The sequence below is a fragment of the Sus scrofa genome, chromosome 13 (genome assembly GCF_054392235.1).
Source record: "Sus scrofa isolate SSC_HxYL_T2T_F1_AM1 chromosome 13, Sscrofa_HxYL_maternal_Yorkshire_Landrace_v2.0, whole genome shotgun sequence".
In the NCBI taxonomy this organism is placed as follows: Eukaryota; Metazoa; Chordata; class Mammalia; order Artiodactyla; family Suidae; genus Sus; species Sus scrofa.
In genome coordinates, this window is record NC_139395.1 from 67,981,054 (window position 1) to 68,053,142 (window position 72,089).

The 72,089-nt window shown below is 42.1% G+C and overlaps 2 protein-coding genes across 3 annotated transcripts; one reads left to right on the plus strand and one right to left on the minus strand.

The window, feature by feature from the left end:
- The first annotated feature begins 1,909 nt into the window (after nt 1–1,909).
- On the plus strand, nt 1,910–4,815 carry GPR27 (G protein-coupled receptor 27). The gene has a single exon (XM_021070852.2). The coding sequence runs from the start codon at nt 2,339–2,341 to the stop codon at nt 3,467–3,469; it is 1,131 nt and encodes a 376-aa protein (XP_020926511.1). The 5' UTR covers nt 1,910–2,338; the 3' UTR covers nt 3,470–4,815.
- A 14,493-nt stretch (nt 4,816–19,308) lies between these two features.
- Nucleotides 19,309–35,370, minus strand: PROK2 (prokineticin 2). Of its 2 annotated transcripts, XM_021069213.2 has the most exons (5): nt 35,287–35,370; nt 34,880–34,988; nt 31,057–31,182; nt 22,217–22,279; nt 19,309–20,910 (listed from the first exon to the last, which is right to left on the minus strand). In XM_021069213.2, exons 2-5 carry the CDS (start codon nt 34,973–34,975, stop codon nt 20,806–20,808), a joined length of 390 nt encoding a protein of 129 aa, XP_020924872.1. In that variant the 5' UTR covers nt 34,976–34,988; nt 35,287–35,370; the 3' UTR covers nt 19,309–20,805. The 2 variants fall into 2 exon arrangements, with proteins under 2 accessions (XP_020924872.1, XP_020924873.1); XM_021069214.2 differs by lacking the exons at nt 22,217–22,279; nt 35,287–35,370 and having other exon boundaries at nt 34,880–35,189.
- Nucleotides 35,371–72,089: the final 36,719 nt, after the last annotated feature.

Consider the following 72,089-nt stretch of genomic DNA (forward strand, 5'->3'; position numbering starts at 1 on the left):
AAATACCCTCCAGAATCCACTTCTCTTTTCTGATCAAATATTTGTAGACCTCGGACTTCTTGTGTGGCTCACAAAATATTTGTAGAACTGCCTGGTCAGCCACTTATTTCTGGCCACTTAGGGGTCCTAAGTTAGATCCTCATTGTCTATCACTTAGATTTTTTTTTTTTTAACAAAAATGTAAAAAAACTGCCCTCAAAGTCCTTGCTATTCCAAGTGTGGTCTGTTTACCAGAGGCACAAAGGTCACCTAGGAACTTGTTAGAAAGGCAACATTTTCAGCCCCATCCAGAAATAGTGAATTAGGATCCCCAGTGATTTCTGTGCACACTAAAGTCTAAGGCTCTGCACTAGACTTCCAAACTCTGCTGTCATTCCTCTTAAACACTACAGCCAAAATCATCCTCCTGAAGCACATGAGTAGTTTTCTAATAGCATCACTTTCCTCAAAAACCTCTAAGGTCTCCGTACTGCCTACAAACTAAAGTTTAGACTCCTTATCCTGAAAAGATTTTCTATGGTCTTGTGTTGTCCTGAAAGTGCCCAACGAAGTGACTGCCACACACATACAAGGCAGGCAATAAATACTATTCTGCATAAAAGAAAGCAAAAAGTGAGTGTACCCAAGAAAGAACATATTTCTTAATTCTGGCTTTCCCATGCCAGGCACTGAGGATACAGTGGTATGAAAAACCAGACACTGTCCCTTGCCTTCATGGAGGTTAGAGACCGACTGGAAGGACAAGATCTTAAAAAGAAATAAAACTATGTAGTGATAAATTTTAAGTGCTAAGAAGGAAATGAATGGGGAGTTTCTGTTGTGGCTCAGTGGGTTACAAACCTGACTGGCATCCATGAAGATGCCAGTTCCATCCCTGGCCTTGCTCAGTGGGTTAAGGATCCCACATTACTCTGGCTGTGGAACAGGACGGCAGCTGCAGTTCTGATGAGACCCCTAGCCTGGGAATTTTCATATGCCATGGGTGAAGTCCGAAAGAAGGAAAGAAAGAAAAGGAAATGAATGGACAATGACACGGTAAGCTAGACTGGTCAGAATGGCCCAGAGTTTGGGGAGCCAGTTGAGGGGCTATTCCATGTAGAGGAACAGCCAGCACAATGCCTTGAATGTGGCCTGTCTAAGGATCAGAACCAGAGCTGCCCTTTTAGGCTTACTCCAAATTCCGGGAGGAAGGTGGTATGGGCTTCACCTTCCAAATCACTCAAGAGGCTTTCTTTTCCCTGACAGATGTCTTCACTGGCACCACGAATGGGACAGAGAGCAGGGTATGCTTCAGAGTCCTGTGAATCCAACCCTGGAAATCAGACGCAGTGAAACTGGAATCTCAACTCTGCCGCTTACCAGCTCTCAACTCCCTGGACGCCCAAAGCCTCTTCTTCCTCAAATAAGAAGTGGGTTTAAGAACAGAACCAACTTTGCGGTTATTGTGAACGTTAAGGGAGATGATGCTGGTAAAGCTCCCCAGAGCACTGCCACCCGCATCGACGCTGACCTGAATATTAGAGGTTACAAGATTGTGGTGACGATGATGATGGTGACAGTTAACTATTGTTAGCTGCGGGCAGAGGGCTTATCCCGGATACTCCAGTTCTCCTCCCCCCATCTCGTCTCCCACCCCCAGGCCTTCAGGCCCCGCCACCCCCGACAACCTCCCACCGCGCGCGAGGCTACAGTGACCCCAGGGCGGGCGCCGGGCGCCGCCGCCGGACCCCGGTTACCTGGGGCCAAACGCGACCTGTCGCCACCTCGCGTCCTGGGCCCTGCCTCCCTCCCGGCTGCCTCCCGGCCCGCAGCTGCGGCGGCGGCGCCCCCAGCCCGGCCCGGCCCGGGCGGCGCGGGATTCCTCGGCGGGGCTGGCGGCGGCGGCCACGCGGCGCGCTCCGGCGGAGGGGAGGGGGCTCCGCGGCGGCGGCGGCGGCGGCGGCGGCGGCGGTGGCTGCAGCAGCGGCAGCGGCGGGCCCGGCGGGGGGCAGAGCCCAGAGGCGCGGCGGCAGCGGCGGCGGCAGCGGAGGAGGAAGAGGAGGAGGATGCAGGGAGCTGCGGGCGGCGGCGCGGCCCGGTCCGCAGTGAAGCCCGCGGCGCCCGAGGCGCAGGGAGTGGCCGTCGCCTCCCGCGTGCACCATTCCTGAGATGGCGGCGGCGCGGCGGCAGCTCGGGGAGCCGAGGAGGGGCCAGCCGGGCGCGGGCTGAGCCCCGCCGGCCCGGGATCTCGCCTGGGACCCGCGTGGTTGGTGGAGCCCCGGCGGGGAGCCAGGCCTGCGGAGCGGCGAGGCCAAGGGCGGCCCCGGAGCGGAGCGCAGCCGGGCCCGGGGAGGCCGCGATGGCGAACGCGAGCGAGCCGGGCAGCGGCGGCGGCGAGGCGGCCGCCCTGGGCCTCAAGCTGGCCACGCTCAGCCTGCTGCTGTGCGTGAGCCTGGCGGGCAACGTGCTCTTTGCGCTACTCATCGTTCGGGAGCGCAGCCTGCACCGCGCCCCATACTACCTGCTGCTCGACCTGTGCCTGGCCGACGGGCTGCGCGCACTCGCCTGCCTCCCGGCCGTCATGCTGGCGGCGCGGCGGGCCGCGGCCGCCGCGGGGGCGCCGCCGGGCGCGCTCGGCTGCAAGCTGCTCGCCTTCCTGGCCGCGCTCTTCTGCTTCCACGCCGCCTTCTTGCTGCTCGGCGTGGGCGTCACCCGCTACCTGGCCATCGCTCACCACCGCTTCTACGCCGAGCGCCTGGCCGGCTGGCCGTGCGCCGCCATGCTGGTGTGCGCCGCCTGGGCGCTGGCACTGGCCGCGGCCTTCCCGCCGGTGCTGGACGGCGGCGGCGGCGGCGAGGACGAGGACGCGCCGTGCGCCCTGGAGCAGCGGCCCGACGGCGCCCCCGGCGCGCTCGGCTTCCTGCTGCTGCTGGCCGTGGTGGTGGGCGCCACGCACCTCGTCTACCTCCGTCTGCTCTTTTTCATCCACGACCGCCGCAAGATGCGGCCCGCGCGCCTCGTGCCGGCCGTCAGCCATGACTGGACCTTCCACGGCCCCGGCGCCACAGGCCAGGCGGCCGCCAACTGGACGGCTGGCTTCGGCCGCGGGCCCACGCCGCCCGCGCTCGTGGGCATCCGGCCTGCCGGGCCCGGCCGCGGCGCACGCCGCCTCCTCGTGCTCGAGGAGTTCAAGACGGAGAAGAGGCTGTGCAAGATGTTCTACGCCGTCACTCTGCTCTTCCTGCTCCTCTGGGGGCCCTATGTCGTGGCCAGTTACCTGCGGGTCCTGGTGCGGCCCGGCGCTGTCCCCCAGGCCTACCTGACGGCCTCCGTGTGGCTGACCTTTGCACAGGCCGGCATCAACCCCGTCGTGTGCTTCCTCTTCAACAGGGAGCTCAGGGACTGCTTCCGGGCCCAGTTCCCTTGCTGCCAGAGTCCCCAGGCCACCCAGGCCACCCTCCCCTGCGACTTGAAAGGCATCGGTTTGTAAGGGGACCTCCTGCCACCTGCACCCCAACCCAGCCTTTCCCTTTGGCTTGGACAGTGACGTCGTTTTCTCCCCCCTTCTGCGCCCCGTTTAATTTTCTAAGCTGCCTTCAAAACGCCTTTGAGAAGTGGCTCGTCACTTACTTGGATTGTACAGACTCCTTGAGAGGGGGCGGTGGTTTCGAAGTTTCAGCCCCACCCCAGCTCTCCACGTTCGTCCTCCTAAATATATTTTCATTCTGACAGTAGAGACCCTGGAGTCTTTGTACTGGTACTGATGTCTTTTATTCCATATGTTACTCCTTTTTTTTTTTTTTTTTTTAATTAAATAAAGGCTAAACTAAATTTCTTCATGCAACCTTTCCTAAAGGCCATGGCCAGTTTTCTACAGAAGCTATTTTTGACAACCTCAAGTGGCATTACCTTTTTGCAGTGAAGTAGAGGAAACCAGGGGGGCTTCACAAGTCTCATTTCTTGAGGGTCTTCTGTTGGAAGCAGGAGAAGGAGGGAAAGTTGTCTCAAGTTCCCTCTGAATTGCCGGCCTTGGGGTCGTGGGGACTGCTCTGGTTCTTTGAAGGCGTTGAGAACTTTTGTGCAGTATTGATTCTGAATTGAAAGCAGAAAATGGGAGTGAGTAGCAAGGCAGTGGTTTGTAGTTGGTAACAAGTAATGCAAGTCAGATGTTTCCTACCTTGCTTTATACCACTAGAAACAGCCCATCAGCAGACAATTGCTCTTTGTATTATACCAATCTTGAGTGGAAACATTTCTGTAAAATTGTAACTTTCAAAAGAGTAAAAAGTGTCTTGGTTAGTAATGGTGTTGGAGAACATACAGTATTGCATGTTTTTGTGTGTACTGATTGTGGTTCGAAGATTGGGAGGGCTCTGAGACAAGCGGAGTACTAAATCAAAAGTTATTTAGGTATTTTTTTTGCCAATAAAAAGTAAAATAATTTGGTGGAAACAGCTTGTGCTTTGAGGAGCCCAGTTTTATTCTGTTGTATGAAGCTAATTTCCACTTTGACAATTGTTCTTCTTTTGTTCATGGTATAAATGGATGGAATATAATAATACTCTACTTTGAGACAAAGCATTTCCTTAAAATGTTTGTTAGGTTAAGCTGTGCTGTTCTACTGATGTTTAAGTTAATAATGAGAATTATAATTTTAAATGATGTTTCTTTGTTAGACACAGTGTCATCTTAAATTGAAAGACTAAATTCTGCAAGTACTGTATAATATTTTTTGGCTTATAATGCTACATTTTTATTAATGTATCTTCCGTTTTGAGGATTTATATCTGTATTTCTCTTTGCATTATATAAATATACCAGTATTTTCATTCTGGAGTGGCTTTTTGTTGCTGTTGTTGTTTGAGGCCATGACAGGTAGTAATATACATCTAAGTAAGATACTGATGTTCTGTTATCCTTTTAGTGCATGCTGTCTACGTGGCCATCAGAATTTCAAGAAACTTGGAAGCTTGGTAACCTAAAACAGTATAAAAATCTGCAACTCTTATCTTTAAAAAGAAGAAGCAGTAGATATATATACTGCCTTAAAACTGTTTTCTATAAACATAAAATGAGTTCAAGCAAAGCAATCATTCTGATAAAATAATTAAAAATGAGTGCAGTAAATATATTGACATTTATTTCAGTTGAGCATAATCTAAACTATTAAATATTCAGTCCAAGATGGGTAAGTCATAGTAAGAGGGTATGGCTCATTTATCTCAGGTGAATGGTCAGCATTATTTTGTCTGTAAAAGTCAATCGGTCTATGGAGACAGTCTCGCATTTGGAAAATATGAGTAAATATTAGCTAATTTCTCCCCAGGTCACAAGACCAGATGTTCATTATTCAGTGGCCACACATCAAAAATCTCAGCTAACCTAAAGATGTAGAAGCCCAGGAAGTGTCTCTCCTCATCTACACCCCCCGACCCAAGTGGTCCAAGTTCAGAAAATAGAACTTGCTAATCCCGTGTGGTGTTAGAATTTTTAGTACCTCTCCTGGCATGGAAACCAAGCTGTCAAGGCTAACTCCTGTGTGACCCCAGCCTTAGGCAGTAGCTCAATCTCCAACTATATATAGCCTTAAGCTCATGGATATTTTTTAATAGGAGAATCCATAAGCCAGTGATTCTCGAATTCTAACGTTCATAATAATAACTGCCTTAAGTACCTGCAGAGATTATTATTAGAAGGGATCGAGCGACTTCCCTGGTGGTACAGCAGGTTAAAGATCCTGAATTGTCACTGCTATAGCACAGGTTCAGCCCCTGGCCTGGAAAGTACCCGCTTCAGGCATAACCAAAAAGAAAAAGGGAAATTAGAAGGGGTCGCAGTGGGGCCCAGGAAAGAGCATTTTAACGAGATTCTCAGAAGTTGGAGGCATACCTCAAACCTATGTTTGAACATGATTTACTTAGACACCATGTGTACAAACTTGGTGATCTGGTTTTGTTTTGCTTTGTTCTCACTGGATGGGGGATTTCTAAGGAGAAGTCAGTAATGAGAAATGACAGCCAACTGTAAAGGGAAAAGAAAGAAGAACAAGAGAGGCAGAGAAACTAACCATCCAAGGAAATACTGTTTAGGAACAAAAGTCCCCTCACACCTCAACAGCTATTTCCATCACTGAATTTTTTAACCTGAACTTTGATTGTTAATAAAAAATCATCAAGAAAAGTTTAGTTGTCTTTCAGAAAACTCATTGTACCAGGACAGGTACAATGTATTTGGGGAAGACCACCATTAAAATCATTCATTTTGGAGCTCCGGCTATGGTGCAGTGGGTCAAGGATCCAACTACAGTTCAATCCCCTGCACGGTGCAGTGCCAGTGGGTTAAGGACCTGGCATTGCTGCAGCTTCATCATGGGTCACAGCTGCAGCTAGGATTTCAGTCCCTGGCTGGACAACTTCCAGATGCCACAGGTGTGTGTGTGGGAAACCCAATTTTATTTATTTGAAAAATTAATTTAACATAACTTCACCCCTGTCCTCCCCCAGTGAAATCAATGTGTTATGTATATACTTGAAGCAAAAGAAAAGAGGTTGCTTGTCTATAAATTTTTGTCTGCATGTCCTGCAGGTCAAAAATGAGTATTTTTAGGTCTTTTGATACCATATATGAAATCACTTTGCATAAGGACATATCTACTTAGGTTTCTACCTGACCATGTTCATTTTTAAAAAAATGAAAGATCTCGAGTAAAATGAGGAAGCAAATAAACTGATAACCATAATGATAAATTATAACCTCCATTATCCACCATTCAAACTTGCCAAATCTTATCATTGTTGCCATATTTATTTCTACTTTTCCTTTTCTCCCTTCTTTCCTCCCGCTTTTCTTTCTTTCCTGCCTTGCTTTCTTATTCCTTCTTTTCCTCCTTTCCTCCCTCCCTTTATTTCCTTCCTTTCCTTCCCATTTTGTTCCTTTCTCTCTCTCTCTTTTAAAGACATAAAACACGACACAATTATTTCTACAAACATTGGGCATCACCATCAGCCATCTACATTTTCAAATGCCCTGCCCCTAAGAGGTCACAGGGTCCTGGGTCCTGGGGCCGAGTCTGGATGGATCATTGGGTTGGCAGCATTGGTTCTACCCTTTTATGACCCACAGGCTCAAGTACAGATTTCTGGTCTGCCGCAGAAGGACTTTCATGGTCCAGCCCCATCACTACCCTGGCCTCATCTTCTTTGTGTATTTCCATCTCTCCCTTCTCTGGTTACCTCTGAATAAGCGCTCCCTGGAAAGCCCACCTCACTCCCCTTTCTCTCCCTGGGAAGCTCTCATTAAATCCTCTGCTAAGGTAGGATTTACAATACTTAATAATTAGGATGGTACAAGCATAACTAACCTGTACGACCATACCTCTGGCTCTTGGCTGAACATCAGGTTTGTGCTGGACTCAGATCCAAGATGTTTGGAAGGCCTTCTTGGCCCAATCACCCCTCCTCTGGGCTCTCATGGTGCGTTGTGTTTACCTTCATGAAGCCTGATGCACGCCTGGCTTTGTGGCTCCCTCTCCAGTCTCACCTCCTCACACTCTCTTTTCAGGCTTCAGCCACTCTGAGTCACTGGCGGTGCCCTGAACAGATCATACCAACATGCCTTTTGCATGTATTGTTCCTCGTGTCCAAAGTCCCTCCTCACTCTTTTCCCAACTCAACTGCTGTTAAACTTTCAAACTTAAGGGGTGACTTCTTAGACATAAAGGGTGAACAAAGCTCTACGGAGAGAGGGAGATTGTCCCAGGGCAGGTCCTGCAAAATTTTCAAGTCTCCAAACTCAGTCATTAAATCTCAGTGCCATGGCAGGCTGAGTAGCAGGCTTACTGTCATTCAAGCTGTCTTGAAATTGAGGTGAATTGAGATGGCTGGAGTCATAAAATGTACTAGACCCAAAATACTGTTTTCTATTTGCCAGACAGATGTGTGACTCCGTGTGACCTTCTAAGACCACTGAACTTCAGGGCCCCCATTGTGAGGGACAAAGCAGGTCATTGGAAACTGTCTCCAACCATCCACATTGTAGACCCATATCAATATCCTCGCACTGTTTACTACTGTTTCCAGAGTACATAGAATTAAAAACAAACTTGATCAGAGTCCAGGGATTCTTTATGCTTTTTCTCCAACATGGGCAAAATTTGGGGGTCTAACTCAGCCCATGAACAGAGCCCTCCTGCCCTCCCTTTTCCTTCTTTTGGGGATGTCTTTGATGATGATGTGATGCTTGGAGCCACAGCAGCTGTTTTGCAACCATGAGAAGAGATACTGCCAACATTATGAAAATAGTGGACCAGAAAGACAGAAAGAGCAGGCATCTTTTTTTTTTTTTAACACTGTTAAGGTGCTTACTCAAGCAAGCAAACTCATATCTCTAGATTTTAGATTTCTTGACTTGAAATAATAACTATTACTTCAAACATTAATATTCATAATGACTACTATTTTAAACAATTAACCAACAATACTTAGAATGACTCCATCCTCTCTACTCCCTTGCCTGATATCCTAGAACTATCCTAGAACTATACTGACAAATTTTTAAAAATCAGACCTATTTAATTTACTTTTTCTAACTATCAGATTATTTAGCTGGCTGTTAATTGTTAGATTAACCTGGCTCTGGAAAAAAATATAAAATAGATTTGACTTGATTTCTTAGATTGAAATAAAATCTAGAATACTAAAAAAATGCTTTTACAAGGTCAATTCTATTTAATAGCACTTAAAAAAACTGTTATCATGATCAGTATATTTTCAAGCTTTTGATAGACTAAATTTACTACAGGAATCTGGAAAACCACATGAATTAATCTATCAAATCCATAGGAATTTTAAGCAAATAAGAAACCAGTTTCTCTGTTGGGCGGTACAGGAGAATATGAGGACAAGAAAGGTTGAGCTCTCTAGCTAATGAGTTTGAAAGCTAATTGGAGAAACCTGGTAAATATGCCCCAAACCAGAAATCAAGGTAGAACATGATATATGTATGCCAGAAGGGAGATTCAGAGAAAGAGCCTGGAATAACAAGGAAAACAGGAGTTCCTCTTGTGGCTCAGCATATTGAGAACCCAACTAGTATCCATGAGGATGTGTTTTCATTCCCTGGCCTCTTTCAGTGGCTTAAGGATCCAGCATTGCCATAAGCTGCAGTGTAGGCCTCAGCTGCAGCTCTAACTGGATCCCTAGCCTGGGAACTTCCATATGCCACAGGTGTGTCCCCCAGAAGGTCCCAATTAAAAAAAAAAAAACTAAAAAAAAAATTAATAAAATTAAATTAAAAAAAGAAAAACAACAAGGAGAACAGACCTCATAGTAGATTGCCTGGAAAGGGCCCCCAGCAGTCTATCGCTGATCCCCTAACTGAGGGAAACAGGAAAAAACAGAAGATGGAAGTAAAATTGTTCAGGTTCCATCTTCTGCCTCTTTTTTGTTGTTGTTTTGTTTGTTTTTCCTTTTTAGGGCCGCATTAGGGGCACATGGAGTTTCCCAGGCTAGGGGTCAAATCGGAACTGCAGCTGCCAGCCTACACCACAGCCACAGCAAGGCCAGATCCAAGCCTGTCTGCTACCTACACCACAGCTCACGGCAACGTCAGATCCTTAACCCACTGATCGAGGCCAGGAATCGAAACTTCGCCCTCATGGATGCTAGTCAGATTCATTTCCACTGAATCACGATGGGAACTCCCATCTTCTGCATCTTTCTGACTCCCACATTCTCCCCACTCTGGGGTCTGTTTTCAAAATGAATTTTTCTAAGGGAAATAAAACAATGCAAATCTCTCTTCAAAGTTTTCTGTTCCAATTCTATGTGAATGCTGTAGTGCCAGTAAGGGATGTGGTCATTTTAATGGAGAAAGTTTGTTACACAAAAGCTTTCTGCAGGGAGAACCAGCAAATTAGATTACAAATGTCAGAAATGGAAAGAAATCAAACAGGTAGCCCTCCAGAAGACCACTCCTCTCTCCTCTCAAAGGAAATGGGAGTAGTAGGCTTAGACACAGAAAAGGGTATTTTGTGCTTTTTCTCTGAAGAAAAGGAGAAGAAAAGTTTTAGTAGGTAGTCAACACGCCCTTTATCCTGGCAGGCATTTAAGATAAGTAAACTGCTTGACTGTATATCTGAAAGCCTGAAGACTCAAAGTCACTTCAAATTACACAGAGAAAACAGGCACAAATGTCTTAAGTTGCAACGTCAACGCATGAATGCAATACTCTTATTTCTCAGTAACATTAAGGAGACAGGTAAATTAAAGCTGTTACCACTTGGCTTCCAGGAGGAATAATTTAGTCATTTATAAATTAAGTTTTAAGTGGCCAGCCTACTCTTGGTGGAGAGCATGTAAACTCAGAGAAAAGCATATATTTAAAAATATCACCCGATACATTTATATTACCTGAATTATGCCAGACTGCGTAGTTTTCTAGGATGGAAATCTTATTTTCTGCCAGGATGTGATATCTGCGAAGTGCATGCTGTGTTTTGGTTAGAACTTTGTTGGAACCTAGAGGGTGCAAAAAATGGTTTCATTTTCTTAAAGATATACAGAGGTGCTACAATTTTGAAAGGCTTTGAAAAATTATTACAGTTTCAATGCTGACAATACATGCCTTATTACAGTATTCTCCAGAGATCATAAAATCTAAAATACATGAGGAGATGAAAATTTTCCGTCTTTTTCATTTAACATTTTTTTTTTTTTGCTTTTATTCCCCCTATGTATTTTCCCCATATAGTTCTCTAGTCTTCACCAACTTGCATTGCAATGTGCTAAATAGAAGGAAAAAAAAGGGAGAACAAACAGGGAACAAGCCCAGTAACAGATATTCATTCCACAGAGTAATATACTAAAGAGTATAACTGTACAGTGTGTGGTTCTTTTAACCCACAGTCAGGATCAGTTTAATTTGCATATCTATCTTGAGGAATTATGGGATACCCAGAGCTATTTCTAGAATTTGATTTGCATAACTGTTCTAATCTTTTATAAATAGGGTGACATGTGGTCTGACAAAAGATTTTTTTTTTAATTTGTAAGTTACTTTATAAGTTTTATAAAGATATTAGAATTAAACACCTTTAGATATATATTTAATATCTGCCTCTATTGACAGGAGCACAATTACACAAAGGTACGATTTGTCTTCTGTTAATGGCATATTACTTTACCTTTTGCTAGTAGGAAAAACAGCTTTGTTCCCTTCAAGTGTGTCATTTGAAGTTTATTCTTTTTTTTTTAGCATCTCCCAGTGAGATTAAAATTCATTTAAACATCATAAGAAAATGTTCTGATACAATGAGCCCCAGTGAGTTTCTCTGTCTCTAAAATACTTTTTTTTTTTTTTTTTTTTTTTTTTGTCTTTTTAGGGCCACACCTGTGGCATGTGGAAGTTCCTGGGCTAGGGGTCGAATTGGAGCTACAGCTGCTGGCCTACACCACAGTCACAGCAACGTCGGATCTGAGCCGAGTCTGTGACCTACACCATAGCTCAGGGCAATGCTGGATCCTTAATGCACTGAACAGGGCTAGGGATCTCACTTGCATCCTCATGGTTCCTAGCTGTGTTCATTACTGCTGAGCCAAAACAGGAACTCCTTTCTCTAAAACTTGTTAATTCCTGAGTAGATGATATACTTGAGTTTGGAACAGTGGCAGCAAGAAATACATTTACACATTTTCTTAGTGTTTGCTGAGTAGATGATATACTTGAGTTTGGAACAGTGGCAACAAGAAATACATTTACACATTTTCTTAGTGTTTGGAATATGAATGCTCTTGTTACTAAAGTATATAAGTGAGTTTAACCATTTCTGATTTGAAAACGCTTCTTCTATTGAGTTATCAGTTTCCTATTAAGACATTTCTTCAGGATTGTGATCAAGATAAAAATTCCATTTTGCATGTTTGAACACTATTTTTTAGCCTCAAACTCTTTTGCCCTATACCTGGGCTAGCAAGCCTCAGTGGGTAGGTATTCTCACCCCAGCCCTGCCTCCTGGCCACAGTAAAAACTAAAACCAGACCATATGATCCGGCAATCCCACTCCTGGGCATATATCCAGACAAAACTTTCATTCAAAAAGTTACATGCACTGCTATGTTCACTGCAGCACTATTCACAATAGCCAAGACATAGAAACAACATAAATGTCCATCGACAGATGAATGGATTAAGAAGATGTGGTACATATATACAATGAAATAAAAAGGACAAAATAATGCCATTTGCAGCAACATGGATGCAACTAGAGATTCTCATCCTAAGTGAAGTAAATCAGAAAGAGAAAGACAAATACCATATGATATCACTTATATCTGAAATTCAAAAAAAGGCACAAATGATCCTATCTACAAAACAGAAACAGATCATGGACATGGCGAGCAGACTTGTGCTTTCCAGTGGGGAGGGAGTGAGATGGATGGGGAATTTGTGGTAGATACAAACTATTACATTTAGAATAGGTAAGTAATAGGGTTCTACTGTACAGCACAGGGAACTATGTCCAATCTCTTGGGTTAGAGCATGATGGAAGATAGTTGTGAAAAAAAAAAAGAATATATATATATATGTGTGTGTGTGTGTGTGTGTGTATGTGTGTGTGTGTGTGTGTGTGTATACACTTTGCTGTATAACAGAAATTGAAGGAACATTTTAAACCAACTGTACTGTAATAAAAATTTTTTTAAATAAATAATTTTTAAAAACCAAAACTAAAACCAAGCAAACTGCCTCGCAGTTGCCACTTTTGACTTGTACCTGCTTTCTTCTAACCAGACCATTCTATGATGTGACGAATTAATCTTGCCACATTCTTACGGTGTGTGTAGCAGCATCAATCCTAACATCCAAACCAGTTTTGGGGGTGGGTGTTGTTTCCACCTTCTGCAGGGCAACCACTACACAAGAACACAGTAGCCAAGTTTTCAAGATCACGGAACAAAATACTGAGTAGAACAAAATGATGCACTTTTGAAAAGAATGATTCCATTTGCATCGATTAGGGTAGAAGTGGAAGCATTTAATGGAGACCTCGAATCACTATGGCCAGAGTGTCTTAATGGTTTTACCGGACTTTTTTTTTAATTTTTAATTTTTTAAGGTATAGTTGATTTATAATGCTGTGCTAATTTCTGCTGTACAGCAAAGTAATTCATATATGTGTGTGTATGTGTGTGTGTATATATATATGCATATATATGTATATGTGTATTTTCTAACCATATATATGTGTATCTATATATACACTTTTTTCCCCATTTTCATGCCCATACTTACAGCACATGGAAGTTCCCAGACTAGGGGTTGAATTGGAGCTGCAGCTGCCGGCCTACACCAAAACCACAGCAATGCGGGATCTGAGCCACATCTGCGACCTACACCACAGCTCGTGGCAACTCTTGAGATCCCCAACCTGCTGAGCAAGGCCAGGGATCAAACCTGCATTCTCATGGATACTAGTCAGATTAATTTCTGCAGTTCCACAACGGGAACTCCTCCACTCTTTTATAAAATACTCTTTTCCATAGTGGTTTATCATAGGACATTTCTCTGGGCTTCTGAATGACTGTTTCAGGAGGTCATTTAGCAACCCAGCTAGCAGGTCAGCCCTGCTTTCCTCCCCAAGTGCCTTCACTCTCTTGGGTCCAAAGTAGCCAGATTCATTGCTGCATTCCCCTGGAGAGGAAGGGGAATGTAATTTACTCTTAAGTAAGTGAGGCAGATCACTTCTGCAAAGGTTCCATTGCTAAGAACTTAGTTATCTAGTCATACCTGGCTAAGGGCTGCTGGTAAATGCAGTTTCCAGATGTCTGGATGAGTGGCCACATGCCCAGCTAAAACCTCTTGGGGGATGGGCAGGGGTAGAGATGGAAAGAGAGGAGAAATGAAAGAGGAGATGGGGTGGAGAAAGGAGAGAGGAGGGGAGGGAAGGAAAGAGAGAAAGAGAGAATATGAAAATGACAGAAGGAATTGTGGAAGACAATTGGAGTCTACCAGCCATGCCTTGCATTTAGGGATTTTTTTTTCTCTCACCCTCCCTAACCAAATCCAGGAAAATTAACAGAAAATATTAACATCAGCTGTCCAAAGGACTACGATTGCAGATGACCGTTAACTCCCCAGGACCCAATCATGGCACCATAATTAGCAATATTCTTCTCTAAACCTCTTACTTTGAGCAGCAGGTATTTTCTTTTTTTTTTCCTTCTTTTTTTTTTTTTTTGTCTTTTTGTCTTTTTGTCTTTTTGCCTTTTCTAGGGCCGCTCCTGCAGCATATGGAGGTTCCCAGGCTAGGGGTCTAATCGGAACTGTAGCTATCAGCCTACACCTGAGCCACAGCAACGCGGGATCGGATCCGAGCCGCATCTGTGACCTACACCACAGCTCATGGCAACACTGGATCCTTAACCCATTGAGCTAGGCCAGGGACCGAAGCTGCAACCTCGTGGTTCCTAGTAGGATTTGTTAACCACTGTGCCACGACGGGAACTCCAGCAGCAGGTATTTTCTTTTAAATTTTTGCACACGAGTAAGCACTCATTCATATATACATGTTCTGAGCCTGAAATATTTTGCTCCTCCGTTTCGAACTCCAACTTGGGACTTCATAAATAACATCTTAAAAGCAGATGTTTAGGTTTAAACAGGCTGATCAGACAAATGACCTTGGCAACATCTAAACAGAGAGCCATCATCATCATATACATTTGCTTTGTCCATCATGGTCTATCCCAAGAGACTAGATACAGTTCCCTGTGCTGTACAGTAGGACCTCACTGCTCATCTGTTCTAAACGTAACAGTTTGCGAGATGACAACAATTGATAAAATACTGGATGATGGAGAGATGAGGCTCCCTTATACAATTTTAATTTTTTGATATTTAAAATTTTTCATAATAATTTTTAAAATAGGAACCTACTGTACAGTTCAGGGAAACCTATACAACAGTTTGTCATAACCTATATGGGAAAAAAGAATGGCCAGTTCACTTTTGCTGTGTATCTGAAACTAATACAACACTGTAAATAAACTATACTCCAATAAAATTTAAATAATAATAATAATAATAATAATAATAATGTTTTGTTTTACTAGTTTCCTTTTAGGAATGAACCTCATACCATGCCAGCCTCACTCTTGTCTACAGGGAATAGGCCTGTTCTGAGTCACATTGAGAAAACTCAATTTATGAAACTTATACACAGTTATTCAAATCTACCTTAATAAAACACAGTTTTCTCCAATTTTCCCTGTAAAACTTTTCAGTTTCTGCTACAGAAACATTTTTCCTAAATTACATCCTATCTTAATCCAGATGAGGACAATTTGGATTTAAACACTGTGGACATTTGCTAACACGTCCTCTAAAGATGTGAAATCTTTTATCTATGATTCAAGTTATCTGAGCCCTTTCCCTTAAGGATTAGAGACTGGCTTAATATAAAGATTTCTTGGAACACAGTATACTATGGACCTGACCTAAAACTGGTATTTCTTTGATAGATTATTACATGTCTCAAATGTTTACCTTTTCCACGAGTTCAAACACAAAATGATAGTTTTTTTTTTTTTAATTTTAGAATACCATTTTTACAAAGCCCCATTGGAAGGCTTAACATTTTAAAAAAATATTGCCATTTCAAATTTTATATGATACTGAAATAAAACCTTACACTAGCAGGTACAAAATATCTTCAGACTAAACCAGTGGTTCTCACAGGGACACAAATTACCCTATCCCCACCCCCACCCCCTTGGGACATTTGGTGATGTCTAGAGACATCCTCATGTGTCACAACTCAGGGGAACTACTGTCATCTAGTGGGTAGGAACCAAGGGAGCTACTAAACATTCTGCAATGCCCAGAACAGCCCCATGGCAAAAAACCCTATCTGGTCCAGGAAGTCAGCCATGTTAAGGTTGAGAAATTCTGAATCAAAGTGAGAAAATGCCTGGAGTTCCCTTGTGGTGCAGCAGTTAAGGACCTGGTGTTTCCACTGCAGCAGCTCAGGCCACTGCTGTGACATGGGTTCAGCCCCTAGCCTGGAAATTCCCACATGCCATGGGTGCAGCCAAACCAAATTTAAAAAGCAAGAAAATGCCTGGAATTCCTGGCCGTGGTCACCATTCCAAGGAGTAGGCTGCGGTTTCGTCTGGCTGGCCCAGTTCATGGGTGACTGCTCTAGGCTTCATAAGGATGAAAGTTCCCTGTGGACATAAGGACACACACTCGTTATGAACATAGTACAGATCAGCCTGTGCATTCTGTCATCAGAAATCATGCTCACACCGTGATTTTCCACTCTTTTGCTTTTAATCTTTTGTGACATAGGTTTTATGGACATGCTTTCTAGACTGAGTTATTTAGTTCAATTTGCTGCAATATTGGACTTTCTAAATCATCTGGATGATTTATGGGCCCAATAAAAAAGAAACCTGGGACATATGAGAAAGTGGGGCAGGGAGAGGGGGAACTTGTGCTTGGGGGTTCAGAAGCTGAGTCCCCTGGGTGGGGGCATGTAGGGGAAGAGAGAGGAAAAGGGACTCCATACCAACCACATGGCCAGCAGGAGGGGCAGGACCAGCTGGGCTGCACCCAGGCCTGCTTCCTTAATCTAAGGATGTTCAATCCCCAGCAATGTAACTGACACTAACATTCTCCAGGGGAACCCTCCTGTGAGCTTCCCTCTAGAAATAGTGCTGGAGCAGGGTGGGGAGGAGAAAGAAAATGGATTCATTTATTCTTGAGGATCATAGGAACTTTTGAGGGTGGCAAGAAATAACAACAGCATTTAGCTACTCTCTTGACTTCTAACTAGAAAGGTGTCTCTTCAAGTGGCATCATGACAAACCAGTTGCCTTTCTACTGATGCGTGTTCCTTTGTTCTTTCTCAGTGGTCCTCAATTATGGGTGCTCCTTAAAAGGAAAGAATAATCTTAATGCCCAGGCCTTACCCTAAACACATCAAATCAGAACCCCTGGGGGTTGGTACAAAGATAATGATGTGGGAACTATTGCTTTTAGAATGGATAAGCAATGAGATCCTGCTGTGTAGCACTAAGAACTATGTCCAGTCACTTATGACGGAGCATGATAATGTGAGAAAAAAGAATGTGTATATGTATGTGTAAATGGGTCACCACGATGTACAGTAGAAAAAAAAATTGTATTGGGGAAATAAAAAAATAAGTTAAAAATACATTTTAAAAAAGAGAATGATGTGGGAGTTCCCATTGTGGCTCAGCAGAAACGAATCTGACTAGAAGGTTCGATCCCTGACCTCACTCAGTGGGTTAAGGATCCGGTGTTGTCATGAGCCTTGGTGTAGGTTGCAGATGCACCTTGGATCTGGCATTCCTGTGGCTGTGGCTGTGGCTGGCAGCTGCAGCTCCGATTTGACCCCAGTCTGGGAAATTCCATATGCCGTGGATGTGGCCCTAAAAAGACAAAAAAAAAAAAGCATTTGAATGGCACCTCTAGTTTGGGGAAATGTATACTCTGAAAGTGCCCTGATTTTGGGGTGGGGGTGCTGGGGAGATGGAAGGGAGTCATCTACTTTATTAAGGATTATGTTGCTAAAGATTGTTATCATTTTGAAAAATACCAGAAAAAATACAATTCTCTTTAATGAAGAAAGGAGTTTTGCGGATTAACAAATGAGACGGACGATATCAGAGAATGCAATATTAACAGGTTGAAACAGATCATAAAAGTCTGCCAGTGAATTTTAGACTGATCTTCACTGAATATCAAAAAACGTCCTTTTTTTAAATTAAAATGATCCCCGACTTTATAATCTTCTAAAAAATGAAGTCAGAAAAGAGAGGAGGTAAGATTTCTGATATTAAAACCAATGAAAAAGTGAGTTCCCACTGTGGCTCAGTGGTAACAAACACGACTAGTAACCATGAGGATGTGGGTTTGATCCCTGGCCTTGCTCAGTGGGTTAAGGATTCTGTGATGCTATGAGCTGTGGCATAGGTCACAGACATGGCTTGGCTCTAGAGTTGCTGTGGCTGTGGTGTCGGCTGGCAGATGTAGGTCCAATTTGACCCCTAGGCTGGGAACTTCCATATGCCGCAGATGCGGTCCTAAAAAGACAAAAAAATAAATAAATAAAACAAACGAAAAGTTAGCAGATTTGTCTCATCTATCAGTGGTCTGGTTTTGTCAAGCTCCAATAGAAGGACTACATGAAGGTCTTCAGTTACATAAGAGGGTTTGTGAGGGAGCAGTTTTGGCACAAACTTTTCTACGGTTTTTTTTTAAAAAAAATGTTGCTTTTTTTAAAAAATGGCTAATGTCAGAAGTGACAGTCTTCCTGAAAGTCAGTGTCTGCAAATAAATCCAAAGGTACCATGTGCGTTTGGTCAGTAGCTTCTGGCATAAGATCTATTTCTACTTTAGAAAGGACAGAACCCAATTCACAGTATTTACATCAGACTAGATTGTTGACTTAGCGTTTCTTGCGTAAATTCTCACTTGGCCTTACTGTTGGAAATTCTGGTCTGTGAAGTCGACTACAGTGAGAGTTCGTCCTGGGAAGAAAAAGCACCACCGCTTTTATAAACTAAGAGTCTATGTGCGTTGCATAGAATTATTTTAAAGATGCTCCAGGAAGCATGATTCTAAGTTTTTGAAACAGTTATTTGAAAGGTGCTAACAAGTTAAAAAATAATAACCAAGTAGAACAGCAGTCTATGTCTCCAATAAAATAATAACCAAGGAGAGAGGTAACAAATAACAAAGTTCTGTTTCCCTTTGGATGGGAGCCCATGAGGCGTAGGTATAGTTCTAAGTTTTCTACACAACCTTCACATTTGTTCTCTTGGCTGTGCACACATGACCTCAGTGATTTAACAAAATGAAGTTGGTATATGTAAAAGCCAAATTTTATAAAAGTTGGTTGTATGTCTTTTAACCTGGGGGAAAATGGATGACTGACCCAATCAAGTTTTCACCACTTATAAAAAAGCATGTGTTGAACGTTATATAAAAACAGCACTGAGCAAAACTGCTGAAGTGCCTGTTTCTTTACCCATAATTCCACTTGAGGTCTATTTTTTTTCCCCCAACAAATTCAATGAAGAATGTTTCTTGAACGCAAACTAAACTAAACCCAAAATAAGCCTTCTATGACCAAGTATGGTGAGGCAAAATCCCATACATTTATGGGACATGTTAACCCTGGGGCTAAAGTTACAAAGACTGTGCAATTGTAAGTCCTGGCTGAATAAATAACTACAAAATGGACATTTTTTTTTTTTTTTTGCAATGGTTAGCGGGTTGGCACGGCCACTTTAGTCACTGAAATGCATTTCAGAAGTTGTTTATTTGCAACGTTGAATCCATTTACAATACTTGGTAGGTTTTTCAAGGCCAGGCTACACTGGCAGCGTCGGAGGGCTAGCACCTAGCACCTTGCCTAACCACCCATGATCAACACCCCATAACAATTTGCTGAACCAAGACAGTGAAATCCCATGGGTCCATTCCTGATTCCAGTCACTTTCGCATGTCACAATTTTCATGCTCCAAAACCTCACTGATTTATACATTATTTTTGTACTACCTTAAAATTCATGCAAACAGAACCTTCCTGGATGTAAACTGAAAATGTACACACTGTTAGTGCTGTAATACCAACTGTGGAGTCTTTACCCATTTTCAACTGTGGGCTACATAGAAATTGGCTTGTAATAAAAACTGACAACTGTGACAAAAATAAGGATATAATATGAAAAATAAATCAAATGATATACAGTACTGTCATTATTCTGATACAGAATTTTCACACAGCAATATTGATACAGGTACAAACGGCAGGATGTCGGGCAATCCATTACAATAGACCTTTGGGTTACAAATAAAGTTTCAAAGACAGCTTATAATGATTTCAAAATGGTAACTAGTGTGATGCCAGATTAAAATCAATACTGCCTCTTCAAGCGACATTTTCTAGAACATCTCTAACTAGCAGACTGTCATAAAAAAATTAACTTGATAAAAAGAAATAAATATATTGTATTGGAAAGGTCTTCTTTTTTAAAAAAATCCCAAATCTAGAAATCTGGACTAAATTGCTTTAACTTTCCATTGTTTCTGTCCTCCCACTAGTCAAACAGCAGACCTGAAACCCATGTGCATAGGCGGGTTCAGTCAAAGTCAGAAGCACCCCATCTCCACTCCATATAAGAGACGTTTGGGGTGTTTGGTTCAACTATACATTCTCTTCACTGTTTAGGTATTGGCAAAAAGCTTGATTTTCATCAGTGATTCTGCCAGCAAACTCAAGGATGCAGATCCCGATTTTAAAATGCTAGAAAGCTGGGGACGGTAATCCCAAACAATAAAATGAGAGGAGTGAGGGAAAGAGACCAAGGTGTGCGTGGTGTGTGTGTGTGTGTGTGTGTGTGTGTGTGTGTGTACGGTGGGGCAGGGCAGGGAGTAGGGGGTGTTCAAGGAAAAAAAAATTTCTGTAACAAAATATCAAATTCCCATTTGTATTTTAGTGAAAATGGGTGAATTACTGGCATTTTAAAGAGCCAAACCAAAACACAAACAGGGAAATGAGAACTCGTTCCATAATACCCTGCACTTAACATTTCTATCCAAAAGATAAATCCCTTTTCAAATAAAAAAAAAAAGTAGAACATCATTTAAAAATCAAAGTTGGAAATGTTACTTGGAAAAGTTGACGAAGCAATAGCGTTTCTTTCTGGCATATTATTTGTTTGGCACAATCACAGGTAAGTAGACTTTACAGACACCGTGTGGCTGTTCACATTTAAAGCTTCTCCCCTAAGGTGATTACTTTCGAGCTAAACAAACAAATCGGTTAAATGAAGTCCGTGAACAGGCTAAACCAGGCATGCATGGACACGTGTGATGCATTCTCCGGCCGAAAAATGGAACCTACAATGAAAAAGAAAACTGAGTCAGAGCAGGATATGTTAAAGCAACAAACAAACAAAAAACTCATCTTGAGAACTCTCTTTAAATAACAACAGCTAGTGTTTTCAGAGGGTTAACTGTTCATCAAACAACAGGCTCAGCCCTTTCTTATGTATTATTCTTTTCCATCCTTACACCCAATCTGTGAACATGGCAAATATTTAATGATACCCATTTTACAGATGAGAGACTGAGGCACAGAGTGATCAGTAACCTGCCCAAGGTCACATGGCCAGAACTTGAAGCTTGGCTGGCAGGCTGACCTGAAGGTCTTTTAATCAGCAAGCTACACTGACTTTTACTTTTGCTCATTTTCATCCCTTTCAGAACCCCTTGCTACTGAAGCTCTACAAGAAGAGCGTAACATTACAGGCACAATCACGTCTATATAATAAGCCGAAAAAAAGGCACGGATAATGAGCAATACATAAATTCACACATTTGTGCAAAGATGTGAGAAGTCTAAATTCTGGGTGGGGCAAGGGGTGAGTAACAAGAGGAAAATTAGGGAAGGAGGCAAGCTCGATTTGCAGAAATGGAAGACAGCAAACCCCAGGCTGGGGAGGGCCCTCAGTGAAAGATGGTCGGCTTCAGTCTAAGAGCTGTTCAATGGAAGAGCCCCCTTCTCATGCCTTGGGCGAAGCTGGGTCGAGGAGGGTCAAGCAGCAACTGGTGTGCCACTTCTCTGTGCCAGGGACGAGTGGAGTGCCCTCAAAACACATATGTTTTCTAGAGGCAAAGAGCAAAAAACCATTCTACTTCTCCTAGAAATGGTGACCTCTTGAGAACTAGCCTGCTTTGCAAGTTACAGGGAGAAAGTTTAATTCCAGGCCTGGAGGCATTTGAAAGTCAATGAAGTCCGGTGGCAGACTACCTGGTTGGGGGTAACATGAGAGAAGCCAGCTATTACAGACTCATGCCTCAGGGATCCTTCTACAGTTTACACACCGTATGGAAATCCATCCTTCCTGCTCCCCAACTCCAATGCTTCATCCAGAATCATCCTGGTGTATTTCCTGTTGTGTTTCACCAAAAGAGGCTGCCCCACACCAGTTAACTGTCCTTATGAGAACATCTGAGATGCATCTTACGGATGCCTTCTAAAGAACTTCCTCACATGTCAAACAAAAGGCCATCTGCAGAGAGTGGCAGAACCATTCTAACCTCATTTTTAGGTTGAACTGATAGGATGGACCCAACTCTACGGGTGTCCAACAACGGTCAAGGCTAATTATTCTGGGTCTATCTTTGCTTGTGCCCTTCTTACCTCCTTTTTCCTTTTTCTTCTCTTCCTCCTTCTTCTTTCCTGCCTTCCATTTTCAAAATGGTTCTAGAAGGGCCGGGGAGATGGTTGAGATCAATAAATACAGAGGGAAGAAAGGAGAGCAGTAGGTGGGTAGGGGTGGTACATGTGGTAAACAGGCAGAGCCATCTCCATTCCTTGGGTCTTTCTGCAAGAGTGTTACCTTCAAGGTGGTAACAATAATGTCTACATGGGGGTTCCATGGCTGTCGGCTCCATGTAGAAGCGAGCTAGAATGGTTCTGTCACTGTGTGTGTCAGAGGGTCCCCGGATGGCTGGCTCATTGGTTGCCACCAAGAATATGTCAAAGAAGGCAGGTGCAGCAGGAATGGTTTGGTCAAATTACAAGTGGATAGGATGAGACTGCTATCTCATGACCTTTACAATCTCTCCTGACCCTGAGACTCTGGGAGCTTCCTTTAACTAACCAAGCGCTCAACTACTGCATGAACTAGTGGTTCTCAATGTGGGGTGACCCTACTCCCACTCCCTGAGGAGACATGTGTATATGTCACAATGGTGGGAGGCAGCAGGATTACTAGCATCCAGTGATACCCAAAGATGTTGCTGAACATCCCACAACTCCATGGCAAAGAGTTACCTGATCTCAAATGTCAACAATGCAGTGCGAAGGGTGAGAAAAACCAATACAGGCAGAGATAGCCAAGGAAAAGCAACCCCGGATGAGTGATCTCTAACTGCAATAAGCATGTCAAACTGTCAGAGAACACCAAGCATGTTTCTTTTAATTCATGCAATCAGCAGATATTTTATGGATTGTTGTCAATACACTGGGCCCTATTTTAGGTGTGTGGATACAGTGATGAACAAAAGAGGAAAGGCTTCTGCCCACCATGGAACTTTTAGTGACGGATACCCAGTAAGACAGTTTGGGGCGCTAAGAACTGCCCTCACGGTGTTAGTCTTGTGCTCTGTGCATCTCGACACTGTGGTCACTCTTTGGCCTGGCAACGTATGTTGTCAACAGCAAAAGCAGCAGAGGAGAAAAATAACACTGCTGGCCTGCCATGGGCCAGGCCTCAGAAAGGCACTGTGTATGAATGTCACACTAAAGTGGGGGGGGGGCAGATTTATGCCTCATTTTGACAGGACCTAAGCAGCTTCCTCTCAAGGTGAAGTAATGTATCTGACTGAAGTCACCCCCAGTGAGAAAAGGAACATGTCACAGTCAAACCCAATCCCACCAGGCCCAGACACCAGGCTCTGGGGAAAAAGGGACTCTTGTTCATGAGCACATAGCACTCAGCCTGGTGCAGTGGACACACTAAGAAGATATCAGTTAAATGCCTGTCTCCCACCTCCAACCCCACCACAGTCTGTGAACTCCCTGAAGGTAAAGGAGTGACCTTCTCAGGTCCCTAGACTCCCCCTTTTCCCCAGACCCCCTAGTTTCCACAAACTTGGAAACCAAAGGCTCTTGCTCAAGCAAGGCCCCTCTAGGGTCTAGGAAGGCCCCTGGCATTGTGTTTACAAGATGGTGTGCTTTTGTGAAACCTTTACAAATGTCTTTTTCTTACCCAGAGCACTGAGACTGTGGAAGAGTCCACCTAGATCTGCCCCAATCCAACTTCATATGATGCCGAGACTCTCCTGCAGGTCCCCTTCACACCTGGATGCCCTTTTCTTATTTTTATCCTTTTTCAAGATCCAGCCTGAATCCCTCCCTCCCTCAAGCTTTTCTCCACTGGACCTGCCTGTAGCAGTTCTCCCTCCCCTTCCCTATGAGTTCTTAACTGCACAGCCCAAGATTTCTGATATGATTTACTCTGTAAGTACCTGCCACTTCCTTGACTGGCCTACCCGCTCCTAGCTCTGCATTCACTGTACGACAAACCTAAGAGTTGTTGAGCAGTCACTAAGGCCAGACAAAGTATTCACAGAAGATGCATCTTCAGATGTGAAAACAGGGCCAAAAGCTAATCATTCCATGCAAATGTGACGGTTTACTTTAGAAGCAACTACACACTCAGGGCAATATTTCTAACAGAGTAGTTTCTAACCAGAGAATTCTAAAAGTGACCATGGCAGACCCTTTAGCATCCTTGAGAAGACATGGTTCTCAATACAATGGCAGCACTTGTGCTTTTTTTTTTTTTAATTAAAAAAAAAAATTGGGGGCCACATCCATGGCATATAGAAGTTCCTGGGCCAGGGATCAATGTGTGCCACAGCTGCACCCTACACCACAGCTGCTGCAATGCCATATCTTTAACCCACTGCATGGGAATGGGGATCGAAACTGCCCCTGCAGAGACAATGCCTGATCCTTAATCTGCTGCACCACAGTGGGAACTCCTGGCAGCACTTTTAAAGAGAAAATAGTGCTGATACGACACAGCAGTGTTGTGATCTCTCTCAAAACAAGGGCAAATTGTTAAAGAAGGGAACACAAGAGTTACTGTTGTGGCTCAGTAGATTAATAACCCCGACTAGTATCCATGAGGATGTGGGTTCGATGGTTGATTCCTGGTCTCACTCAGTGGGTTAAAGATCTGACATTGCCATGAGTTGTGGTGTAGTTCACAGATGCAGCTCAGATCCTGCATTGCTGTGGCTGTGGTGTAGACTGGCAGCTGCAGCTTCAATTTGACCCCTAGCTTGGGAACTTCCATATGCCAAAGGTGCAACCACTAAAAAAAAGGGGGGGGGAGAATATAATGGGATACCTTTAGGAAAGCCTAATCATGTGACATAAAAAGCACTGGCCCTATTATAATGTGGCTCTTAATAAAAACAGTTTTGTTACAATTTTTTCAACAGAAGTACCGAGTTTAAAAAAATTCAGATGGTGTGATAGCACGTAAAAAACAAATTTCAAGTCCCACACTCCCATGGTTTCTGGTTTCAATAACTCTGAAGAGTGCCATTGTATCTTAATCTGCTAAAGTTTTCAATTGTTTCATCTCATTTTGGGGGAAATAGGTTTATATTCATATAACCTTAAATAATGCAATTCTTTATCTGCTCCTTTCCTGTGAGTATAGGATTGACCTGGGGCCTGGGCTGGTGAAGGTGACCTGACAGGGACCTGGGCTTTCCTCTGAGCTGTGTCCCCAGAGAAAGAAAAGGAAACGGGGAATGGGGGTCAGCCTCCTGGGTTGTGTGGCACTGCACCTGAGTTGGAGAAGCCTGGAACCTCTGTGGCTGGGGGCATAAAAGATTTGCAAGAAATAGAGTGGTAGTTTCTGTGGGTCAAGGGGATACCGCCCACACGCTGCTGATTCTGTGTGGCAGCACAGGCACCCTGTGTGGATGAGGAGGGAAAAGAAGCTGTGTGCTTGGGTAGCTGATGAGTTCCCAAGGAAGCCAAGGTACTTCACCTCCTATGCTGTGTCCTATAAGACTATGTAAATGCAGAATTAGACAGGGGTTCTAAGCCAGAGTGATTCCAGCCTCCTCCAACACCCCCACCTCCCTGCCCAGGGGACATGCGGCAATGTCTGGAGACATTTTGTGTGGTCACAGCTAGAAGAGGGGCACTACTGGCTTCTAGTGGGTCAAAGCTAGGGATGCTGCAAACCTCCTACAACACCCAGGGCAGCCCCCACAACAAAGAATCTAAAATGTCCAAAGAGTGCAGCCTGAGAAAACGTGTATTAGACAAAAGTATATTCATGCCTTGTGAGTCTTTCTGCCAATCTGAACCTGAAATCACAGCCATGAAGCCGCCCTAAGAGATGAAATGCAGACAGTGGCTTGTGATATCCCTGACAGAAAAGAGGAAACAAATAGCACATTTTGTTCTCTTTCACCCATCTTTTGCTAAATCTTGGTTATATTATCTATATTTTAGTATTTAAAAAAACTTATACTCTATTCTGAAATTATGTTTACAGTGCTTCACCATAGGTTGGTTCAAAAAGAGAAACAGCTAATAATTTTTTAAATTTCCCTTTTCTTTTTTTTTAATACATTGACGAGACCCAGGTTTTAATAGAATTTTTTTTTCTTCAGAAAAGGAAAATGTATTAGTCAAGTTTTAAAGTACAGCTAAAAAATTTTTAAAAAAGCCAAAATGAATGCTAAAAATATTCACATAAAAAAGGAGCAAAATTTAAAAACACTTTAAATTTAACAAAAATTAAATTTAACACTTTCGTTAATTTTTTGGAGGAAACACAGCTTAAATACAAAAATTGTTTTAAAAGAATAAAAAATAATAAGCAATACAAATAAAAGTATTAGTCACATAATTCTAAACTTCCGAAGTCAATGAATCAGAATGGGATGGAAATGGCTCATCTTTGTAAATTCTAAAAGTGTGGGTATTAACAGAAATGAGTGCTACTTTTTTTTTTTTTTTTTTTTTTTGTCTTTTTTTCTTTTTAGGGCTGTACTCATGGCATATGGAGGTTCCGAGGCTAGGGGTCCAGTCAGAGCTGTAGCTGCCTTCCTAGGCCACAGCCACAGCAACACGGGATCAGAGCTATATCTGCAACCTATACCACAGCTCATGGCAATGCCAGATCCTTAACCCACTGAGTGAGGCCAGGGATCAAACCTGCATCCTCATGGATTCTAGTTGGGTCTGCCAACTGCTGAGCCATGACAGGAACTCCAGAAATGACTGTTTCTTACACAGCAAACTATTCCCAGTAGACAAATGATTTGGTAATGCATTCTCAATTATTTTAAAAAATTGCTAAAAGTTAATACATGTTAAAATTATTATTTGCCTAAAATGTGTTTAGAAAACATGTACCCGGTCTTCTTAGGTAGACTTATATTTTATTCTATTTTTGAATTATCAAATGTGAGGCTAAAAATTTTGCAATTACAAAACTGTAACCTGGCAGTGACTGTACACTCTGCAAATTGATTGATGTGTCTAAAACAACATAGTAAACTCAATTCTAGTCGCCACCAGTTCCTACTTACAGTTCGGTTTCACTCAGCCAGTACTATTCCCTTCATCAAAATAAGCAAACATCTGTGGTTAATGTTTAAGCCAAACCAAAATGGAAAGTTTAAAATTTGAGCAGGTGTAGTCCTTGTCTATTCATAGCCTTGTGTTTTTATTTTTTATTTTTATTTTTTTAAATTTATTTATTTATTTTTATTTTTTTGTCTTTTTGTTGTTGTTATTGTTGCTATCTCTTGGTTCTTGGGCCGCTCCCTCGGCATATGGAGGTTCCCAGGCTAGGGGTCTAATCGGAGCTGTAGCTGCCAGCCTATGCCAGAGCCACAGCAACGCGGGATCCGAGCCGCGTCTGCAACCTACACCACAGCTCACGGCAACGCCGGATCGTTAACCCACTGAGCAAGGACAGGGACCGAACCCGCAACCTCATGGTTCCTAGTCGGATTCGTTAACAACTGCGCCACGACGGGAACTCCCATAGCCTTGTGTTTTTAAAACACCAAGCCCTGTGACTACAATCAGAGTTAATCCATTTTTTTCTAAAACAAAACAAAAAGAAAACTGGGGAGAGTAATGAACACATCACATTAGAACATAATTTTCTATACCATGACTATCTACATTTTGACCATCTACTAAGGATGCGTAAGATTTCAGGATATATTTCACCAGGATATATTTATAAAAAATGTTTTTTCTTGAATTGTTTTGAATAGCTTGCGGTCGCATGATACTCTGGAAGAACAGTATTTTCACCAGGATAAGTTAATTTTGCTGAAACAAGTAACAACTCTAGGACTAAAAACAGGTCATTGACATGACCTATGAAAATGTATTTTATGGACAAGAAAAAAACCAATATGAAAAGCTGTAACATTGAGTTTTAGAAACACATTTCAAGTGAGTATCTGAACAGGAGGTAAGTTCAGGTTTAACATTAAAATTTTATTTTATTTTTTTAGGACTTCAGTTCTTTTTTTTTTATTTTTTTTTTATCTTTTTGCCATTTCTTGGGCCGCTCCCGTGGCATATGGAGGTTCCCAGGCTAGGGGTCTAATCAGAGCTGTAGCCACCGGCCTATGCCAGAGCCACAGCAACTCGGGATCCGAGCCGCGTCTGCAACCTACACCACAGCTCACGGCAACGCCAGATCGGATCGTTAACCCACTGAGCAAGGGCAGGGATCGAACCCACAACCTCATGGTTCCTTTTCGGATTTGTTCACCACTGCGCCACAACGGGAACTCCTAGGACTTCAGTTCTTTTCTCACTTATTCTACCAAGAAAACCATCATCTGTTATTATAGACTTCTACCGAAACTGTGATAAAAATACAGCACAGAGATGAACCTGGGTTTATGGGAGCAGAATGACGTTGTTTCCTTTCAAAACTGACCTTGCATTAAACTTGAACTACAAACTGTAGGAACCAGGGAAAGAGAATTCTGGTTCTCTTTTCAAAATATCTCAGATTTGGAAACTATAGGATGAGAAAAACTATCTCATCAGAACTATAGGATGAGACAAATTCCAACCCTTGAACCGTTACCCTGCATCTCAGTGAACATCTTCCCCACACAAACCAGTTTGGGTTAACTGCACTAAAAACAAATCCTCTAATTAAAGACAACAACAACTTTCAGAGAATATAGAATATTCTCGGCTTTCAGAGAATATAGAATATAGTCAGCACCACACAGACCATGAAGCATCAGAAAGAGGGGACATCCAGAGCCTGCCCTCTGACCTATCACCCGTGAACTCAACCAGTTACTGAGCCCCTCTGAGTCTGAATGTGGTTGTTCAGAGGATGGGACCAAAACCAACCTTACATTACAGGCTTGTTGTGAGTATTACGTGAGAAACACATACACTGAGTTTAGTATCGAGTAACTGGTACACCACGGCATTCAGCAAGTGGCAACTATGATTGCTATTTATACAAAAATAGTTCCTCAGAATGTGTCACTCATCACTTGTTTTAGGAAACTGGCTGCACAATTCCAGTGCCTAGAGTACTCCAGGGTGTACTAACACTACAGAGACAGAATAATTCTTAAAGAAGGGGGAGTTAAGAGAAAATGTTTTAGCAACAGCAACTCAAATGTACAAAAGGTGACTCGTGATCCATAGGGCTGATAAAAAAAAAAAAAAAAAAAAAAAAGATCAATGCCAAGGGCCTCTGAACCAGCTTCCCCTACCCTGGGGGGAGTTGGTCACTGAGCCAGATAGCTAACGTTTAAAACCTTTCCTGTCTCAAAATGGCCAAGAATAAAAGGTGCCTCTCATGCTTAAAAACCACCATACCAGCTCTAGCGGTAAAACCACAGGGCGGAATGGTCTAAACAGAACAGGAAGTATTTCTCAAGGAAACCACAGGGGAGCCCAATTCCGCCTTCACATGGGTCCAAACCGCCAGTCCCCATCACAGTGCCTAGAGCGAAACCCCAGCCAATTTATTTCCCCATTTCATTCAGAGAGAGTCAAAATATTAGCTGTTATCTGTGACTGTGGCAAAGATGTTTGTCTCTTACTATGGTTTTGAACCCTAAGCCACAAGTGTGTGTGTAGGGGGGGCAGAACAAAGAATTCAGTTTGCTTGAAAACATTCAATCCATTTTAAGATGAGAGTATACAATGTGTAGAGACAACATTACAGAGGACTGCACTTGTCTCCAACAAGCCACAAGCCCTGGGACATGTCCTTTCAGCACCCTCAGACCTCCCGTAACTGCTGGGTGAAGGAGGCTGTGACACCAGGAGAGCAAGGCACCTGCAACCTGGTATCTACCCCTGGGGGACTTTGCTGGGACGATACTGAGCTTCAGACTTTTGACTCTAAAGGGCAAAGACTGTCCAGGCTCCACACACTTCTCAGCTCCTTCCTGTCCGCCACTCAATCCCTTGCAAGAGTGAATAAAGTTGTCTCACAACTGCAGACAGGAGAGTCCGAAAGTCCTGGGGACACAGCCTTTAAAGCCCCAGCTGATCCTGCCATGGGTCCTGCCACTTCTTGTCAATAACTTTTCAAAAGTGGTGTTTAGGTCATTGTGATGCTGAGCTATTAGATAATAAGAGAAATTTAAATATCATTAACCTTCAGGGTTTTCAACAATGTATCCTGTGTGCAGAGAGTGAACATACAATACAGGACTTTCAAATTAAGACGCAAGAATGACCGCGTCACAGATGATTTTCTGCAAAAAACAAAACACAAACTGATTTACTTCTGCCTTTTCAGTTGGTCTAACATTAAAGTGTTTGTAAGAGCTTTCACACTCTGATTTCTGCAGAGAAGCATCCATCCATACATATATTTATTTACATATATAATATATATACATATACCTGAGCATTCCACACCAGATATAAAAATTTTGAAACAAACTTACCTGCTTGAAATTACTTTTTTTTTTTCTTTCTTTTTATGGCTGAACCCATGGCATATGGGAATTCCTGAGCTAGGTGTTGAATTGGAGCTGCAGTGCTGGCCTACACTACAGCCACCACAGCAACACTGGGTCTGAGCTGCATCTGCAACCTATGCTGCAGCTTGCAACGATGTCAGATCCCTAACTCACTGAGTGAGGCCAGGGATAGAACCCGCATCCTCACGGGATACTATGTCGGGTTCTTAAACCCCGCTGAGCCACAATGGGAACTCCTGAAATTACTTTCATAAAATATCTCTAAGGCCAGGACAGCAATGATATATGTAAATCATTACCAGAATAAAGATGGTAAAGGACACAATTCTTTCAAGTGGAAAGGGGGAAGAGAAAGGGGGTGGTTTTCCATTGTCATCTTCTCTGACTTCCAATTTCTAGTACCTTTGCCCTGGGTTTCAGGTCCCATAGGCTTTGCTCAGAGTTGACCCATGGGTGGGTAAGAGAACCACCATGAATAAGAACGTATATACTAACTTTGCGAGTCATCGGATGACAGCTGTCTCCCACTTTGCCCATCGGTGTGCAAATCCGTATGCTCTTAACCCAGATACTAACAGCACAGCACATGCCTCCACCACACTGGGGGTCTTTGTCGCAGGCCTGAAATGTGATAAACAAACAGATAAATATGGATAATAGGAAAGACTCAGGCTAAAGGGATCTAAAATTAGCATTAAAAAAAAGTTCATTTACTATCCAACCACTATGATTTTAATAATCTCATATATACAAAAGAACTGTAATCTTCATTTGCTTGAACACATTTATGATTAAATCTGATCAGAAGAGATTTTTGTCTCTGTTGAAAAATAGCCTAGGAACTCCCATCATGGCTCAGTGGTTAATGAATCTGACTAGGAACCATGAGGTTGCAGTTCGATCCCTGGTCTCACTCAGTGGGTTAAGGATCTGGCGTTGCCATGAGCTGTGGTGTAGGTCACAGATGTGGCTTGGATCCCAAGTTGCTGTAGCTCTGGTGCAGGCTGAGGCTACAGCTCTGATGAGACCCCTAGCCTGGGAACCTCCACATGCCGCGGGTGCAGCCCTAGAAAAGACAAAAAAAAAAAAAAAAAAAAAAGAAAGAAAGAAAGAAAGAAAGAAAAATAGCCTAAATAATGGCCTATACATTACAAAAATCTTAAACCATACCATTTAAAAAAAAACAAAATCAGCTCTCTTCTTCTGTGCTTTGTGGTTGAATTGGCTTTGAACTTAAAGAAGAGTCTCTATTAGTCTTTTGCTATATACGGCCATTGGGAATTATATAAATTGAATCACAAGATTTTATGACTATTAACGGCAGAATACACTGGACCCAATATTAAAAAGGGATTTAAATGGTTTCTAAATCTGGCATGAAATGCTCGGGACCCATAACAGCTCTGATGTAAATTTTTAAAGTGCTAGTCATTTTCTCTTTCAAATATTTGATTTTGGTTCACCAGACGATGTTTTTTAATACCATTTACTTGATTTTCACCATTTACTTTTGAAAGAGGGAAATCTTAGAGGTTGAGAATGGACAGACCAAAACCTTTGCTTTTTGTTACTCTTTTTTTGGGAGGAGGGGTAAGTATCCTACAAAAAGGAAATTCTTGGCTTAGGATATACATATGTGTACATTACAAAATTAGCCGAACTATTCTACAAGATCCATCAGATTTAGAAATGAAATTACCAACAGTGATTACTCAAGACATTTGTTCCTAATATAATAATTGTAAATACATATAATCAAAGAATCAACGATGGAGGAATTTCCATATTTGACTAAATAGAGGTAAATAATGAAGTCTAAGCTTATTTGCATGAAAATAGACCTGAAGAACCATTGTTCTTTCCTAGAATCAACCATAAAAGAGGATGCTTTGTTTGAATGCTGTGCAATAATCTGTTTTGCTAGCGATAAGGTAAAAGCATTCTATACTATATACGTAAGAAGCTAAAAAATCAATAATTCAGATACAAACTTAAATGTAGATTTAATGAAAACAACTAAAACACTTCTTCAAATTTCTTAGTTTTGGAAAAAGCTATAACTTCTCAAAGCATAAATATATGGGCACATTCTTATTCATTATTTTTTTTCATTACAAGTGATAAACTATCTTGCTTTAGAGTTGTTTTTTCCCCCCTTAGAGTTTTTTCTCCAGCTATTTAAATAAACATCTGGATAAAAACCACAATTTTCTTCTTGGAGTGTTTGGACATTTACAGGAAAATATCTAAACATTTCCATTTTCCCTTTTTATTTGTATGCTAGAAATCACGTATATGTAGCAATTACATTCCAAGAATGAGATGTTCAGTATATGATCTTTTCCAATATGGTTTTAACAAATCTATGCGGAAACATAAATCAATTTAAAAATAACTACACATATTACCCCCAAAAAGTAAATATTTAAGATGGAGGCTTCAAGCAATATTTTATTTCAACAGATGCTCAGGACCAGGAATTCTGAAGCCCCACTAGCGCTTTTAATAAGATGATAAAAATCCAGCCAAAATCTCTTAAAATGCAATCAATCACTTGGATGTTTAACATCTTAGAGATGATATATCTAGATAAGTTACTGAGTTTTTCATTTGACTACAGATGGTTCCTGTCATGGAAACAAAACTCCATTTCTTTATTGCCATGTTGCACTGATTTAAAACAACAAGAAAAACAGCACATGTAGAAATATAATAAGCCTAGTCTTAAACCTGAACAGATAAACATTCAGTGTGATAAAATTTCATTTTGTAACAAAAAAGCTTCAGCACTTGGAAATATTTACAAAGAATTGCATAGGTTTATATATTTTTAATTAGACAGCTGTTTCCTGATGCCCTTCATCTTTAACCCACTGCAGACCTACTCAAATAGTGTTGTCTTGTGAATGGAACAAAAAGATACTTATATCACAAAGGAATTTGGGGCTCAGAGGATTAGGAGAAATTTTAAATGAGCCAGCAGGGGAAGATGGGGAGGGGGTGAACTAATCAGGTTTCAATTCTCAAGTATTAGAGAAACATGTAAAAACTTTTTTTTTCAACCACAGGGGCTGACAAAGCTATTCAAACACATTTGTAAAAATCTCTATCAGCTATTCTAATAAATACCATAGTGCTTATAATTAAATATCTATTGGCTGTAACCCAAAATTCTACTGGCTGTAACCAAATACTGTTACTGTAGAAGGACTATCAACATGCTATAAAGCTATTAACTAACATGGAGACAAAAGAGCTTAATTTTCTCAAGAGAATGACATTTCCCTTAAATTTGAATGTTATTTCATTATCTACACATTATCATTTCAAACATTGAAGTTTTATTTAAAGCCTATTATGTGGACTTAGATATATGAAATAATTTAATGGAGGTGTAAAATAATTTCAGATTTAGAAGAATAAAACAGCTGAACAACCAGGAAATGGTAGCGGGTTTTGCATTGCTGATGTAAAGCAAACTAGACATTTTAATTTTGTGCTGTAAGGTCATCCTTCAGATCCACACAAAGAAAACTGTTGGTGGACGGAGGGGAGACCTGAACCAGTTCCTACTTTCACAATGATGAAAACATCTCTCTAAACAGAAACGTCTACATGGCAACTTATTCCATAATGAAGCCTGAGCCCTGGAGGGGTTTTATCAGAAACTGGAAATGGAAAACTTTTTACAGGGAGAACCTCAGGTCGCTGGGGAACCACCCCCCCAAACTCCCCGAAACCCAAAAAAACCCTAGAACTCAGAAGGAAGCATCCACATTGCTTTTCAAAATGCACACAGGGCCTCGGACCAAGTTATTTCAAGGGGTTTCTGCGGAGGATGCACAGGGGAGCAAACTCCCTGACAACAGAATTAAGACTCCCGGGATCTGGGGGTTTTCATCTCGTACCTGTGCATTTCAGGAAGGGGTCTCTCAAATTTTAAAATAGAGGCTTGGAATGTCTGGGAAAAGTACTCGAGAACACCGAAAGGAAACTTCTTTCATTTTAAGAGGGAAGCAGAGGAAACACGAGGACAGAGGGATAAGCAAGAGGGAGAAGGTCGTGATGAAGGTGGTGGGGTGAGTCTGCGGTCACCTTCTCCTCCAGGGTAAGTCCGATGTCCCGGCCGCCCGCTGCTTTGGGAGCACGGCACTTTTCCAAGTGAGCCAAGCGGCTACTGGGGCAGGTGTCCTCAGCTGGGAGCGACCCTCCCAGGGCCCCCCGACTCCCCATCGCGGTCTTCCCATCCCCGCCAGAGCCCCTCGGGCGCGCAGCAGGCGTGCATATCCTGTGGACAGGTGCGCCGAGGGCTGCTTACCCCGGTGATGACGGCGGCGTCCCCGGCGGGGGGCGTGAGCAGCAGCGGCGGCAGCAGCAGCAGGAGCAGCAGCGGGGCGCAGCGCGGGATCCTCATGGCGACCTCGGGCCTGGCAGGCAGTTGCGGGGCCGTTGGGGGCGCGCGGGACGAAGCGCGGAGCGGCGGGGCGGGCGGCTCACGCGAGCCTGCCGGCGGTTATAAAGGCTAGCCCCGCGGTGACTCACGTCGCCGCCCGGCCGGCTGCACACGCGGGGGCCACCGCGCGGGCACACCCCCCGCGCCCACCCGGTCCGGCCCGGCCCGTGTCCCTGGCGCGCACGTGCCGCCGCGGTTCCCTGTGCCCCCGCCCCGGGCGCCACGCAGGCAGCGCCCCCCACACCGCGCCCTGCTCCGGGCCGGCCCCTTGCCTGGCGCCCGCCGCCGCCTTCCGCACGCGCCCGCATTGCTTTTGTGGTCGGAGACACCCTCCTCTGCTGTCCTGGTTTCCCGAGCTCCACGTGCTCAGCGCCGCAAACTTGCAGCTCATTTGCTCTCCAGATGTGTAGGGAGCGCTTACTACGTGCCCGGCCTTGTGGACACACGGGGGGAGCAGGGGAAGTCCTGAGAGCCTCTGCATTTGGTCAGTTGTTCAGTGGGTCTTTACGGGGCTCCCGCTGTGTGCCACCTGCCTCAGGGTCCAATAACCGAGCAGGAAAGACAGAAACATCAAACACAAACGCTGGAAACGTGGAAGACCTGGGTGGGGGCACAAAGCGAGCGCAAAATTACCCCTCATCCCACATCCCTGACGACACTAAGGGGGTTTGTCCTTCCAGCTATGGGAGTCCAATTTACGTCTTTCACTTCACATGCTGTCCCTTGCTGCTCACATCTGTTCCAGAACCTCTGCTCTCTGATTTTCTTTGCATGCACTTCCTCCCTTTAACATCGCGCCAGCTTCGGGCAGAGCAGCTCAGGATGATGCCAAAGCGAAATCAGGAGATGGCCAGGCTTCGGGTGCCAGCCTGAGGCCCCATAAGCCCTAGCTAGACAGCTCTCTTGTCTTCTACTTTGCAGTCCAGGATAATCACCCTTCAGTCTTCATAAGATGTGATAGGGTGTTACTGGGTTTCCTTCATTTCCATAAATATGACTTTACTGCCTGCTGGGTTCTAGGCCACCTATGAAAGACCAGTGACAGATTTGCCTTACACTGGTGACCCTGAGCCTAGCTCCAAGAATCTCAGCCTGTTTTACATCAACGAAAATGATTTCAAGAATACACAAGTGTGACCATGCCAAACTTGCTTCCACTGAGGTTTTGGGAAGCCCAGCTTTCTTCCTGAAACCTCAGAACCTCTGGTTTTCCCTAGTCCCAGTCAGGACTACAAACTGTTGAAAAGCAGATGCATCTTCCAGCCTCTATAAAAAATGTGGTGAGGAGAGTACTCACAAAGTTACTTTCAGACTGTGGGGCTTCCCCATGCCAAAGCTTTCAGACTGAATGTGGGGGGGGGGGGGGGACCCAAGCAATTATCTGAATGTTAAACAGCTGAATATTTGGAAAACCAAATCTTTGAATGATTTAAAAAACTTTTTGCATGCATGTGTTTTTATGTTTGGGAAACGTCTTGAAAGAGAAAACAAAAAAAGCATCAAACCTTTTTTTTTAAGTTTTAAAATTTGTTAAAATTGGATTTAAAGTCAAATAAGTGGAAACAGTAGCAAGTGACAGATTGGTGGAAAGTTTCCTTTTCCAGTCTCCATGCCAACGCTAGCATGGGAATGCTGCCGGGTAAATGTAAAAACCAGTCAACATAGATTTTAACATTCCTACAACTTTGAAAAAATGGTCTATTTCATATTGGTTACTACTGAATGCCAGCTTGGGTATTCCCTGCTTCTCCAAGCATAAAAAAACAGGTTAGGCCTCCATATGAAAATCAGTTTTCAAAAGTAGATGGCTTCATACACTCCTGTTTGGAAAACAATCCTCATAAGGCTGTTTTGAAACAAGGTTGGAAACACTTAAAAATAGGGTTGGTTTTGTTTCATGTTGTTTCTTTTGATCCTGCTATTCCTTTTTATTGTTTTAATGCTTTAAAGGAGAAATGAAGGCCTCTGATATGACAGATTTTTGTATCCATAGCCAAGTTAGAAAATTGAAACCTGAAAGATTGTTCCATCTCATAAAAGAAAGGATAAAACGTTGAGTTTAATTAGTTCATAAAAATCAGTTAGGAAGGCCATTAATGAAATAGAAGTTGAAGAGTACCTTAACTCTTTCTCTGTTTCTCACTCTTAATATAGTCACTTGATCAGTGCAGCTTTGGGATAGCTATAGGAGAACCAAACTTTGTGTAGGTCAGAGTGTAAACTCCCACATTCTGGTAGACCACCAAGGCTTAGCTGCTGAAGGGACAGTACAGAAAGTCCAAAGACTCCAGGTTTGTGAATCAGACCAACTGGGATTGGAATTCTCAGTGACCACTGGGCAAGGTGGTCATTTTCTAAGGCTCTGTTTTTTCACTTATAAAATGGATATAAAATTCCAAACTCAAGAAGATGTGGTACATATATGCAATGGAATGTTACTCAGCCATAAAAAAGAGTGAAATAATGCTATTTGCAGTGACGTGGATGGACCTAGAAACTATCACATACAAGGAAAGACAAACATCATATGATATCACTTATACCTGAAATCTAAGAAAAAGGATACAAATGAACTTATGCACAGAACAGAAACATACTCGCAGTCTTTGAAAAACTTATGGTTGCCAAAGGAGATAGGTGGGGTCAGGGGGAGGAATGGACTGAGCGTGTGGGATTGGCATATGCACACTGAGGTATATGGAGCCATTGGCCAGTGAGGACCTGCTATATAGCACAAAGAATTCTACCCAGTGTTCTGTGATAATCTATGTGGGAAAGAACCAGAGAGAATGGATATGTGTAAATGTATGATTGGATCACTTGGTTGTGTAGCAGAAATTATCACAACCTTGTAAATCAACTATACTTCAATAAAACAAAAAAAGTCCATAAAAATTCCAAATTCATGATGTACAACCTCCCTGGAGGTTATAAATTGCTTAGCACAGTTCCTAGAACATATTGGGAGCCCTATTAGCATTGCCTCCTTTAAGTCTTATTATTTGGTATCCTCTAACAATTTCAGCCAACGCCGATAGTTTTTTCTTGATTGCCCACCAGATTAGATTACACACTCCTTGCAAGTAGGATCCGTATGTCTCTGTTCCACACTCCTCTTGGCACATAGTACAAAGATAGGACTATAACAGTCACTGAGGAATGGATGATCAACAAAATATACCCTATGGAGGACAGTCTGGAGACAGGTCACAAGAAAGATATACAGTGTGAACACATTGAATTTACATGAATCAATTAAATATAGTCATCAAAAAGCTAGAAGGATAAACACCTGGGGCAGTTGATTCAGCCTGCTACTCTACTCAGGGGACATGTGACTGAAGTGAGGTAAACCGGGAGCTACAAATCTCTCATTACAGTGGCTCTGGGACTCAGGCTGTTGAAGGCTCCATCTCAACTTGTGCTTCATGCTTGCCAGTGTAGGGTAGTGTAATAGATTAAATTATGCCCTCCCCCCCAAAAAAAAGCTGTTTTCAAGTCCTAACACCCCAGACCTGTCAGTGTGACCTTATCTGGAAGTAAGGTCTTTGCCAATGTAACCACTTTAAGATGAGGTCACACCCAATTAGAGTGAGCATTAAATCCTTGTGATGTTAGAAGAGAAAGAAGAGGATACGTGGACACAGAGACACACAAGAAGGCCAAGTGAAGATGGAGACAGAGATAGGAGCGAGGCATCTACAAGCCAAGGAACATCAAGGACTGCCAACAGCTACCAGAACCTGCCAGAGTCAAGGGAAGAGTCTTCCCCAGAGACTTCAGAAGCAACAGAAGCAGCATGGCCTCAGTGATACCTTGATTTGGGACTTTCATCCTCCAAAACTGTGAGGGAATAAGTTTCTGTTGTTTGAAGCAACCCAGTTGTGGTAACTTCTCATGGCATCCACAGGAAGCTAATCCAGGTGAGCAGAGCCAGAGGTTCGCACCCTGGCATTCAAAGGCCTCTGCTGGAATTGATGCCTATCGCTCTGGCTCACATTTTAATGGCTAAAATAGAGTCGAGTGACTTATCTGTCTCTATCTTCAAGGTGACAGATGATGCAACTCTCTACTACACTCTGGTTTCCAAGGAGAACCTTCTAGTGAGCAGCACCATATTTTACAGGAAAGGGATCATTCATGCCTTAGACCACCTAATGAACATGTAACAGGAAAGAATCTTTGTAGCCTATTATAAATTCATCACTAAATGGATGTTGTCTCTAAGCATATACATAATGGCCATCACTGGGATCCCTGCCTCCCAGATACTGAGCATTAAGCTAAAATACTTTTGTTTAGCTCACAGGAACTATCCTGACCAGGCCCTCTTGTGAATGATTAGAAGAAGTAAGAAATTAACACCTCCCCTCTGGAGGCTGACAGGAGCCAGGAAATGTTTGACTTTACTCCCTCCTCTTTCAGTATAAAAGAAGCCTGGATTCTAACTCAGGGAAGATAGGGCTTTGGGACATGAGTCCACCATCTTCCCGGTTTGCTGGCTTTCTAAATGAAGTCACCATTCCTTGCTTCAAAAACTCATCTCTAGATTTATTGGCCTGTCATGCAGCTAGCAGTATGAGCTCAGACTTGGTAACAAGCATAATAAACTGTCAATGATATTAGTCAACTGTCAATGATATCATTATAAATGATAATGTGTTATTTCCTTTGTGTTTTTTTCCAGCTTAGTATTCCCTATGTTAGAATTATTCAAAGACTCTGAAAAAAAAGTAAATGTAAAAGCTGCTATTTTCTGGAGTTCCTATCGTAGTTAAGCAGGCTAGGAATCCAACTAGTGTCCATGAGGATTCAGGTTCAATCCCTGGCCTTGCTCAGTGGGTTAAAGGTTCTAGCGTTGCCTCCAGCTACAGTGTAGGTTACAGATGCACCTTGGATCCCGAGTTGCTGTGGCTGTGGTGTAGGCCAGCAGCTGCAGCTCCAATTTGACCCCTAGCCTGGGAACTTCCATATGCCTCAGGTGCAGCCCTAAAAAGACAAAAAAAAAAAAAAAAAAAAAAAAAGACAAAAAAAATAAAAAGCTGATATTTTCTTTTAGATGGATAGTAAGCCATAATTCACTCATTCAGCAGACATGTACTAAGTACTTACTATATGCGGATATTGTGCAAGGCACTGGAGGTACAGCAGTAAGCAAAACAGTGAATCCAGCCCCCTGGGAGTTTCTAGTCTAGTGGGAAGAATGACATGAATCAAATGAATATACAATTATACAATTACAGGAAACAGATGTAGGGCACTGGGAGAGAGCATATCAGAGATCTGGAAGTTTCCTTAAAGTAATGGTGTCAGAGCTGAGATCTGAAGCTTGAGCAGGATTTAACTGAGGAAAATGGGGGCAGCAGGAGAGGGAGGTGGCTGGGAAATCCAGCCAGGGGAATTGCTTGTGCCAGAGATTGGCAAGAACATCCATGTTCAAGGAGCGGAAGAGAGGCCAGAGTGGCCCAAAGAAGTCTGGTACTAATATGCAGCCAGAGAGGCAGTACCGACCCAATGGTGAGCCATACAGAGGCCATGCTGAGGATCTTAGTCTTCATATAGCCCGGGAAGAGGAAAAACATAAGAATGGACCAGGCATGATGCAAGTCTTCTTTGAAAAGAATAACCTCACTGCTGTGCAGCACATGTCCAGTACCAAACTCCTCGTGGCCTCCACCCTAGACTTCTTCAAAGGCAACACCATCCTTCTGAGGATAACCTTGGACTCATCCTTGACCCTCTCTTTCCCCCGCACCTCATGCCCAGTGCATCTGGAATCCAACCACTTTGCCCTCTGTCATGGCCACACTTCTTGCTCTGAGCCTTTCTCATCTCCAGCCTGGATTATTGGCATTGCCTCCTGACTGCCTTCTGCCTGGTCACACCCTTGCCCTCTACATTTCATCAGCCCCTGCCCAGCTGCCTCAGCTATTCTTGTAAAGTCAGACCCTTTGCTCAAAACCCTGTGGCAGTGTCTTGTTCCCCTCACTGAGATTTTAGGTCTCAGTTTTATCTATTCTGGTGACTAGGTGTCTTCCCACCAGCTCTGCGCCAGCCATACTGGCCTCTCAGAGGCTCTTGGAATACATAGGCAGGCTCCCACATTGGGAATTTTGTCCTGAAACTTTGCTTTGTCAAGACTGCTCTTCCCCCAAATAGACAGGAAGGTGACTGATTCCCGCCTTCCTTCCAGTGTTTGCTCAACCCTCCCTCAAAGACGCTTCTTCTCCCTACCACCCTGGCAAAGATGCCCCAGCACTCCAGTTTCCTTCACTCTACTCCTCTTCCTCTTTGGCTTTCTCCTCTGGCACTTAACACTTTTGGCACTCTATTCTTTACTCATATATTTATTATCTTGCCTGACACTGTTCACACATAGATCAGAATATAAACTTCAGGGACTTTTTTTTTTGTCCTTTTAATTTTTTTTTTTTTTTAGGGCCACACCTGTGGCATATGGAACTTCCAGGGGTTGGGATTAAATAAAAGCTTGCTGACTCCTGCTTAGGTGATAAAGAAGAGGAATATGAAGTTTCTTTACTGCTCCTCAGGGCAAATTTATTACCACCAAATTTTCCAGGGCTGTACTTTTAATGATCTGTTTTGGGTTTCCTAGTTTAATTCATCTGCTTCCTGAGTTTGGGAATATGCCCCCAAGTACTTGTTTTCTGATGGACCCCCTACCATGTTGATCCTGGTAGAAGTACTCTCACTTCGATTGCCTGTTTACATAATAGATGCTCAATAAATCCTGGCCAGGAGAATTTGAGGTGGAAGAGCAATAAATATGTGTTTGGTCTACTGTCTTGAACTGGGAGCCTGAAGCCTTTTCTCACAAATGTAAATGAAGAACACTTTCATTACTCTTGTATATGAAGTTCTAGTTTTATGGGTGATCCCACTTTGCTTGATGACTTACTTCTTCCTTTCTTCCACTCTTCCTTTCTTCCTTCCTTCTTCCTCCCTTCCTTTCTTTGCTTTTTAGGGCCACACCCACAGCATATGGAAGTTCCCAGGCTAGGGGTTGAATCAGAGCTGCACCTGCTGGCCAACACTACAGTCACAGCAACGCAGAATCTGAGCTGCGTCTGCAACCTACACCACAGCTCACAGCAACACCAGATTCCCGACCTAATGAGTGAGGCCAGGGATTGAACCTGCATCCTCATGGTTACTAGTCAGATTTGTTTTAGCTTCGCCACAATGGGAACTCTAATGACTTACTTCTTGACAACTTACTTTGTGTGTGTGTGTATCATCTTCATAGGATTCTAATTATTACAGCATAATAGGTGGCCCTGGTAATTTTGTAGCTGGTCCCATTTGTCTTTGTGTAAATGATTTTCATTTAGATAGATTCAAAAAAGGTAAAAGATATTCTGCTTGTTTTTTCACCCCTTCATTCTTATCACTGTACTATTATAAGGTGGCTTTTCTTGTTAATAAACCCATAATATCAGTTCTGAAATATCTTTTTAAAGTAATAATCATGCTTTAAATGTGACATATGAAAAATGGAACTGCTTTTATAATTCTAAATAAGACATCTATTTTAATCTATTTCAATGCTGATGATTTCTCTTTATTTTTAAAAATAAATCACCATGTTCAATCTGAAAGCCAGTTGTCTACAGAGGCACTCAAATTATTTGGTCTATTCAAGTGATAATGTATGATAAAGTTTATCCATTTTTAAATAGTTGAAATATTAATCCAGGAGAAAGAGTTTTCTTAAAAGAATTAGTATAAAATACATTTGCAATAATATAAGGGGTCAGAATGAACATTCGGTTCTAAAAGATTTAGGTTTTATTCATTATAATACTGAATGTCTTAAATGTTCATTTTTAGCATTGAAGAGGAACCTGAAGGCTAAAGCTTATATATTATGTATTTCATTAAAAGGAAGGGATTATTATGTAAATCTGTAGCATATTTGGTAACTTTCTGGAGAGAAAGAGAAAGTCTCATATAGTAAATAGGTTTTTTTTTTTAAGATAAAAAACAGGGCTAGGTAATCACTTCTTTATTATTTTAGATCAACATTTATTCACTATCCCATACTAGTAAATTTCATTTAGCAATTCATTTTTCTCCTCTGAATCTGGATCATATTTATTTTTCTACTGAAGGAAAGGGCATGGATCAATAAGTCATCCCGGTATAGGAATTTTAGGCACCAACCAGTTAAGAGAGTCTTCATTTCTAAATGTAAGGCTGGCTCTCTCTGTGCTTTGCAAGTGGTTGGTGCTCAGTAAATCTCAATACACCTTCTATCAGAGCCCCGGTTATCCTATGGGGCAGTCATTATCACAATCCTCATTCTACAGATAAGGAAAGCGAGATTTGGGGAGATTAGCTATGCTACAATAACTTCTAAGTGCTAGAGCTGGGTTTTAACCCAGATCAGTCTGATACACAAAGCCTCAATTTTATTGCTCCTCTTCCCAGTTGTATGCTTTACTTCAATAGTACCATAAAAATTTAGGTAGCCACTAATTAGAAGAAGCAACCACGATGTTGTGAATGTTCTTCAAACTCATCTTAAAACCTCATCTCTCTTTCAACTCAGAGAACAAGACTTAAAAACAAAATGGCAGAAGACAGGTGCAATTCTGGATTTTTTTGTTGGGGGGGTACTTTTTCCAGAGGGATTCTCTAAAAACAGCTTTGGAGGAGCTACTGTTATTATTATTACTATTATTTGTAAAGGAAAGAAGTGCTCAATACTTCGGCTCTGCAGGTTACTTATCAGAGTTCTGAGATAGGATAGATGCTCCCATTCACACAAGCAGCCTATCAGAGAGATCATGCTTGCATTTTTAGCCAGAAGGGTCAATAGAGTGAGCTAATGTTGGATGGAGGGTGGGGGCTGCAGTGCAGCATTTGCCTGTGAGTGTCTCTCCTTAGAAAAATAGTGAGTTCTATGATCAAATGATTTTGGAGCCCTCTTGAGGAATCACAATTCATATCAATACATTAAAAGCCCTGACAAGTCCTGCACTAAGACACCAGCCATACTTGGCACAATCCAGCATTTCCAAAATATTTGGTGAGAGAACCCCTGATGCATGGGAGGAGATCAAGTTTGAGGCAAATCTAAATCCTCTAACCTTTAGCACAGCATAGTCCTTAACGAAGAACCCTACTCAATTTAGCATAAGTGTTTTAAATACAATGAGCTCATCAATCAAATACCAGAGATGTTGAGATATTCTAATTTATCTATTCATCTAATTTGCTTTACAGATAAGGAAACTGAGAATGCAAAAGATTTCATCTTAGAGGAAAAAGGAGACAGAGCTGGGAGTAGGTCAGGCCTATCCTGTTCCTATTTCAGGATTTATTGTTTTTTGTTTTTGACCTTACTTATACCTCCTTAAAGTATGGGTACACATCTACAAAACAGTTAAAAGCACATTTTCTAAAAACAGAGACTATGCTATGGATAATCCTGCCCTGCATGTCGATTCATGGTAGTCACTGGTTCCAGTGTTCTGCAGTAAGAGAGATGGCCAGGGAGTTCCCGTTGTGGCTCAGCAGTAACAAACCCAACTAGTATCCATGAGGACGCAGGTCCGTCCAATCCCTGGCCTTGATCAGTGGGTTAAGGATCCAGTGTTGCTGCAAGCAGCACCATAGGTCGCAGATGCAGCCCAGATCTGGCGTTGCTGTGGCTGTAATGTAGACCTGCAGCTGCAGCTCCTATTGGACCCCTAGCCTGGGAACCTCTATATGCTATGGGTGCGGCCCTAAAAGGACAAAAAATAAAAGATAAAAAGTAAATAAAAAAGAGAGAGAGATGGCCAGTAAATTGTGCATTGATGTTAAAGTACCCTGGGTCTCTATCCACTGGTGTCACTGGCCCTTCAGTTTGGCAGAGTCTGGGTTTGCCGAATGTGTATACAAGTATCATCAACATTTGTGCCACGAATTAGCAAAATGGATAGCATAGCTTGTGTGGCTGGGGTGGTTTTTGGAAAATTACTTTTTGTGGGATAAATTTTGACTTGAAGAATTCTAGGTGGTAATTTGGTAACTCATCTGTTTACTTCTAAAATGTTTTTGAGCTGATAGATGCAATTCACTGTAATGAAAGCATTTCCAAGCCCTAGCCAATGATCCATTGTAATTGCCCTTTTATGATCTTATTATAGCAGTCTTCCCTCCATTTTCTCTTGGGTTGGTCTGTTTAACAGACCTCCATCATAATAGCTGGAGATGGAGGAGTAGAGAGGGGTGTGGTTAGATGAATTACAGATACTTCCAAGTGATTTTTTTCCTTACAGAGTGGGAAACCAACCTGGCCTAAGGGGCTCACAGTCTTCCTTAAAGCTGATGAAAACCCCCAAATCTATCCCAGCACCAAGTGCTTCCAGCTACTAAGTTATTATTATTATTATTATTTGTCTTTTGTCTTTTTTGAGGGCTGCACCCACAGCATATGGAGGCTCCCAGGCTAGGGGTCCAATCAGAGCTGTAGCCGCTGGCCTACACCACAACCACAGCAAGGTGGGATCCAAGCCGTATCTGCGACCTACACCACAGCTCATGGCATTGCCGGATCCCCAACCCACTGAGCAAGGCCAGGGATCGAACCCACAACCTCATGGTTCCTGGTTGGATTCGTTAACTACTGCACCATGATGGGAACTCCTGCTAAGTTATTTTTAAATTAATTAATGGCCAGTCTGAGTTGCATATTGATCTCTGATACATTCCGTCTGTGGAAAATAGTAGGTGTCAAACTTTGTAGTAGTTGCTGTTGTTGTTTTGTCTTTTTAGGGCTGCACCCGTGGCATATGAAGTTTCCCAGGCTAGAGGTCAAATTGGAGTTGCAGCTGGTGGCCTAAGCCACAAACTTTGTTTTTTCTAGTGGAACTCGCAAGTTTTGATGAGAATCCTGTCCGATAAAGTTCTTCCCAGTTTGCTTTCTTTGACATGCAGACAGGGCAGTGGAAGCTGGGAAAGGAAAGCAAGGCAATTTTATTCACCAGAGACCCTGCTCTGCGCCTGCACGCACCATGAAGTAAGTGCAGTGAGGACCAGCCTCCAACAGTGCAAACTGATTTCTAAAAAATAAAAAATAAACTGATTTCTTTAAAAAAAAATTTTTTTTTTTTTAGTTTTTGTCTCAGAGCTTTGTCAAAATCAAAGGAATTTATTCATTGTATAGGTAAGTAATATATTTTCTCACTTGATCGTGGATTTTTTTTTATGTAATGATTTTTCTTTTTTCCATTAGAGCTGGTTTACAGTGTTCTGTCAATTTTCTACTGTATGGCAAGGTGACCCAGCTACACATACATGTATACATTCTTTCTTCTTGCATAATGACTTCTTAAATGAAGAGCTCATCTCATTATGCCCTCTGAAAAGCATGGCATATATGTCTATGTATAATTGATTCACTTTGCTGTATACCTGAAACTAACATGACTTTCGAAGTCAATTCTACGCCAATAAAATTTATGAAAATAAAATATACAATCATACTGTGAGGAAAAAAAAAGGAAAGCCAATTGTATTTCTATGTACCAGCAACAAATGATAAATAAAAGTTAAGTATTTAAAAAAAAAAAAGCATGGTGGGTTTTCTATGATTGGAACCAAGTGTCCCTGTTCAGCAGTCTTGCCTTTGAATCCTAACCAGGCAGGGTTCTTTCCTGAGGTCACACAAGCCAGCAGCCTCCACAGGCATGCCTGCTTCTGTCTTCACTCCTGCAGGATTGTCCCTCTCCTCTCTCACTACTTACTCACTTTTCAAGGTCAAAGCTAGGCATGGTCTCCCCTCCAAAGGATGGCAGTCCACATTTAAGTCTCTCTTCTAAAATCTGAGAGCATGAGGGGGGTAGCCGTCGACCACGTGGGAGACATATCTAGATCTCAAGCAGAGCTCCCGCACTCACTCCCTGAGGTTGCACGGCTCTGAGCCTCAGCTTCTCACCTAAAAAATGGGTATAATGATGGCTCCCTTCTAAGAGGGTTTCTATGAAAGCTAAATGAAATAAGGAATACATATAATCTGTCAATTGCATCATTATAAGAATTCAATAAATGGAAGCTAGGAGCATCCTTATATTTACTTAGTAGGTAAGTAATAACAAGTACTTAAAGTTTAAGTGAGTCCACGTAATATGCTCAGCAGATTGCATGGCATATAGTATGTGCCCAATTTTTGTTAGCTCTTATACTACGAAGATGCTGCTGCTTCTGCTGCTATCACAGAGTAAAGGAAAAAAAGCAAGTGACATATCTAAATACTTATGTGCCTAGCACAGTGCCTGGCATAAAAGAGTGTTTTAAAATGTCAGCTATTAAGCAATGAGGTCCTGCTGTATAGCGCAGGGAACTATATCCAATCATTTGTGATAGAACATAATGGAAGATGATATGGGAAAAATAATGTATAAATATTTATAACTGGGTCACTGTGCTGTACAGAAGAAATTAATAAAACACTGCAAATCAATTATACTTTCATAAAACATTTTTTAAAAAGTCAGCTATTGCTACTGCATATTCTTTTGTATTATTGTTTATCTATTTCTTAAAAATGTCAATCTGTTTGTAATTTTTCTATTTTTTCCAATGTTAGGCCTCCAGGGGGTTATTTTGTTTTTTAATTTTTGAATGAGTCATCATATGCCAATGAATGAGCTCTTGAACTCAAAGAGTATGAAATGTACAGCAACCCTACAGTGCACTTTATATTGGTAATGTCATTGTTTACTTTTCTTAAATATTATTTTTATTAAAAGTTTGAGCAAATTTGGGGTTTAGTAATGTGCTGTCAGAATTTGGGGTTCTAGTCAATGGCTCCCCTTTTCCCTTGGTGGTGTGCTGCAGATTTAACAGATAATGAATCAATGTGGAAATGTAAGCTGTGAAAGAAAGGCTTTCTGGTTTGGCCTGCTTGTTAAAGTTTTTTAACTTCAATATGTATTTAAAGAAGGTTGCTCTGGGAGTTCCCATTGTGGCTCAGAGGGTTAAGAACCCAACTAGTATCCATGAGGATACAGATTTGATCCCTGGCCTTGCTCGGTGGGTTAAAGATCCATTGTTGCCATGAGCGGTGGTGTAGGTGGCATACATGGCTTGGATCCTGCATTGCTGTGGTGTGGTGTAGGCCAGCAGCTGCAGCTCTGATTTGATCCCTAGCCTGGGAACTTCCATATGCTGCAAGCGCAGCTCTAAAAAGCAATAAATAAATAAATAAGTAAATAAATACCTAAAAATACTAATCAAAAAAGTGCCTCTATGGCCAACACCCAGCTTCAGCTCTTGAACACTCTCTATGCTTCTGAAGTCCCTCCCAAATAAACACCCTGATTTTTTTGTTAACCACTTGCTAGCTTGTGTTTTGCAGTTTTGCCAGTGATGTACAGCTGTCTAAATAAACACATGTTCTGCTTCAACTCCATTCTACAAGCATTTCTGAGCCCTTATTTCCATGTTCTATAGAACTTCTCAATTCCACAGGAATCTTTTGGTTGCAAGTGTGAATGGAACTCAATTCAAGCTGGCTTAAACAAAGAGAAAGAAAGTATGGACTCTAGAAACTGGAAGGACCAGAGGTGGGTCCAGGCTGATCTTCGATTCTGTTTTGGGTTGAGGTGGTCTCATTTGTTGGGTCTCATGAATGAGATATCTCCAGAGGCTCCAGGCTGACACCCTCTCTGTTTCTTATTTACTGAAAGCAGAGGCTAAACCTCCCTCTCCAATAATTCCAGCAGGGAACCTGGAATTAAGTCTCAGTGGACCATTCTGGGTTAGATGCTCATCTCCAAACAATCGCTAGAGCAACAGGATGGACAGGCTTGTGATACGGGGGTGTGATGATGACACATGTGTACAGGTGGTCCCAGCAGAGCACTTGAACTTAGGGTGAGAAAGAGGTGGCTCTCCTAAGGAAAATAAAGGTGAGGGTGACAGAGGAGGAGAGGATATATGTGTACAGGCAAGAGATGAGAGCCCTGCCCCTGAGCCCAGAGGGCTACTGTGTATACATCTCAGGTACTGATGAACGATGAACACCTTCCCAAGACACAGGAAGCAATATAAGTGCTCCTCTGAGAACCTTCTCAAAGACAGAAGACCCTGGGGCAGTCCTGGCATGGCTCAGTGGTAGCGGACACAAGAAGGATCCATGTGGGATGCAGGTTTGATCCCTGGCCTCGCTCAGGGGTTAAGGATCCCATGTTTCTGTGAGCTGTGGTATTGGTCACAGATGTGGCCTGCATCCTGTATTGCTGAGGCTGTGGTGTAGGCTGGCAACTGTAGCTTCAATTCGACCCCTAGCCTGGGAACCTCCACATGCTGTGGGTTCGGCCCTAAAAAAAGAAAAAAAAAAAAAGAAGAAGAAAAAGAAGCTGGGAAAACAGAAGCTATCTTTCAAAAAGTATCCTATTTCTAAAGGAAAACATTACCAACGTCTTTCCCTTTGGCTTATCACTTTATTCACCATACTGTTTGACTCAAAGAATGTACTTCATTTGTTTAAATTGGATAGTTCATCTCTAACTTCCTACTTGATGACTACGTATATTCCCTATACCAGAATGAGGTAAATGAAAAAGAAATTAGTGGGTGCCATTTCCGAGATGTATGGTACAGAGATCAGCAGAAAAAGCCAGAAACAAACATAAAGCAACCCATGATTACTCATAATAGAGATAACCACCAAACAGTGAGACTTTATGGGGCTAAAATTATGAAATATTTATAGACTGGTTCATTTTGTTTGCCACTGGAAACTAGTTTTCATTTTTCACATTTCTCTTTGTTTCTCTCAGGAACCATGGAAACAGACCTTCCTTTTTTTTCCTTCTATGCAGATGAATTCACGTCAGCATTTGCTGACCTTTTCAGGGCGTATTCTTTTTGACTTTGGCCATGTCAGTTATAAAAGAAGGCAAAGAACCTGATCATGAAAGCTTTCAGAGGATAATGATGTCAAATCCAACTTGAATTCATAATGGCACAATCACTTTGCAGAATTTTAACACACACACACACACACACGCACACACATATAAAATCAGTGATGGTGTTTCTGCCTTAAAATAATTATATTCCTCAACATGACTTTTGGAAGGAAAAATAGTATGCTTCATTCTATAGACCTATCTCCTAAAATTTGCATGCAACCTCACTTTTGTAAACTGAATCATCTGTTAAGGTCCAGGGTAACTCAAAAATTTTTTTTCAGTGGATCATGGAATAATGTTCATTTTAAAGGAGAAAAATGCTTCTGAGCTCTCTTACATAAGCTATCTTACAAGTCTTATCTTACATAAGTCTCTCCACTTATAGATATGGAAACTGAGATACATAGTTGAAAAATGACTTACCTAATGTACACTTAGAGTGATTTCCTTCTGTGACTTTAATGTGTACCTACATATATATTTGCAATTGCAGATTTCGTTTTCAGTGTTTACTTAAAGTAGTTCTATAGGACCAAAAGAGGATGATTTTTTTCACAGCTCTCTTGTAGGTTGGATATAAGTTAGCATTAATTATAATGCTTGTAGATAAAACTTACAAATTTCAGAGTTCCCCTCATGGCTCAGCAGAAATGAATCTGACTAGGAACCATGAGGTTGCAGGTTCGACCCCTGGCCTTGTTCAGTGGGTTAAGGATCTGGTGTTGCCGTGAGGTGTGGTGTAGGTCGCAGACATGGCTAGGATCTGGCGTTGCTGTGGCTCAGGCATAGGCTGGAAGCAACAGCTCCGATTAGACCCCTAGCCTGATAATCTCCATATGCCATGGGTGCGGCCCTCAAAAGACAAAAGACAAACAAAAGAAGACAAAAGACAAACAAAAGAAAACAAAGAAACCCAAAACTTACAGATTTAAAAAGGACTTTTTGAATGAAAAAAGGCATAGTTTAAACACGTGCTTTCCAGCTGGGGGTGATTTTATCTCCTCCCCCAGGGGATATTTGGCAATGTCTAGAGCTATTTTTGTTTATCACAACTTGGGGTGCAACTGGCCTCTAGTTCGTAGAGGCCAGGGATGCTGGTAAACATCCTACAACACACAGAATAGCCTCTGAAGCAAAGAATGATTCAGCTCTAAATGTCAGTAATGCTGAGGTTGGGTTAAGTGAACCCATTTCTGTAGGTAAAGACTCCCACAAAGATAATAAACCTGTTTTTCTACTTATTCTGTTGGCTCTGTGTTCAAGTGTCATAGGAACCCCATATCTTTAGAGAAGCTAGTTTGAGAAGGCTTCTGACTTAACCTCTGCCTCTTCCTTCCTGTGAAAGTGAACTTCTCCTCTCTAAGGTCAACCTTCTTCCACGGCTAGACAGCTGCTTAGGACTAAATCCAGTACATGCAACAGAAAAACCCAACTTCCTCTGGCTTCACCATGGTTTTTTTTTTTTTTTTTTTTTCTTCCTCCTTAAAAGAAGTGAGGAGGTGGCTTTCCAGGGCTGGTGCGTTCCATTCATGATGCCATCAGAAGTGGGGGCACCTTTTCACCCAGTAATCCTTAGCACTGTGGTCCTCTTGCAGGTCCCTGCATGGTGGCACAATGGCTGCTCCCTTGATAGCCCAGGGAGTGGGGGTAAGGGAGAGCAAAGGGTAAAGAGTGCCTACAGGTTGAGAAGATCCAACTCTGGGGACCATCCTAACTAGGTACTCACCCATTAGAGTCTAACATCACACTCGGTTCATTTCCTACGCAGGACTTGCCGTATTTGATGATGACATTTTTTATCCGTTTTCTTGCTCTTGGTCTCTCTCCACTGGATGATACACTTTGTAAGGAGAAGGCAGTCACCCTGCCCACCTTCCCTGGCATCCTTTTGAACGTTTCTCCTCCCTGATTCACCGTCTTGGAACTTTGTTTTTCTTAGGCTCCTGGGGCTTTGCCCAGAGCACCACGTGGCTTGCCTCCCTCTTTGCTTGCACTGGTCCCCCTCACTCAGAAGAGTGAAAACTGCACTCTTCTGGGAACACTGCCTTAAGAAATCATTTCTACACGACTCTTGGTCTCAGAGTCCTATTCTGCAGAATAAACTATGTTGTTTTTTATTTACCTGGTGCCTAGAACAGTGCCTGACATATAGTGAGTACTTGAAAACCTCTGCAAGACTGGTTAAAAAAAACAACAGTAAGCTTGATCAAGTCACCAGTGTGAGAGAAAAGACACATTTGAATTCAGATGAGCTCACATGATTCAGTAACCATCAGTAACTAATCTCTGTAGAGGGTTTTCTGTTTTTCGTTTTTTGTCTTTTTAGGGCCATACCCATGGCATATGAAAATTCCCAGGCTAGGTAGGGGTCGAATCAGAGCTGTAGTCACTGGCCCAAACTACAGCCACAGCAACGTGGGATCCAAGTCACATCTGTGAACTACACCACAGCTCATGGCAACACCAGATCCTTAACCCACTGAGTGAGGCCAGTGATGGAACGCACAAACTCATGGATACTATTTGGGTTCATTACCACTGAGCCACAATGGGAACACCCTGTATAAATGTTTGGTCCTATGTAGTGAAGCTCATTGAAAACAATGAACAAAGTTGGATATTACAATTTTTACTTAGAGGTCAATACACTGTGAAAAGGGGTAGGCTTCAAAATGTGTATCATTCTTAGATTAGCTTAAGTTCCCACGCAGAAGTCCTGGAAATCTCACCCTGCTAGGTGCCACAAGACTCTCTTTTGGGTAAGCAGGCTGGCTACAGTGAGATGATAGAAACACAGCTAGAGGTGATGCTAAGTGAAGTTACTACACATGAGAGCTGGAGGTCTGGGAAGAAGGATGAATTCCTACTGGGAGCCTCCATCTTTTGTGCAGAACTCTCAGGGCTAACGGAGCCTGCCTCCTCTGGTTTGGGTGGATGCTCTCCCATTCTGCTGTCTGTCCTTCATCATCCTGGGTACTTGCCCATAGTGATTCTGCTACAGGTCTTGGTGCTTGACTCCTAAGACAACACTTCCTTGAAGCCACAGAAAGCCCTTTCCCCCAAAAGCATAGGCTTAAAAGAAGGGAGCCCAAGGCTGGCTGCGTACTGTTTCTGAATTTCAATTACTCTCTTATCTCACATTTATGTTAGTCCATGTAGGGCCAAGTAAACATCTTCTCACCACAAGCCACTCTTGGCTTTGGAGTTGTCCTCCCTGCATTCAAATCCCAGCCCTGCCACATTCTAGCTCTGTGATCCAGGGCAACTCACTCAATCCTTTTTGGCTGCAGATTCCTAATGATAGAATGTGAGATATTTGAGCACCAGGTCTCAGTCTATTTAGACCAGTACCATATTCCCAGTGACCAGACAGTGTCTGAAATATGGTTGGTGCTCAGTAAGTGCTTGCTGATTAAATGAGTGAGGGTGTTTGGGAAAGTTGAAAGAAACAATGAATGTAAAGAACTTAGCATCCGGCACAAAATAATGTCTCTATAAATATTAGTTACAAATATATTCAATATACATATAAATATATACTTTCATTTATTGTTTTACATCTGGTAACAGTTTTTAAGCAACATGTTAGAATTCATCCTCTTGATGAATAGGGCATCTCCATATTTTCGATGGCAATCGTACATGTGGTGAGCATTGCTGGTTGTCCAGTTAGTCTCTATTCCCTCCCATTTTCCCTCCTAACAGAAGCCAGATTCTGGTCAAGTATTCACAATCCTTCATGTTCCTTGACTTAAGAGAATGTGACCCAAGACTAGGCTCCAGGAGTGAAACCTGAGCCATCTGAGCCACTCACAAGCCATACCATGTGTCCACCTTGCCCTGCCCCATGATGCTGATTGGTCATGCAACTAAGACTGATCCAATCAGAATGAAGGAAAGATGGGGTGGAGAAATGCAGAGAATCAGATATGTGATAACATCACTGAACTACTGATGGCTCCACTCCTTCCTGTTACGTCAGATAACATATTTCCTTGTTATTTAAGTCATTTAGAATGAGATTCTTGCAGCCAGAAACATCCTACCTAATGGACTACACAATTATTTAGTGGGTGATACTAAAAATGCTTTCTTCAAATAATAGTAATGATAGTTATTACTCATCATGGTGTGTTAAAGCTTGTGCAAATACCATGAACTGTTTTACTTATTTACTCTTCTTAACAATCTTAAGAGGTAGAGAGTATTATTAGCCTCATTTTTCAGATGAGGAAACATATGTCCAGGTAGATGTCAAGGTCACTCACACACACACACACACACACACACACACACACCACTTCAAAACAGGTCAATGGGAGAGCTGGGATTTAAACACAGGCAGTCTGTCTCCAGAACCAAAATTATACCTAGCCACAAAACCTAATCATTAAACTGTACAGTATGTACTGCTGCTAGGAAGGTTCACAATGAGAAGAAGAGGAAAATGGAGAAGAAGAAGGAAAAAAAAAACCATAATGGAACATGGTTTGGTTTTTTTGAAAAAAAATGCACTAAACCTTTCTTAAGAAATAATTGAACACTAGCACAAAATTATTGCTAGTGTACCCTGTTTCATAAAGCAGTCTTCTTTTGAAAACATGTATTCATTTATTTAGTCATTCATCAAATATATATTGAGTCCTTCTGTGTCAGTCATTGTGCCAGGTGCTAGAGGTACAATAGAGAGTTCCTGTCTAGGGGGAAAGATGGACAAACAACAATCACCAGACTGATAAGGACTTTCATAGGAGAAAACACACTACCTACATTATGGGAGCACCCAAACATGGTACCTCAACTATTTTGGTGCAAGAGTAGTGTCAAGCAAGGAGTGTTTCCTTGGGGAAGACATAATGACTTCCCAGGAGAGAGATGCGAGGACCTGTCCAAAGACTTGCAGGAGGAAGGAGGCAATGTGACATGTCCTCGAAACTGCAGAATGTGGTGGCCATCTCAATTGGAAGGGAAGAGAGGCAGAGTTTGGGAGGTAGCAATGGTCAAGCACTTTGGTCTTTGTCTAAGTCCTGGTCCTCTGAGGCCAGAATTAAAATATTGATTCTGGAGTTCCCGTCGTGGCGCAGTGGTTAACAAATCCGACTAGGAACCATGAGGTTGCGGGTTCGATCCCTGCCCTTGCTCAGTGGGTCAAGGTTCTGGCGTTGCCGTGAGCTGTGGTGTAGGTCGCAGACGCGGCTCGGATCCTGCGTTGCTGTGGCTCTGGCGTAGGCTGGCAGCTACGGCTCCGATTCGACCCCTAGCCCGGGAACCTCCATATGCTGCGGGAGCGGCCCAAGAAATGGCAAAAGACAAAAAAAAAAAAAATTGATTCTTCATTTGGGACATACAAGCCCTGAGCTGTAAGGCTAATTTAAAAAGGAAAGTAAGGTAATTAAAGAAGCAAAGCATAGGAGGAAATGAAAACATCTCCTTGATGGCCACCATGTTACAATGACCCAGAAGGAGGCACAGCAAGCAACTTAGCAGCAGAATCTACTTGGGACATGGGACTTCTTTGAAAAGCTTGTATATAAGAAGAAACCCAGGAGTTCCCGTGGTGGCTCAGTGGTTAACGAATCCGATTAGGAACCATGAGGTTGTGGGTTTGATCCCTGCCCTTGCTCAGTGGGTTAACGATCTGGCGTTGCCGTGAGCTGTGGTGTAGTTTGCAGACGTGGCTTGGATCCTGCGTCGCTGTGGCTCTGGTGTAGGCTGGTGGCTACAGCTCCGATTAGACCCCTAGCCTGGGAACCTCCGTATGCCGTGGGAGCAGCCCTCAAAAGGCAAAAAAAAAAAAAAAAAAAAAAAAAAGAGAGAGAGAGAGAGGAAAAAAAAGAAATTATAGGGCAAAAGAGAGTACCATAGATTTTAGCCCTTCGTTCTGCTTTGCATTTCTTCACAGCATCTTTAGCAGCTTGAAATGCTATTGTTTGTGTGCTTTGTTTGTTATCTGTCTCTCCTCTAGAATGGATTTGCCATAAAGGCTGAAATTATGTCTTGTTCACTCCTGCATCTTCAGAGCTTGGCACAAAGTTACCATTGAGAAGATATTGGTTGAATAAAGGGTTGGAAAAATCTGATGAAAATATTTAAAAGAAAGTAAAATAGAACAAGTTGAGTTATAGGAACATGTTTCCAGACTATTTACAAAATAATAACAGATGAGTGTTCAGATAAGAAGAGCAAGTTGTGAAATTGACTATAAGACATCTCCTGTGGTCAGTCTTCCAGATTTATAATTTAAATGGAAATTGAAAATGCTCAAAGACTACAATGCTTTTCAAAAAGAATTTTCTAATCTTCAACTCTCCTGTAGACTTTAATTTTTTTAATATTTTATCTTATTTTATTTTTTAGGACTGCACCCATGGCATAAGGAGGTTCCCGGGCTAGGCTCGAATCAGAGCTGTAGCCGCTGGCCTAAACCACAGCCACAACAACATGGGATCCAAGCCACACTGGTGACCTACACCACAACTCATGGCAATGCCCTATCCTTAACCCACTGAGTGAGGCCAGGGATTGAACCTACATCCTCATGAATGCTTGTTGGATTCCTTTCCACTGAGCCAAGATGGGAACTCAATTTTTTAAATTTTTTAAGTTTAAATATAGTTGATATACAATGTTGTGTTAATTTTTGCTATGCTGCAAAGTGACCCAGTCATAAATATATATGTAGATTCTTTCTACATATATATAGAATATATACAGATTCTTTCTCTTGTATTATCTTCCATCATGGTCTATCCCAAGAGACTGGATATAGTTCGCTGTGCTGTACAGCAGGACCTCATTGTTTATCCATTCTAAATGTAATAGATGGCATCTACTAACCCCAAACTCCCTCCCCATCCCCCTTAGCAACTACAAGTCTGCTCTCCATGTCTGTGAGTTTTCTACAGACTTTTATGAAGAAATTTTATTACCAATTAGATCCTAGGCTGCAAAGGTATCAGCTTAGGGAAACAAATGTATGTGTGTTTGTGTGTATGTATGTATGGATATATTTTTTCATGATTTTAATCAAGTAAGCGAGAGAAATATGTCTAGTTTTGAAGTTTGCATCTCAGAATCTTACATTTTTATTGAAGGCAATATCATGCATAACATGTAACATCCATGCCAATGACCTCTTTGACTGCATTGTAAGAAGAAAGACCTACTTTCTACTGAATCATTTCTAGAAGAAATAAACACTGAAATGGCAATCCCAAGAAAAATACTGCCTTTGCTTAATTGGCGTTCATCTCTACTTTCTACAGCTTTCTTTATGCTAGATGTTTTAGCAGAAATCAATTATGTGTATATATATTTAATTATATACGTGTGTGTGTGTGTGTGTGTGTGTGTGTATATATGTTTGTTTTTAGGGCCACACCTGTGGCATACAGAAGTTTCCAGGCTAGGGGTCAAATTGAAACTGCAGCTGCCAGCCTACACCACAGTAATGCCAGATCTGAGCCACATCTGCAACCTATACCACAGCTCACAGCTATACTGGATCCTTAACCCACAGTGTGGGACGAGGAATTGAACCTGCATCCTCATGGATACTACTCAGTTTCTTACCACTGAGCCATGACAGGAACCCCTAATTATATATTTTTTAATGAAATATTTCATAATTGTACCAAGACCAATTCTGTCAGTGACTTGATATGGTAGATATACATTCAATTTAGATATTGAATCCTGATCTCCAAACCATGTGATTATAGTGATAAGAATGGGGTGTGGAGATATGGAATTAAGAAAGTCTTTCATATGTTGCATACATTATTCTTCATGAGGGCAGTGGAAATTAAGAAAGAAAGCATTCTTAAAATATCTTAACAGTATATTATACAAACAAGCAAAACTCATAAAATCAGAATGATTTGGGGAAATTCATTTTTCTTGAGTAGATTTTATAAGTATATGTGATATGGTTAGTAATATTCTAGACTGCCCTACTTGGCTAATTAGTCCATTTAGGGTAACTTAACTTGCAGAAAAAAATGTACCCTCAAATTTCAATGGCCTTCAATCAGAAAAGCTTACTTCTAATTCTCATTACATACCAATTTGAGAGCAGGCTTTCTACCTCCAGGATGGCAGAGTAGGATCATAATATACTGTTTTTCCTGCAGGTCACAAGGCTGAACTCTGAACAAGATACATACAAAAGCAATTACCTGGAGAGTGAGCAAAAGCAGGCAGATTTTGAAAGGGAGTCAAAACTTGGAACAGGGATTATCAGAGCATGTTTCCCCCTTTTACAAGCTCATTAGAGAACAAGCTATAGTCACAGCATGGGTGGGCTAAAACTCCACTAGAAAATCTGCTGTCTTCCTGGCCTAGAGAATCAAAGGGCCTGGAAAGTGTGGATGGAATCCCAAAAAAGAGAGCTCCAAGAGAAAAGGAGCCTCAAATTCTGTGCATATACTTTCCCCCGAGTCTCTGAGCTCTGAATGATACATGCATGGGACATACTCAAAATAGCTTGGGGGACAGCTAAGAGAAGTGGATTGAAATTTGAGCTTCTGTCCTTCAGAGGCAACACAGAGTTCAGAGTCTGAGTCTGCTCTGTTTCATAGCCTGCTGAAACAAAACTATCAGCAGTCTTCGTAAGAATGTAAGAGAATCAAGAGCTTCCACAACATAACCAGAAAGAAAGCAGGAAAAGGAAACCAAGGAACAAGAGACAGAGGGGAAAACAGAAAAAATAATAAAATGCTATAACATCATGTTGATAACTCCATTAAATATTAATGGTTAAAAAGTTCCTTCAAAAAACAGAGATAATCACTTCTGGTTCTGGCTCATCACTGTGACCTAGGCTACACAAGACCTTTCTAAACTGTAGCTTCTGTGACAGCAAGAAGGAAAGGAGAAAAGGGGAAAGTACATGATGACTTTTAGAGCTTCTACTCAGAAGAAACTGCCATCATTTTCACTAGCATTTTATTGGCTAAGGCAAGCCACAGCACTGAGATTGGCTTCAATGGGGCAGAGGACTGTAATTCACTTATGGGCTGGGGAAGCCAATAATTTAAAATAAGTAATAAAAGCTACTCATAAAGACATGCTTATGATAATGGAAGAGTAAATATCTTAGGATCAATGACTCCTACATAACAGGAATGTTCTTAGAGCATAAATTTTCCTGGCAAATCCAGCATTATCTATGTGACCACAGCTCAGTAGCCAACTTGCCTGCATGATCCATACCTCTTTCTCAGAGATTCTTTCTCTCGCTAAGTGGACCACACAAAACCACCTCTGTGTCTACAGCTAATTAGGCAAAGGTGTGGATACCTGACCCTTGTTAGGAAACTCAGATGTTCAAATCTGGTCAGTCCTATTAGGTGCCTGAGCTGTGAGGCCAAGCAAAGTTAATTTCTATATTTTAAGTTAATTTGAGAGGATTTGTGTCACTCCAAGCATACCATTCACATGGTAGTCTATAAAAACAGTGCTAGAGATTCATTTAGACTAAAGTGTGAATGTTGCCTCTGGAGTTGTACAATGGTGCAGACCTGGTTTTCTGTTTCAACAGCAAAAGTCATTTCTTATCATGGTAGACAGAGAGAAGGAAAGACAGAGACATCATCCTTAGGGTAATAGGCCATGACAATAATAATTTTGCTGATCATATTGAAAAAGAACAAACCTCCAATTTAGTGCTTGGATCTGTACAGTATCAGATTTGGAACGGGAATAACTAGAATTATAGAAATACTATGAATGGAGACCAAGGTATGAACTTTGACTAATTATAGACAGACAGAAGTTTTTGCAATTTTGGTATAAAAATTTGTGCTATAAGAATTGACTCTGACGTAGCCACATGTCACTTATACTTGTTTGATAATGCCTTTCCCTTCTCAAACATGAAATAATATGATCCAGTACATATTTTATGTATAGAGATACCTTTCATTGACTAATTTATCCTCACATCTTATTCCTGGTAGGAAATTCTACATCATATAGCCTTAGTTCTTTGATTTATCTTCAAAAATTGCATAAGCTTATCTCTATTAAATTCATTTTGCTAACTTGTCACTTTATATAGTGAAATTCTAAATATAAGTTCAGGGTCTCATATATTTTAGGAGTTTTAGCCTTCTTTTGTCATGTAATTTAAAAATATGCCATATAATCTTATCTCATACAATTCAAAAGAGTAATACAAGATGCATAGACAAAGGCTCTCCTGCTGTTTTAAACACCATTTAGCAAGTTTTATAGTTGAAGGGTTTGCAGATGTAACTATCACTTTCTTATTATGGTGAGTATATGAATATTTTTTTATAAACCAAAGATGCTTCTATAGCCAGGCCCAGCATGACACTTTCAAAAGCCATTTCTAAGCCCCTTTCTCTCAATCCTATTCTAGTATTTTGGGGAAGCCTTAGAATACAGAAAATTCTCAATTACTTAGATTTCCAGAGAAAAATGTACAGCAAAGAAAGTTCCCCAATCATTCCTAGTTGGCTTTAGTTTTCATTCTTATTTTTAGAATGTGCTATGATGTTAAAAAATATATATACATTTGTCTTTTCATGGCCTTCCTACGGCATATGGAGGTTCTAAGCTTAGGGGTCGAATTGGAGCTGTAGTGGCTGCCCTACACCACAGCCACAGTAATGCAGGATCCGAGCCACATCTGCGACCTATACTACAGCTCACGACAATGCTGGATCCTTAACCCACTGAGCGAGGCCAAGGATCGAACCTACGTCCTCACAAATGCTAGTCAGATGGCTTTCCACTGAGCCCTGATGGGAACTCCTAAAAAATATATTTTTCCATTATCAAGTACTCTGTGTTCATTTCCTTCAATTTTATATCACTAGGGTCTAGAGAAGTTGTATCCAGATACAGATATTTTCTTTAGATTATGCCATAATCAACTAAATTCTGGTTAGAAAAAAAAGAGAGGAGTTCCCATTGTGGTGCAGCAGAAACGAATCCAACTAGGAACCACGAGGTTTCGGGTTTGATCGATGACCTTGCTCAGTGGGTTAAGGATCCGGCGTTGCTGTGAGCTGTGGTGTAGGTTGCAGACGCAGCACAGATCTGGTGTTGCTGTGGCTCTGGCGTAGGCTGGCAGCTACGGTTCCGATTAGACCCCTAGCTTGGGAAACTCCATATGCTGCAGGAGTGGCCCTAAAAAGACAAAAGACAAAAAAAGAAAAAAAGAGAGACACTGACACCATTTCCTTTTTCTTTTTTGGAGAGCACTTCTTAATGTGTCTATTTTTAATTCTTTTTAAAGCCACACCTGCAGCATATGGAAGCTCCCAGACTAGGGGCTGAATCAGAGCTACAGCTGCTGGCCTACACCACAACTGCAGAAACTTGGGATCCTAGCTGCATCTATGATCTACACTGCAGCTTGTGGCAACTCTGGATCCTTAACCCACTGAGTGAGGCCAAGGATCGAACCCCTATCCTCACGGACACTATATCATGTCCTTAACCCACTGAGCCACAACTCAGCATGTCCTTTTTTATAATGTGCTAATCTGCTGTCTTGGACAATTGGTTGAAAATTATAGCATAGTACAACAAAGTAGATCAGTTGATAATTGAATCTGGCCATCTTTTGCAAAGTTAAAAGCAGCATATCAATTTAAAGTATTGTTATTGCTGATAATTAAGGAGACCAAAATCACCGGCTAAGGCTAAATTCAATCTGTTACCCAGTGGAACAGATTGTAAAAATATTCCCTTATAGCTCTTTTGAACCATAAAGTTTCTTTTTAGAAACAGTTTTGCATATAAAAGGAAATTGTCAATGTTTAGCTAATTGGGTTTTGCCTGATGGTTCTAACATTGGTTTAAATGTCCTTGGTGGGCTTCCTGAAAAGCTTCATTTAATGATCAAAGAGTGGAGTTCCCACTGTGCACAGTGGAAATGAATCCAGCTACTATCCATGAGGATGTGGGTTTGATCCCTGGCCTTGCTCAGTGGGTCAAGGATCCAGCATTGCTGTGAACTGGGGCATAGGTTACAGACACAGCTCAGAGCTGGCGTTACTGTGGCTGTGGCATAGGCCAGCAGCTGCAGCTCCGATTAGACCCCTAGCCTGGGATCTTCCATATGCTGCAAGTATGGCCCTAAAAAGCAGAAAAAAAAAAATTCCAAGTTGCAGTAAATGTTCTGAATGATGGCTTTGAAATACGGACCCAGGATTATATTCATCTACCCATCACAGTTTTTACCACCGATACTGTTATTCACTTAATATTTGCTTTTTAAATCAAGTTGGGCCTAACACCTGGAACTACATCATTATTTTTGAGAGCAGAAAAATTAGTGAAATCATGCATTTGATGTGCTAGTAGCATCTGTTTTCCTAAAATACATGACAATAAGCACGTATCTGTTAAACCATTCCTCTCACCATAAGAAATACTGCGTTACACAATCTTTAAATTATGAATGTTTCAATTATTCTCACTCTGCTTAATGAGATCAAAGGATAAAGCAACATATGTTAGATATGTAACCAGGTTTCCTTCAGAACATCTTAATTTTCAAGTTTAGCCAACTGAGAGTCTAATCTGATTATTTCTTGAGGCTTGACTGTTCCTTTTCTTTTAGATCAGAAGAATTTCTGTTTCTTTCATTCTTTTTTGTTTCACTTCATAATGATGACATTTTCCTTTGAATAAATAACACCCATGAAACTTTGATTATTGTTATCATAGGCATACTAAAGTACCAAGTTAAATGAAATTAACCAGATTCCCCATGCATGCACATGAGAGACAGATTAAAACAAGAGCCAAGGCTAGAATATTAAATGAGAAATTCAGCAATATTGAAATCAAACCTACGTCTATCAAAAGTGTGGAATTTCTACCTTGACGGCTACCATCAATAATGTTCTAGGCAAATGTATGTTACAGTGACTCAGACTCTTTGATATTTCTGCTGTTTGCCATCATGTTTTACTCTGGAAATAGACTCTTCTTATCTAAATCAGAATTCCAAGAAGATTACTTTGATTTTTTTTATTTTTATTTTTTTTGTTGTTGTCTTTTTTTTTTTTTTTTTTTGCCTTTTGCCTTTTGTCTTTTTAGGGCCACACCTACGGCATATGGAGGTTCCCAGGCTAGGGGTCTAATCTGAGCTGTTGTTGCTGGCCTATGCCAGAGCCACAGCAAAACAGATCCGAGCCGCATCTGTGACCTACACTGCAGCTCATGACAACGCCAGATCCTTAACCCACTGAGTGAGGCCAGGGATTGAACCTGCAACCTCATGGTTCCTAGTCAGATTCATTAACCATTGAGCCACAGAGGGAACTCTGCAGATTACTTTTAAACACTTTGAACCAAACTGCTAACATCTTGAAACCTATTAGATAATCAGATGGTTTTGGTTTAAATGGAAAAGGTATCTCCTTGAAAATAATATAAAGGCTTGCACAAATTAAAGTCATTTCCCTAATGTATATTGCAGGGTTCATTTTAGCCCTCAAGTCTCTTATCTTTATTACAGATGCTAACGTCCTTATTACTCTATTACGGGGCGGGGGGGGGGGAATCGTGTGAGCCAGAGTGATGCTTTTAGTTGGCCTTGCTCTCAATCTATGTGACAAGATGGAAGGTGATCTCATTTAAGAAAATGATGAATTAAAGAGGGCATTCTTTGAATGAAACACGTTGATGTGGATCAAGATTTCTCAGTCTTGGCACTTCCGATATTTGGGGCTGGTAACCCTTTGTTGTGGGGAATGCCTGTGTATTAGGGGATGTTTAGAAGCATCCATGGCCTCTACCCACCAGAGCAAAAGTATCTTAACTTACCCTAGCTTCGACAACCAAAAAAGTCTCCAGACATTGCCAAATGTACCCTAGGGCCAACCCCTGCCCCCCAACAAAAAATGAAAACCGCTAACAAATCAAGAAGAAGCTGTTGCCATTACTTTTCTGAATGTCATTTGCTGTGTTTGGGTGGGGGGAGGTGATTTCTTTACACGAGATTTGTTTGTGTGGTGGTGGTGGTGGGGGCTCTCTTATAAAATCCAGACTATAACTAACAGGAGTAAGTGAGAAAAGACTGAACGTTTATTACCCAAAGCCATATAAATTCAATAATAAATAATGGCTCTCTAAAAATATGAGAAGTCTTTTTCAAAGTCATTAGCTCTAATCATAAATGAATTTAGCAGCATTTCTTTAGATTTTGCACCTTTGTAATGAACTCTGATAAATTCATGCAACTGGATGTTAAATAAAGAGATAGAAAGGTCTAATTTGCTGGTTCATTAAGCTAGCTTATTTTCAGACATTGTGCATATTGCTTTGAATTTCATATTTCAGAGCAGTAGAGAAAATGGTGGTACCCATCTTTAATGTAGTGTGGCAGACAATTAGAATCTCAAATGGATTAAATCTCATTTCATCAGAGATACACACAGTGATTATTATTTTATTGCCAAATACTGTCAGTATTACATTTCTTCAACAGCTATTGTGATACCTGACTCGCATGCCTAAATTTGCATTAAACGCTCAATGGTAACAACAATAATTTGGGCTATGTTTCCTCATGTGACATTCTTCTGCTCTTTACTCTGTATATTCACCCAAGGCTAGTTTTAAGGGGATAAATTTTTACACACACTTCATTTACTAGAGACAGCTGTAGCATTGAGGAAAGGGCACAGCACTGGGCTCAAAAACATATGTTCTAGTCCTAAGACTGCCCCTTTCAACCTTGGGAAGTTCACTTTACCTAAAACAGAATGAGAAGAAAGATAATTTTCTCTTATTATTTTAAATATTCCTTATCACATTTTTCAAATCCTAAAAAGCACATTAGATTAAGGAGCAAATGTTGTCATTGCAGTGGCTTTGGTTGCTGCTGTGGCATGAGTTCAATCCCTGGCCTGAGAACTTCCGCATGTCCCCCAAAAATCAAACAAACAAAAAACAAAGCGAAAACACTGCTTTTTGAAAGAAATGAAATTATACAACAAAACAGCCAACGATTCACCTCTCCATTCCCTTGGACCACACCATAGCCCATTTTCTTTCAGATAACTAATAGTTATCATTTCATATATACTTGCCTATATTTTTCATCAACCTCCTGCAAATACCTACAAGTAATTTTACCCAAATACCATGTCTTCCCTTCTCTTTACATTAAAAACTGGGATTATATAATTAAAATTTTTCTTCAACTTGCTTTTCTGAGTAACTTTAGACATTTAACATTGTTTTGATTTAAAATAGTTGCACAGTATTTTATAGTATAGATATGAATATTTGTTCAATCATTTCCCTCCACGTGGACCCCATCTTGCTTCCAGTCTAAGTCATGATGCAATCAATGCCATTGAATATACAGTTCCGAAGCTAGGTTTTTCCCTGTAACGGGAAATGGGAAACAGGATGTGTCACCCAGATTGACTGACTCCTTTGCAGCCCAGTTTCCACAATTGCACATTGAGAATCACAGCCGTCCTCCTTCCTTCACACTCTGGATAAGCATGGGCATATGCAAATGATGTGGTCTTTCTAGAATCAGGAGGGCCCTCCATAAAATTCCCTCTCCAGCCAAACTGCAGCCTTCCAAAGGCATCTGCTTTTGCCTGCACGATCTGATATAAAATTGGGACACTTATCATAGGCTCCCTACCTCTGGAGCATTTTTTCCAGTAGGTATCACCCCGTTTTTCAATAGATAATTCACTATTACAGTGATTGGTATTTACTTTACAAACTGCCATAGCCAGTACCAGTTTAATGAAATGCCTGAGTTCTGAGAACTGGGGTAGCGCAACATTATAAATCAACTATGCATCAATAAAAAAAAGTCATCCAGTAATGTATTTATAAGAGTGCAAGCTTTTGAAACTGCTGAGAGAGTGAAGGAATATTGCACACATTTAACCATTTACCTGGTTGTATAATCATTTTAAATTATTCTACTAAAATATATCATAACGTGCAGTGCAATATCTCTCTCTGAAAATAAAAGGTCTTAAAAACAGGAGTTCCCATTGTGGTGCAGTGTAAACAGATCAGACTAGGAACCATGAGGTTGTGGGTTCCATCCCTGGCCTCGCTCAGTGGGCTAAGAATCTGGTGTTGCCATGAGCTGTAGTGTTGGTCGCAGATGCGGCTTGGATCCTGAGTTGCTGTGGCTGTGGCATAGGCCAGTGGCTGTGGCTCCAATTTGACCTCTGGTCTGGGAACCTCCATATGCCATGAGTGTGGCTCTAAAAAGCAAAAAAAAAAAAAAAAAGTCTTAAAAATACATCCATATTCAATCACAATTTTTACTCAGACCTCACTTGTATGTATGAAGCAGGAAGTGTCTGTGGACAATGACTATTTTATACTTACCTGATAGGACTTAGGTCTAGATCAGAGGTGTTATTTTATTGCTTTTTAGGGCTGCACCTGCAGCATATGGAAGATCCCAGGCTAAGGGTCAAATTGGAGCTGCAGCTGCCAGCCTGCACCACAGCCACAGCAACGTGGGATCCGAGCTGGGTCTTTGGCCTACACCAGAGCTCATGGCAATGCTAGATCCTTAACCCACTGAGCAAGGTCAGGGATCGAACCAGTTGGGTCCATTACCCCTGAGTCATGATGGGAAATCCTAGATCAGAGGTTTTAAACTGTGATCTGTGATCCATTGGGATATGATATGAAGTTAGAGATCAATTGTCATTTTTTAGGTGAAATTGAACAGACTATGTCAGGGTTATAATAATGATGATAGTTACTATTTCATAACTCTTTTGTTTCAGAAGTGTGAGTGTGTAGTGTGTGTGCATGCATGTGAACTGGATCTCAATGCTGAATGTTGTTCTGACTGTAGGTAGCCATGGAAGACATTTGAATGTCACTATTCTAGTCACTGCTTTGCTGTCTTGTAGAGCTGCATCCGTATGCGTGCTGTAAAGATGTGACCGGAGATTTCTTCCCTCTTCTTTTCTCCCCAGTCTTGTCTCAGAAAATGGGCTTTGGAGTTCCCGTCGTGGCGCAGTGGTTAACGAATCTGACTAGGAACCATGAGGTTGTGGGTTCGGTCCCTGCCCTTGCTCAGTGGATTAACGATCCGGTGTTGTCGTGAGCTGTGGTGTAGGTTGCAGACACGGCTCGGATCCCACGTTGCTGTGGCTCTGGCATAGGCCGGTGGCCACAGCTCCGATTCGACCCCTAGCCTGGGAACCTCCATATGCCGCAGGAGCGGCCCAAAGAAATAGCAAAAAGACAAAAAAAAAGAAAAAAGAAAAAGAAAAAAAAAAGAAAGAAAGAAAATGGGCTTTGACTGGACAGGGTAAAGCAACAAGAAGGTCACTGTGTAACCACACATGGATGTTAGTTAGACCTCAAGAGGCAGTCAGTGTTAGCAAGATAAGATCTGTTTGCTTGGAGGAGGCTTTGCTCTGAGGAATTGGATAGGATCTGAAAGACCTTCTCCTGGTCATTCAAGATGGGGCGGGAATGCTGGGAAGGAGGGAGGACATGTGGATGAATGGCTGGTGGCAAAAATAAGAAGAAAGAGGGACTCAAAGAGAGGAGGAACTCCCAGAGACTGTCAACAGGTGATGACTGGATAGATGATATTTTTGCTTCATTTTCTGGGTTCACTGAAAAATTTTCTCACACTTCCTATATTCAACGAATATTTATTGAGCACTTTTCACAGGAAGGTTGATCTCCCTGGGACTATAGCAATGATCAAAACAGATAAAGGCCCTGCGCTTGTGAAATGAACAGTCTAAGAGGGTGGGGTGAGGAGAGAAGTTCTTAAATGACTAATCACACAGAGGGTCAGACAGCGGTAGAGACAGTGGAGAAAAAAGAAGTAGGGAAAGGGATGTCTATGGGTGTATGGGGGCAGGGACAGAGAGGCGCTATTTTACAGAGAGTGGTCAGGGAAGAGAAAATGTGGAAGCAAGCCATCCAAACATCAGGGAAGAACACTGCAGGCAGGTGTATGCCTGCTGCACTCAGGAAAGTCAAGAAGATCTGGGTGAGTGAGCGGAGGGTCAGAGGGGAGAACAGAGGAAGCTGAGATCAGAGGTGCATGGTTGCGGGTGGGGGTGGGGTGGGGTGATGTCTATATTGCACAGAGCCTTGAAGGCCATTGCAAGGACTTTGCTCCAGATGAGATGAGATGAGATGAGATGCCACAGAAAGGTGTTCGGCAGAGGCTGACACAATGATACATATTTTAAAAAGATTACCCTGGCTACTGTGCAATGCCTAGACCTACATGCTCTTTCCAATGATACAGGTATAACTATGGGGTAACAGAGGGCAATACAGATGTATGTGCGACAGACATTAAAGCAGTAAGGAAAATGACCAGGTAGTCAGGAATCAAGATCCACGCTTCCTATCCTTCTGTTAATTTAATGATGAACCAGACACAGGAAGTTGGAGGTCTTGGTGACTAATAGCAGTAGCCTTTTGTAAAAGCGGCTGTTTAATTAGCATAGAAAGAAGATCAAGTTGTCTCAGACATTCAGGCTGCAGGGCAGGGAAGCTGGATTCAGTTTCTCCTTCCTGAAATCTGGTTGGCATCACCTCTCCTCTGGCCCTCACACTCATGCTCTCTGAACTGGATTCTTTGCAGCTGCTGCTTCTTTTTTTTTTTCCTCTTTCTTTTCCTGGCCATACCTGTGGCATATGCAGGTTGCCAGGCTAGGGGTCGAAACAGCATTGCAGCTGCTGGCCTACACCGCAGCCACAGCAACTCCAGATCTGGGCTGCATCTGCGACCCATGGTGCCGCTTGCAGCCAACGCTGGATCCTTAACCCACTGAGCGAAGCCAGGGATGGAACCCGAATCCTCATGGATACTAGTCAGGTTTGTAAACTGCTGAACCACATTGGGAAAGTCAGGGTTCTTTGCTTCTTTTGCTCATTCTCCGAAGCCAGGCCTCAGGTCATGTCACTCCAAGGAACTAGGATTCCTCCTTGCGGGTGAACTGTCGTAGTCAACCTGGGAGCCAAGATTGTGATTTTCTGCTGCCAATTCACTCGGCTTGCTGTCCACATCATTCCATAGATTTGTTGCTGTTTCCTTGGTATACATCAGAGTCCCTTTCTTGGCTCCTCCCCTGGCAGAAAGGGAAAGGAAAACTACCCCAGAGCAAACCACTAACTCTCTTCCAAGCAACCTCTGGAGGCTGAGAGGGTCACTGGGCTTCTGCTGAGCTGCCATGGTCCTCTCTGCACCTTGCCCTGCTGAAGGGGTACAGACAAGCACCCCAAATGCAGCAGCCCTCATTTCCCCTGTCTGATGGGGGAGGGGCATGTTCTGCCCCAAAGTACTCCAAGGGCACCCACCCTGCTTGCTCACTCTGGACTCTGTGCTTGTGCTCCTGTTCTGACATCCTGACCTTCCACAGATGGGAGACTATTCTCTTCTTCAGGGCAGTGCCTGGTCTCAGCCCCATCCCCGGAAATATATTGCAAAACCTTAGGAATACTGGCTGTGGATGGTCCAGGACCAGTCCACTGGACTAAAAAACTTACCGTTATTCAATTAGTTTTGCTTGCAAAATGGGAAGTGTTTTGACCCTAAAGATTGGTACTTACAAATACTCCATTACCTTCCCTAAGATGGAAAATAAGAAGTAGTATCCTGCTCTCAGAAAGGTGTTTCTTTGTTAAACCTGGTTAACCTGCTGCTTAAGAAACGGGGACCCTTCAGGTCAGTAGATTATCATTTCCCAGGAGGCAGCTGGTATATATGGAATCCTGGCTCCAGGGAGTGGAATTTTATTTATTTTTAAATAAATAAATAAATAAAAGTTAAGCTCTTGTGGTTTTCACACAATCCGCGGTGCAGAAATTCAGACGTTCCTTTTTGTGATAGTCAATTGCTACGACACGACTAAGGTTGCTGTGCATCGTAAATGTTCGGAGGACTTATATCCTCTTCCCTTGCCCATGATCCTTGTGTTTGTGGACAGAAAGACATTAACTCCCCAATGGCAAAAACAAAACAAAACAAAACGCCTAGGTGAGGTGTCCATCAATAGCTAATATTTATTGCTAATTAAAATAGTTTTGCATTTTAATGTTTGATTTTTCTAGCCTTCACTAAAATTTTTTCTAACATCTAGGAACCTATCTACCTTCCTCCTACATAATAACTCAATATTTTACTATGTTGGCTTCAGATGAATATTTTCCCAAATAAATAAAAAACAGATTCAGTGGAAGTTTCTTTTATCCTTTTCCCCCTCCTTCCTTAAAGGTGCAATGAAGCAGATATTCTTCTCATTAAAAAAAAAAAATCTTTTACTGCATTCCGTGTAACAGAATATATAAAGTACCTTTTAAAACTTAATTATGGAACATTTTAAACGTAAAGAAATATTAGAGGGAATGGTATACGAACTCTGTTTTTTGTATTTTTTTTTTTTAACATGCGAGTAAATGGTATCATATTCTTCAAATACTCTTACAGTTTGGTTTTCCATGCTCATCCTGTTTCCGAGGTGGGTCCAAGGTGAGAAACCAAGATCCAATTCATACATATTTTTTCTTTTTCAGGCCACACCTGTGGCATATGGAAGTTCCTGGGATGGGGGTTGAGTGAGAGCTACAACTGCCGGCCTGCACCACAGGCACAGCAACGTGGGATCTGAGCTGCATCTGTGACCTACACTGCAGCTCATGGCAATGCCGGATCCTTAACCCACTGAATGAGGCCAGGGATTGAACTTGCATCCTCATGGATACTTGTTGGGTTGTTAACCAGCTGAGCCACGAGAGGAACTCCCATTTCATGTATTTTTAACTGCTCTGGAAAATACCATTTTAGGAATGGCTACAACTTAATTATCATCCTCCTGATTGTGGAATATTAGGTGATTTCCCATTTTTTCAACAAGATCACAGTGAGGACTCTCGTACACATTTCCTTGGACACATGGATGAGGGTTCCTTAGGAAGTGGAATTACAGAATCAAACCAGCAGACACTCTTGGGATTTACTAGGTTTGGCTCAAATGCTTTCCAGATGGTTACACCAAATTTCACTCGGCACAAAGAGACTTTGAGTGTATTTCTCCACCTCTTCACCAAGGTATTATTGTCAGAATCAAACATTTTACCGATCTCGATGGCTGTAAAATGACATTTCTATGGTTTTAAGCGTCAATTTCTGGGGTACACTTGAGAGTACACATTTTTTCAGAACTCTTCTTCCATGATGTATTTAAGCATGTCATAGACTATATTCAGATTGGGGTGCTGTGCCTGTTGTGGAGGAATGGCTACAACTTCATTATCATCCTCCTGATTGTGGAATATTAGGTGATTTCCCATTACCATTTTCCCATATCATATCATCATATGTATGATACAAGGACACTAGAAGAAGCCTCCAGGAGAGGTGCATTTTGGGCCCCAGCTAGAGCCCACTGAGATAACAGATGCAAACACACTGGGTTGGGAGATTATGGTATCCATACCCACACTGATAACTACGAGCTATGTGATTAACTGGTTCCACACCACTCTGAACCCCTTCCTTCCCTCCCTCCCTCCCTCCCTTCTTCCCTCTCTCTCTTTCCTTCTTCCTTCCTTCCTTCCTTCTTTCCTTCCTTCCTTCCTTCCTTCCTTCCTTCCTTCCTCTCTCTCTCTCTCTCTCCTGTCTTTTTAGATCTGCACCCACAGTACATGGAGGTTCCAGACTAGGGGTTGAATCGGAGCGGTGGCTGCTGGCTTACACCACAGCCACAGCAATGCAGGAGGATCAGAGCTGCGTCTGTGAGCTACACCACAGCTCACGACAATGCCGGATCCTTAACCCACAGAGCAAGGCCAGGGATTAAACCTGTGGATACTATTCACATTTGTTTCCTCATGGATACTATTCACATTTGTTTCTGCTAAGCCATGATGGGAACTCCTGAACCTGATTCTTTATCTGTAAAATGAAAATGGTTCTGTCAACTTCCTAGAGCTAAGGTGATGCTTAGTGCTGTCACCATTCACATATTTTCAATGACCTCAGGCTTTGCTAAATTGCTATATTCAAGTCGCTCCTGCAAATGGGACCTTGGCAGCTGACTCAACTTCATTGTATGGAGATCTTTGTTGTACTACACCTGTAAAGCGTTAATCACTTGTGCTAAGAACAAGACTGAATGAAA

What these genes read in the sequence shown, in the direction of transcription:
- GPR27 (XM_021070852.2), top strand. Translation starts at nt 2,339, where the DNA reads ATGGCGAACGCGAGCGAGCCGGGCAGCGGCGGCGGCGAGGCGGCCGCC.
- PROK2 (XM_021069213.2), bottom strand. Translation starts at nt 34,975, where the DNA reads ATGAGGATCCCGCGCTGCGCCCCGCTGCTGCTCCTGCTGCTGCTGCCG. An exon ending in ACGCCGCCGTCATCACCGGG is followed by an intron (nt 31,183 to 34,879) that starts GTAAGCAGCCCT and finishes ATCACATTTCAG; the next exon opens with GCCTGCGACAAAGACCCCCA. An exon ending in GAAGAAAAAGGAAAAAGGAG is followed by an intron (nt 20,911 to 22,216) that starts GTAAGAAGGGCA and finishes TTTTCATTGTAG; the next exon opens with GTTCCATTTTTCGGCCGGAG.